Raw genomic sequence first — 70860 nt, 5'->3', positions numbered from 1 at the left:
CGGGAAGTGCGGGCCAGACGCCTCCCGGTGGGCCGGCGGCGGCGACGTTGTCGTCGCAGCCTCTCCCGGTGGTAATTAGCCCCCGCCCTCGGCTCCGCCAGCCGCTAATTACACGTCTCCTAATGAGGCCGGCGGCTGTTTGCAATCACCCGGGTCCCCGCCGCGCGGGGGCGGGAGTCGTGGGCCAGCGTCAGGCGGAGGAAGGGGCTGAGGCTTAGCGAGGCGGACCTACGCAGGCATGACTCACGCGGGGATGGAGCCTAATCCCCGCTGAGCCCAAACCTGTGCGTCGTCGGGCCCATTCATCACCCACCGCCCCCATCCTGCATCCTGGGGTGGTTTCGCTTACTATTTATTACCGTGGTTCTGGAAAGACCCGGCCTAGCCCAGGTCAGATGGTCAGGTGTGCGTGGGTTGGATCAGGGTGAGTGGCGCTTGGGGGTCCCCCCCCTTTTGGGTTTGTCGGCCCCCACTACTACGTTGCTGGCCCAAAAGGTTTGCTCCGGCTACGCCTTCCCAAAAACCTACTTTGAAACAACTCACAAAACCGTTATCAGACTAAAAGTTTAGATAACTGTCTAGGAAGAGGTTGGGATAGCTGCTAAAATGATCAGTCAGGGGTCAGGTGAGACGGTGGGGAAGGGAGCTTGCGGTCAAGCCCGAAGATCTGAGTTGGATCTCAGGACTGGCATAGGAAGCCCTGGAAAGGTGTCCTCCAACCTGCGTATGTGTACACGTGCCGCCTCCTAAATAAATTTAATTACATGGGAGCGGCAGGAGGCAGGAGGTGTGTGTGGCATTATATAGATCCTGTTATCCTTAAAACTCACGGAAGGTCCACCCATCTCTGCCTCCTGGGGGGCTGGGATGAGAGGCATGAACTACTAGGCCCAGTTTTAGGGTGCTTTTATTTTGAGGTCCTGGGGAATGTGTTGTGGGTGCTTAGGCAAGGGTTCTGCTGCCAAGATACACCCCCAGCCCTGATGCTTTCTCAGGCACATTGGCATCGCGGGAGTCTCTTTTAAAGAGTCTAGATGCTGCAGCCACACAGGATGCTGGCCCAGGACACTTGAACATGCTTGGCTGTTTTCCCAGCAGCCACTGCCCTGTGCGCCTCTTAAGTCTGTGCGCCTCTTAAGTCTGTGCGCCTCTAAGTCTATCCTTAAGCCTGGTTACTCGGTTCTTTTCTTTGGATTGTTTGTTTTTTAATTTTTTTAAGTCATCAAAATAATTTGTATAGTTAAATGCCTCTTAAATATACATGATGTCTTGTTTTTTAATTTTTTTAAATCTTTGCTTCCTTCTCGCTCTGGCCCAAAGATTTATTTATTTATTATATGTAAGTACACAGTAGCTGTCTTCAGACACACCAGAAGAGGCATCAGATCAATTACAGATGGTTGTGAGCCACCATGTGGTTGCTGGGATTTGAACTCAGGACCTCTGGAAGAGCAGTCAGTACTCTTGACCACTGAGCCATCGCTCCAGCCCTTGTTTTTTAATTTTTAACAATTTTTATTTACATTAGTGTTCCTTCCCCATGTGTGTCTGTGTGAGTGTCGGGTCCCCTAGAACTGGAGTTGTGAGCTGCCATGTGGTCGCTGGGATTTAACCCTCTGGAAGCACAGCCAATGGTCTTAACCACTGAGCCATTTCTCCAGCCCCGCTGTTGTTTAAAAGAAAAGAAGAAATGGGTATGGAGACAGTTTAAGTCAAGTTGTAGTTTCTATTTGCCTGGCCAGGGTTCTGGGGAACCACTGTGTGGGAGAATGCTAGAGGACATTTCCTTCCTGAACCTAAGATGGAGCCCTGAATCTTGTTGCATAGTTCTGGATGCCCTGTGGACATCTTTCCCCAACACTGGTTTTGCGGATCATTCACTCCTCAAATAAGAAGTCCCAAGTGCAGTACTCTTTGGTTTAGGTTTTTTGTTTGTTTGGTTTTTTGTTTGGTTGGGTTTTGTGTGTTTGTGTGTTTCTCTGCCCTATGTATCTGTGTACTGCTTGCATGCAGTACTTGTGGAAGCCAGAAGAGGGCGCGAGTTCCCATGGAACTGGAATTACAGATGGTGGTCAGCCACTGAGTGGGTGCTGGGAAGAGAACCAGGGTCCTCTAGAAAAGCAGCTGGCGGTGGTGACGCACACCTTTAATCCCAGCACTCGGGAAGCAGAGGCAGGCGGATTTCTGAGTTCCAGGCCAGCCTGGTCTACAGAGTGAGTTCCAGGACAGCCAGGGCTACACAGAGAAACCCTGTCTACAAACAAACAAACAAACAAACAAAAAAGTTATAGAAAAGTAGCTTGCGTTCTTAACTGCTGAGCAGTCTCTCCAACCCCCATACAGTGATTGTTAATTATACTCCTTTCTTCAAGGACAAGATGACCTTTATTTGACCTGGCGAAAGGTACCTCAGTGTCTCTTTGAAAAATTCTGCGCGCGCGTATGTGTGTGTGCCTGCGCGTGCGCGCCTTATAAGGTGTGTTCTTGGTGTTATTTGTCCAGTTTTACAAATATTTGCTTGCCCCAAGGTACACAGGCCAGGGCTCAGGAGTAGCATTTGAGCCAGACACTCTGATGGAGGTGTTTTGTTTTGTTTTGTTTTAAGGGAGCAGTTGGGTCATGGTCCTGGGTGGCCTCAACCTCACAGAAACCCGCCTGTTTCAACTTCCCCAGTCCTGAGATCAAAGGCCGGTTCTGACACACCCCACTGCGGATAGTGGATTCGGGCTACCATCCACATAGCTTTCTTGTCTTTATTTGCATGGGAAATTTCCAGAAGGTGACACAAGAAAGCTGTTGATGGTGGCTGCCTCTGGGGAGAGAAATTAGAAGTGTTAAGTAGGAAGAGAGATTCACTTTTTAGCCTGTAATTTTTTTTTTTTTTTTTTTTTTTTTTAAAGACAGTCTCCTGTAGCCCAGGCTGTCCTTGCGTTTTCTGTGCAGCTGGGATGGTGTCGATCCCTGACCAATGTCTTTACCTGAGTGGAGAGATCGCAGTGTATGACGCTACACTTTGTTCTATGTGGTGCTAAGGAATGAACCCAGGCTTCCTGCACACTGAGAACTCTACATCCATCTCTGCCACTCTCAATGGTCTCCCCCTTAGTTGGAAACAGGGTCTCATAGGGAGAAGCTCAGGCTGCCCTACAACTCTTGTAATATTCATGGTGCAATCCCGGCTGGTCTGAAACGCCTCAGACGTGGGGTGATCTCTCTGTTTCTCCCGAAGATCACTGAAAAGAGCCGCTATGCTCAGTTCCTGTGCGACCTTCTGTGCCAGTTTCTCTTGATGTTAGGCACCGAGTGGTCGTGCGACCTCCCATCCCTGTGTTAAAATTCTAACCTCACCACGATGTGAGGAGAGGGGGCACTTTGAAGGTGACTTGGAGATAATTAAGTCATGAGGCTGTGATGCCCATGAATGGAAACCGTGTCCCTATGAGAGGGACCCCAGAGAGCTCTCTCTAACCCTTCCTGCCATGTGGGGACACCCCAGAAGACAGCTGTATATAAACCAAGAAGCGAACCCTACTGTGGGTTTTGCCAGATTGTGAACAACCAAAAAAAAAAAAATGTTCATTGTTTAAACCATGGGGTGGTGTTTTGTTAAAACACTCTGAACAGATGACTGGACACATGCATGTATAGGATAGTTTCCTCATTTAAAGAAGTTCCTGGACCCGGTCTCCCAAAGTATACTATCTCTAATGTTTACCTCAGCTGAGGGAATAAAGCAGAGCCCACTGAGGTGATGTAGCTGTTTTGGCAAAAAGAAATGCTGGAGTTATACACGTAATGCTGGTTCCTTCCCCCAGTCTCAGTTTCTTCTGAGAGGGCGCGTCTGGCTCACCACTGCCATCTTTCCTGCGTAAGCTCAGATAAGCCTCGGAGGTCTGCAGGTCCTGTCTGGCTACTCCCGTTCTTGCTCCAAAGGGCCAGTGCCAGTCAATCACACTGCGCTTCGGACTCCAGCAAAAGTTCCCTGGAATCTGTCCTCTCTGGTTATCCCAGCGTGATGGCTGTGTTCAGAGCAAGCAGGTCCATCACCGCGACTGGAGAAAGCAACAGAGCTACAGAAGCCTGGGGTTGGGGGTGGGGCAACATCCAGGGCAAGTGTATGACGGACAGCCTCCTAGTTCGGGATGTTCCAGCACCTTCCCACCGCTCACGCTTGGAGGGAGAAGGGTCTCAAAATAGCTGTTGCTTCCCCAGCCCGGCGCTAGGCCAAAGACAGGAATAGACATCTGGGGGTGGCTGCCTCAGCCTCCCTCGGGGCCTTTGGGGGTTGGGAATAGGCAGAGGCTAGACCCCGCCCCTAGCGAGGTACGATCGGGGTGTGGGGAATAGTTCAGTGGGCTATGTGTGGTAACCTGTCTGTGACAGTCCATGCATCAGAGGGGGCTCTCGGCCTGAGCTGGTCAGTCAATAGCATCAGCCAGACAGTGGCCAGGGCCTGGTTAGTTGGAGTGGCCTGAAGTGCCCTTCACCACTGCCTCCTGCTGTACTCCAGCAGCAGATAGTGACTAGGATCCAGAGAGAGTCACATGGTGGGAGTCATATGATCAGTCAGAGGCCAGAATAACTGGGGAGGCGTGGAATACAGGATGGTGGGTAAAGGGCTGAGAACTCAGCCTGCCTGTCTACAGTCAGCCTCCATATCGTGTGTCTTGCATGCTCTTGGGCCTCAATGTCCTGGTCTGTAAAATGGGTACAATAAACTGGCTATGGTAATGGATGCCTATAACCTCAGTGCATGGGAAGGTACGGCAGGAGGATTGTGGAGTTTAAAGCTAACCCGGGCTATATATCAAGGTCTATCCCCTCCATACCAGGTAATAATTAAAATATTGAGCACAATAAATACCCACCCCCCGTTATTGGTTATGATGGTTAGACAATGTTGACCCTTCAATGTAATTATGATGACTGTTTCACTTTGAAGACTATTATCTTTTAATTTTAAGACTCGGTTATACACTGAGTGCTCTATTTGCACGTATGCCTGCATGCCAGAAGAGGGCATCAGATTCCATTATGGGTGGTTGTGAGTCACCACACGGTTACTGGAACTTGAACTCAGGACCTCTAGGAGAGCAGTCAGTGTTCTTAACTGCTGAGCTATCTCTCCAGCCCCATGATTGTTGCTTTCTTAAGATTTTCAATATCAAGGCATTGGGTGAGCACCTACTGTGTGCTGGGTGCCATTACTAAGCCTAAATTAGTGCAGCTCACATCCTATGGAGTCTGCTCTGAGCCAGCCACCATGCTAGGTGTATTTTGAGAAAGGGTAGCCCAGGCTGACCCAGAACTGATAAAAATCCACTTGGGATCTCTGCTGGGATCAAAGGCGTATGCCATTATGCCCTAAAAGCTAGCACGGGTGACATGTTCCTGCAGAGTAAGTCACCCTGAAACTTGTGACTTAACATCTGTTCCTCATTCATGGAGGGCAGATCTCCATCGCTGTCTCAGCAGGGCAGTGGGCTGGCCGGAAAGACTCCATTCATGTGGGTAGCAGTTCTGTGGGCTGGGCTCTTATGCTGGGACAGTTTGATCTCAGTGTTCCTTCATGGAACCTCTCATTGGCACTGAGGCCATTCACAGAATGGTAGCTGACCTCCAAAAAGTAGAAGCAATAGGGCCCTTCACATTGGCACATGCTGGTAATCCTGGTACCCAGGAGGTGGAAGTTGAGGATCAAGAGTTCAAGGCCAGCCTGAGCTACAGAGCAAGCTCCTATCTTATAACAACAGCACAGGGGTTGTAGATATATCTGGGTGGGAAAGCTCTAACCCTGCAAACATGAAGACCTGAATTCAAATCCATAGCATTCACATAGAGAGGTAGGCATGGGGCAGGGGGCTGGAGAGATGGCTCAGCGGTTAAGAGCACTGACTGCTTCCAGAGGTCCTGAGTTCAAATCCCAGCAACCACATGGCAGCTCACATCCATCTGTAAAGAGATCCGATGCCCTCTTCTTCTGTGGTGTCTGAAGACAGCTACAGTGCACTCACATATATAAATAAATAAATCTTTAAAAAAAAAATAAAAAGAAAGCTAGGCGTGGCTTGCATGTGCCTGTGTTCCGGCACGGGGTAGACAAGGGCCGCTCTCGAGAGCCTAGTAGACTAGTCAAAATAATGAGCTTCCAGTTCAGCGAGAGACCCTGCTCAAAGCAAGGAGTCACAGAGGGATAGAGGAAGGTCCCAGCCATCCTGCTCTGGCTTCTACATATGTACCCAGGCACACTTGCATAGATGTATTACAACATGTACCAAGACACACACCAGAAAAATTAATAATAAAAAAGCCAAGCAGAAGAACTCTGTCTCTTCTCATCTCATCTCAGAGAGTCACTTTAGCCTGATCTCCCACAGAAGCAGTCTGACCAAAGGCAGGGAAAATAAACGTTATTACAACTGTTCTCTCTCTCTGTGTGTGTGTGTGTGTGTGTGTGTGTGTGTGTGTGTGAGAGAGAGAGAGAGAGAGGTGTCTGCCGAATGGTATGTGGTATATTTGGGGAATTAAGCAGACACCTTTTTATTTTCAAAACATTTTTATCATGCCATGTACACAATCTCTCACAGCTTCCACTCCGGTCAGTCCCTAGCAACCACGGATCCAATTTCTGTCTCTATGGCTTTGCTTATTTGAACATTTCATATAAATCTTATAATGTGACAGATCTCTCTATTATGTAGCCTTGGCTGTCCTGGGACTTGCTATGTAGGTGCCACAAACTCCCAGAGTTCTGCCTGCCTCTGCCTCTCGAGTGCAGGGATCAGAGTCGAGTTCCACCACAAGGGTTTAATGGCGACCGTTTCTTCATCCAGCGGTCTGTAAAGAACTGGCTGTTGACTGGCTGTTGTGGATAGTCCTATGAACACTGGTGAACCTCGTCTGTCTGAGTCCCCGTTTTCAGTTCTTTTAGGGGATGAATTATTGTCTTAAAGTAATGCTATGTTTAACCTTCTGAGCCAACGCCAAACTTTTTCACGATGCCTGTACCATCCCACACTCCACTGTCAGTGTTCGAACCCAGCAGACGGAACTCCAGTGTTAAGATCTGAACATCCGGGGCTGGTGAGATGGCTCAGTGGGTAAGAGCACCCGACTGCTCTTCCAAAGGTCCAGAGTTCAAATCCCAGCAACCACATGGTGGCTCACAACCATCCGTAACGAGATCTGGCGCCCTCTTCTGGAGTGTCTGAAGACAGCTACAGTGTACTTACATATAATAAATAAATAAATCTTTAAAAAAAAAAAAAAAAAGATCTGAACATCCAGCTTGATCCTCTGAGGAGATGGTGTCTTAGAATAACGAATTCTCAAGCATCCTTGAGTAAAATACGTAGTATCCTGAAGACCTCAGTGGCCAGAGGAGTTGGTGGCGCACACTGTAGTCCTAGCACTCAGGAGGCAGAGGCAGTTGGATCTCTGTGAGTTCCCAGCCAGCCTGGTCTACAGAGTGAGTTCCAGAACAGCCAGAGCTACACAGAGAAACCCTGTCTCAAACCAAGAGTCCTCCGTGGGGCTTGAGAGATGGCTCAGCGCTTAAGAACTTCTGTTGCAGAGGGCACAGGTTCAGTTCCCACATGGCAGCTCACCATCATGTATCAGCTCGATTCCAGAGGATCCGACCTCCTCTCCAGCCTCCACGGGTGTCAGGCACACAAATGACGCACAGACGGGCGTGCAGGAAGAGTCATGAACACAAAATAAAGCTTACAGAATGGGAGCCGTCAGGGCTGGTGTGGTGGCTCAGAGGGTAAAAGTGCTTGTGATGAAAATCCAAGTTCCATCCCCAGGTCCTAGGTAAAGACGGAGGGAGAGAACCAGTTTCACAAAACTGTTCTGGGCCCACTACAGACATGCGGTGGCACGTGTCACACACACACACACACACACATGCATACACACACGCACGTGCTCTTTTTCGAGACAGGGTTTCTCTGTGTAGCCCTGGCTGTCCTAGAACTCACTCTGTAGACCAGGCTGGCCTCGAACTCAGAAATCCGCCTGCCTCTGCCTCCCAAGTGCTGGGATTAAAGGTGTGCACCACCACCACCTGGCAGTAGTAGCTTTTAATTTAATTTATTTGAGACAGGGTTTCTCTGTATAGCTCTGGCTGTCCTGGATTCTGTAGACCAGGCTGGTCTTGAACTTACAATGATCCTCCTGCCTCTGTCTCCTGAGTGCTGTCTCCACTCTTTTTTTTTTTTTTTTTTGAGACAGGGTTTCTCTGTGTAGCCCTGGCTGTCCTGGCACTCACTTTGTAGACCAGGCTGGCCTCGAACTCAGAAATCCGCCTGCCTCTGCCTCCCGAGTGCTGGGATTAAAGGCGTGCGCCACCACGCCCGGCTTTTTTTTTTTTTTTTTTTTTTTTTTTTTAAAGATTTATTTATTTATTATATGTAAGTACACTGTAGCTGTCTTCAGACACCCCAGAAGAGGGTGCCAGATCTCGTTGCGGATGGTTGTGAGCCACCATGTGGTTGCTGGGATTTGAACTCTGGACCTTCGGAAGAGCAGTCGGGTGCTCTTACCCACTGAGCCATCTCACCAGCCCGCTGTCTCCACTCTTGCCACCATGGCCAGCCTGCTTTTTTTCTTTCTTTTCTTTTCTTTTTCTTCTTCTTTTGATGTATTCATGTCTATGAGTACACTGTAGATGTCTTCAGACACACCACAAGAGAGCATCAGATCCCATTACAGATGGTTGTGAGCCACCATGTGGTTGTCGGGATTTGAACTCAGGACCTTTGGAAGAGCAGTTGCTGAGCCGTCTTTCCAGCCCACTTTCATTTTTCTTTTCTTTCTTTTTTTTAAAAGGGTGCCTGTACTGGCTAGTTTTACCTTTATACAAATACAGTTATCTAGGAAGAAGGAACCTCAGCTGAGAAAATGTTCCTATCAGAGTGGCCTGTGGGCAAGCCAGTAGGGCATTGTCTTAATTAGAGATTCATGGGGGACGGGGGTATGGGGGTCCCGCCCCTTGTGGGCGGGGCCATCCCTAGACTGACAGTCCGAGGTTCTACAAGCAAGAAGGCAGAGTAAGCCAGGGGAAACAAGCCTGTAAGCAGCATCCCTCCATCGGCTCCTGCCTCCAGGTTCCTGCCCTGACTTCCTGCCATCATGGGCTCTAAACTGTAAGATGAAACAATCCCTTTTTTCTTCAGGTTGTTTTGGGTCATGGTGCTTTATCTCCGCTATAGAACCTCTGACTAAATCAGGGCACCAGAGAGCTCTCTTACTGTCTCCCCACATGGTGAGGCTACAGTGACAGACAGAGGTCTGTCTCAGGAGGCCGCCTTCATCAGAACTGGCTGAGCCTACCCCTCCCGCCTCAACCTTCCCTGCTTCCAGAGCAAGCAATCCATCCTTTAGAGCCCTGCCCCCCAGCCCGTGGTGATTGGATGCAGCCAGCCCCATTCTCCCCATCCCCGACAGCCCTCATGTACCACCGTCCCCCACTTTTGAAGTTTTGAGACTAATGAACAATAACACTGAACTATTTTTTTTAACATTTTATTTATCTGTGCCCGGGTGTGTCTGTGTTTTGGGGAGAGGGGGCTGGCATGGCTTTACATGCATGTGGCGGTCAGAGGACAAATTGCAGCTCCCTCCACCACCCAAGTCCCCAAAAGATCACCTGTGATGATAATAATTGCCGGAACGTGAGTCATTAGGCTGGTCACGAGGGCTTCACTCACTGAGCCGTCTTGCTAGCCCTCTTTTAAATATGTGTGTGTGTGTGTGTGTGAGGTGATTGCCTGTGTCTCTGTGTGAGATGTGGGGTACCCTTAGAAGCTAGAAGAGGGAATCCTGACCAATGAGCCATCTTCTTAGCCTCATCTTTAATTTTTAAAGAGAGCTGGATCTGGAAATGGTGGCCCAGGCCTTTACTACCCACACCTGGGAAGCAGAAGCAATGGACCCACCTCCTCAGCCCACTAAGGGCTGGGTTTTAGTGTTTTGGTTTGTGTGTGTGTGTGTGTGTGTGTGTGTGTTTTATTTGATTGATTGACTGAGACCGGGTCTCACTTTGTAGTGTCAGCTGACCAGCTTAGCCAGCCTGGAAGGCCTGGAATTCATGCTATAAACCAGACTGGCCCGGACTCACAGAGATTCACCTTCCTCTGCCTCCTGAGAGCTGGGAGCCATCCCTTCTGAGTGAAGACATGGGCACCTAGGGCAGCCTGGGGGAGGAGGCAGACAGAGATGAACGTAAGAACTCAATCCCAGACAGAGTTGAGTTTGAGGCCTCAAGAGCACTGTGAAAAGGTCCTGGGACCTACTCAACAAATATTTATGGAGCATTCATGCTAATGCTAGCGAACATTGCAGTATTAACCAAGGGCCAGAGGCTTTACATGCTGGAAAAAAATGATATTATATATACACACACACACACACACACACACACACACACACACACACACATATATATATATATATATATATATATATATATATATATGGAGCGTAAGACACAATTCTGAAATACACAGCTCATCACATCTTACATACCACCTCTCAGATTTTATCTAGGACATTTTTAGCCCCCAGAATGTGTCTTTTACATGTTAATATCCACAACAACCGTACATGGTATTCCTAATACCAACAGAGGGGAAGCTGCATTGCAAACCACACAGTCAGTCTAAAGCACAAGGGAGCCCTTTGTAGTCCCCTGGCATTCCCCCTGAAGGCCAGCCTTGGGATACTGCACCCCCTCACTGAATTATGACTAGACTCTGGACTTTGCACCCCCAAGAGCAGGAGCTAGGCACTCCTCCGTGTTTCTGTGTGTGGGCAAGGAAAGATGGAGCCATCCCCCCCACACCCTGTCAGGCACCAAGACCACCGCCTGGGAGCTCTTGGGAAGAGGCAGAACCAGCTAAGGCTGGTTTCTTCAGAGGATCCGCTGTTCCTCAGGCTAATTGGACTGACTCTGGAGAGAAGGGCCCTTGCTCCTGTCAAAAACGTTTTGGGCCACACTTGTGAGTGTCCCTCAGAACGGCGAGGAAGGTCCAGAAAGTCCTAGGGGAAGGATGAGGTGCCCTGTCACCCCATGTGTCTGGGTTGGCACCCTTCCGACCTCATGTGTCCTCTGCTACAGCTGGAGCTGGCCGCCTTGTGCTTCAGCCTCAGGGCCTTTGGAGTCAATGTTCTCACCATCTGGAACCTTCTGCCTCTTCAACCTTCCCCTCACCCCGTCTTCTTGCATCTCAGCTCAAATGTCAACCTCCTTGCAGGACTCCTCCCTGAACAAATTGCCCTACTTAATGCTGCCCTGACCAGCCAGCACAGTGGGAACCTGGGTACCAATGTCAGCTCTACCTCCTAAAGGCTGTGTGACATTAGAAAAGCCACCTAACCTCCCTCTGCTGTCATCTCCTCAGGGATGAAATAAGGCTGGTGATTTTTACCTTGAGTCACATAGGGCTGTCATAAGGACTTGAAGTGATTTAACATCTTTTAGCAAGGCCTGGCCCACAGGGCATGCTTTATAAAGATGTGGCTTTTTTTGAGCAGAGTGTTGTGGCATATGACTGTATTCCCAACACTTAAGAGGAAGCAGGGAGATCAGGAGGGAAAGGTCACTCTGTGCAATAAGATAAGGAGTTTGAAGCTAGCCTGCTCTACGGGAGACCCTGTCCAACAACAACAGTAGCAGCCACAGCAACGTTTGATTTTGCTCACAAAGCACCAACCCCCACCCCTGCCACCCATTCTGACATTACTCTGGCTGTTGAGTTATTACTTGGTGTCGTCTGTTTTGAACAATGCTGTTTCCCCCCCACACCCCCAGTATATGGGACAGTGCCTGGCACATGGGAGCCAGACAGGCTGTGGGTGACTCTCTTGCAGCCTCTTCAGTGGGCAGCACCTGCCTCATCCCGACTCCATTCCCTGGCCTTTGCCCCAGGGAAGAGGGAGGAAGAAGGGGAGCCATATGCTAGCGTTGGGCTCAACCTTTATCCTGGCTTCCAATGTCAACCCCTAACCTCCATAGAGCCAGAGAACAAAACTCTATAGACTCCTCAGGGTTAGAATCTCCCATTACATCTACAAAGTGAGTTCCAGGATGGCCAGGGTTATACAGAAAAACCCTGTCTCCAAAAAACCAAAAAACCAAAAGTAAAACAAAATTAAGAATCTCCCATTACTGCCCCAAGCTATGCAGCTAGGGAACCAGAGTGTGTGGAACAACCTCACCATCTCAGAAGGGACACACAAAGTAATCCCTTTTTGTAAACTGTGTGCCACACCCCAAGGTGGGGGGCTAGGAATCACATGACCAAGATGACCTCTTTTATACTCACTGTATGCAGTGACTGTGCCTTTTTTTTAAAAAAAGATTTATTTATTTTATGTAAATGAGTACACTGTCACTGTCTTCAGACACACACCAGAAGAGGGCATCAGATCCCATGACAGATGGTTGTGAGCCACCATGTTGTTGCTGGGAATCGATCTCAGGACCTCTGGAAGAGCAGTCAGTGCTCTTAACCACTGAGCCATCTCTCCAGCCCCCAGCGGTGACTGTGTCTCATCCCATTGGTTGGAGCTCAACTTCATGATCAGACTCAATTTGTCAATCAGCCCAAAGGGGAAGGGGGGCTTGAGACCGCAGGCTTGGCTAACTCCCTCTGGTAAGAATACTTTCTTCCACTGAGGCTCAGAGAAGGAAAGGGGCATTGACCAGGGCATTTAGAGGCATGCCCAAAAGAACATGTCCTCACTGAGGCCATTACCAGGGCCCTTAACAGATCATCCGCCTGGAAAGAAGGGATAGGTGAGGGGCAGGAAACTGCAGGCTACTATCCTCTTCCTATACCCAGGTGGTGAGGGGTCAGGACAGCTGGGATGGATCAAAATCTAAATTTCTCTTAAATGTGTATTTGCTTATTTTTCCTTCTGGGTACTTGTGTATGCCTACATGAGTTTATGTGCACCATATGTGTGCAGGCACCACCAAGGCCAGCAGGGGGCGCTGTATCTCCCAGAACTGGAGTTATAGTTGTGCGTTTCTAATGTGGGTGCTGAGCCAATTGCACAGCTACCTCCCCATTCTAACTAGGAGGTGCTGCTTACCACAGCATGCATGTGGAGGTCAGGAGTAAACTTTGGTCTCTCTTTCCACTGTAGGTTCTGGGGATCAAACGCAGGCTCATACAGCAAGCACCACTACCTGTTGAGCCATCTAACTAGCTGAAAACTTGGGGTTTTCTGTTTCTATGTCATGTGGCTCTGCATGCCTTGGTCCATTCCCCTGATAGGAGAGGAGATGAAAGTTAATGTTCTTTACTGCATCACTACTGGGCAGATTCATAATAAAAATCGCCAACACTGAAGATTTGCTCTCAGTATCCTGTAGGGCAGGTATCAATTGAACTCCAGTTTACCAGTTGCAGAAACAAGAGGCTTAGAATGAGAAAACAGCCTGAAGAGGGATCCACAGCCAAAGGCGTAGGTCCCAGCGCTCAGGAGGCATAGCCAGGAGGGTCTGAGTTCAAAGCCAGTCTGGTCTACAGAGCAAGTTCCAGGACAGCCAGGGGTACACAGAAAATCTTGTCTCAAAAAAATAAATAAATAAAAATAAAAATCAAAGGGTCAGAGGAAAGAGGGATAGAGAAAGGGAGAGGGAGACAGAGAGACAGAGAGACAGAATTCATAGCTCAGAAGTCTCACTTCAGAGCCCACAGGCTTAGCCATATATAGCACAGGGGAACACGGTAGGAATAGATGCTATAGCACAGGGAACACAGTAGGAATAGATGCTATAGCACAGGGGAACACAGTAGGAATAGATGCTATAGCACAGGGAACACGGTAGGAATAGATGCTATAGCACAGGGGAACACAGTAGGAATAGATGCTATAGCACAGGGGAACACAGTAGGAATAGATGCTATAGCACAGGGGAACACAGTAGGAATAGATGCTATAGCACAGGGAACACAGTAGGAATAGATGCTATAGTACAGGGAACACAGTAGGAATAGATGCTATAGCACAGGGGAACACGGTAGGAATAGATGCTATAGTACAGGGAACACAGTAGGAATAGATGCTATAGCACAGGGAACACGGTAGGAATAGATGCTATAGCACAGGGAACACAGTAGGAATCGATGCTATAGCACAGGGGAACACGGTAGGAATAGATGCTATAGTACAGGGAACACAGTAGGAATCGATGCTATAGCACAGGGAACACAGTAGGAATAGATGCTATAGTACAGGGGAACACGGTAGGAATAGATGCTATAGCACAGGGAACACAGTAGGAATCGATGCTATAGCACAGGGGAACACGGTAGGAATAGATGCTATAGTACAGGGAACACAGTAGGAATCGATGCTATAGCACAGGGAACACAGTAGGAATAGATGCTATAGCACAGGGAACACAGTAGGAATAGATGCTATAGCACAGGGAACACAGTAGGAATAGATGCTATAGCACAGGGGAACACAGTAGGAATAGATGCCAGCCACGGGCATGGGGCTGGGGGTCTTCTGATGGAGGCCCTAGGAAGAAGAACTGATTAAGTTGGCACCGTTTTCTGGGACAACAACCCCTCGTGGGGGCAAAGCCATCTTTTGCTTACTGCCCTCAGCCTCCAATGCTCCCAGCAGTCTCTCTGCTGGATTTTTAGATTATTCCCACCTTGATTAGTTCCAGCTTCTCCTGCAGAAGCAGGGAGTTATTTTTGGGGATTTGATGGCTCCCTCTGGCTGCCCATGACCCCCCCCCCCCCGCCCAGTTGCAAACACCTCTGCCTTACAGTACATGCTTCATTAGTAGGCCCCTCTGCTGCTTTCTGTCCCCTCCCCTCTCCTCCCCTCCCCACACAGCTTCCCTTAGCTCTTTCCTGATCCCTGGCCCTGGCTTTGCCCCAGAGCAATGACCTGCCCTCCAATTTCAGAATTCTTCCCAAATAGAACAAAACCTCTCCGCGCCATTTGGTGAACCAATACTTTTGGCTGGCATCCACACTCCCTGTTCCAGCAAGAACTCGGTCGGTCGATCCCCAATGTCACTCAGCCCCCGGAGGGAGTTGTTAAAAATTCCCAAGGATGAGTTTTAGGTTATGAATATCTTACCACAATTTATAAAAGTGCATCCAAGGGAGCGCAAGGGTGCCCCGCCCAATCTCCTGCCCACCACCACCGCCACAGTCTTATGTCACAATGCGTGGGGCTGACGTCATAGGGATAGGGCGTGGGCTCTGCCTTTAGCTGTCTGTTTCCCTCTGCTCCTGGCTTGCCCATCTTCCAGCTCCAAGTTCCTGGCTCTGCCAGGGATGCCTGCAGGCCTTGCTTGCTTTTCAAAAATAGCTCTGAGTCTCTCACCAGGGCTGCTTCCTGGGTGTCCCGGGGCTGTGTTAATCCCCACAGCACGGAACTTCACCAGCTTTGACCCTGGCGGTAGGGAACATGTTGGAGAAAGTCTTGGGTTAAACCTCACTGTCATAGCCACTGTTAGGTCAGGGAGGAAGAAGAAGACGGTTGGTCCTCGAGGCCCACAGGTCATGTATTCACACACCAGTGCAGGGCTTGGGGGGGGGGGCACAGAGCGCAGGGGCTTGCCCTCTGGGTCTCTTCCACTTCTGTTTTCTTGCTACTCTTAAATATTTACCTTTGTCTTAAGTAGGGAGGGTTTTTTTGTTGTGTTGTTTTGTTTTTAATCTTCTTCCATTCCAGGGTCTCCCCACCTCACGCTTGGAGACACTATGTAACCCTAGTGACCAGAGCTCATTATGTAGCCCAGACTGGCCCCAGACTTGGTACATAGCTGAGGATGCCCGTCCTTGAATTAACTCTCCTCTCCCTAAGACTGCTTTATTGTTGGCCAAGCTTCTATTTATTTTGAAACAAGGTCTCCCTAAGTAACCCTAGCTGTCCCAGAACTCACAACCATCCCCCTGCCTCAGTGTGTGAGTGTGTACCCGACATGGTGCTCATGTGGAGGTCTAAGGACAATTTCCAGGAGTGTCTCTCCTTCCACCATGTAAATTCCAGGTATTAAACTCTAAGTGGTCAGACTTGGGAGTCAAGCCCCTTTACCCACTGAGCCATCTTGCTGGCCTGTCTGTGTGTGCATCTGTGAATGCAGAACCTAGGGGGGCCATGGATCCCTGTGGATCCTGGTGATTGTAAGCCAACTGACAACGGGGTATGGGGAACTGAACTCAGTCCTGAAGAAAAACAGGGTATGCTCTTAGCACTTAAGCATTGAGGCAACTCTCCTGTCCCTACTTATTTATTTGGAGTCAGGTCTCACTGTGTGTCCTTGGCTGGCCTAGAACTCTGAGCAACCTGGCCCTAGCACCTGAGTGTGCCACCACACCTGGAGAGAGTGGTTGCAGACAAACAGGCAGCTATTGTACAGAAATCACAGGGTTAGTCTCAGTGAAGGCTAGCTGACGTCATTGCTGCTCCAGAACGAATGACCCTCAAGTGTAATAGCTTGTAACAGCAGCATCTATTTATTTACTTGTGAGACAGGGGCTTGCTATGGCTGCCCTGGCTGGCCTTGAACTCCTTCCTCAGCACAATTGATCGCCCTGTCTCAGGCTCCCTTAGCATCTGTTAGAAACAGTGGCTCTGTGCGAACATTTATTACTTTGCATAGTCCCTATTTGCCTGCCTGTCTGCCTGTCTGTGTGTCTGTGTATCTATCTATCTATCTATCTATCTATCTATCTATCTATCTATCTATTGTTTGCTTTTGTTTTTGTTTTTGTTTTTTTTTTTTTTTCTGAGACAGAGTTTCTCTGCATAGCCCTGGCTTCCTTGGTAGACCAGGCTGTCCTTAAACCCAGAGATCTCTGCTTCCTGACTGCCAGGACTAAAGGTGTGCACCACCACCATCAACACCTTGCTTGGTTTCTCTGAGTCGGGTGTCAGGAGTAACGAGGCTGGGTGTTGTGGTACGTGAGGTTATAAGTGGTTATGAGTGGTCACGTGGCAACTTGTGTTCTAATGACTGAGTGACATTGGCTGCTCTGGAGGCTAGTGGCTTTCCCCGGGGCTGGGCATGTGGCCTCAGGACCTGATGTTGGCTTCTACAGAAAAATCCATCAGAGATCAAGACCCTGGGCTTATCTCAAAACCTCTAGACTGTCACTTCCATATGTCCTAGGGGCTTGGGGAGCCCTGATCAGCAAGGAAGGTGTGGCACTTGGGTGTGAAGACCAGGAGGCAGGACCTGCCTAAGACCTGCTTTGAACAACTGAGGACCTTATGAACAATGGGACGTCTACCGTAGTTCCAGCCGGGAGGCTGAAGAAGGAAGATTGCTTGATCCTTAGAGCTTAGATCAAGCTGAGCAATATCCCATCTCAAAAGCAAGGACTGGGCATGGTAATGCTCACTTTTAATCTCAGTGCTTGGGAGGCAGACACAGGTGAATCTATGTGAGTCTGAGGCTAGCCTGGTCTACAGAGTGAGTTCCAGGACAGCCAGGGCTACACAGAGAAACCCTGTCTCTACAATCAAACAAACAGTTTTACAGCCATGGCCACTGGGCTGACCTGATGGTGATTCTTCAGCAAGGATCCCTCTTTCATGGTGACTTTGGATTGTGCTGACAATAAAACTGACCAGAGGGGGCTGGAGAGGTGGCTCAGGGGTTAGAGCACATGACCCAGGCTCATTTCCCAGCACCCACATGGTGGCTCACAACTACCCATAACTCCAGTTCCAAGGGATCTGATGCCCTCTTCTGGCCTCTCTGGGCTCCTACACATATACACACTCAGGTGGGCACACCCACAAAGTTAAATTTTGTTTTTTGTTTTGAAGAATGAAGCTGTGAAATTCATGTATAAGCTTTTTGCATAAGTACACATCTCAGTTCTCTCAGGTAAACAGCGAGGAAGGAGAATTATGAGCAGAGATAGGTGCATGCTCAGCTATATAAGGAGCGGTCAGCCTTCTCGACAGAACTGCCGAATCACGCTCCACGTCCTCACTGATACTGTCTGTTTAGATGGTTTGCTCAACTGAGAAATCCATCCTAACACATCTGCAAGGGTGTCTTAAGTTTCAATTTTAATTTGTACTTCCCTGCTAGCTAAAGATAACGGTGTCTTTTCCGAATGCGTCTGTTCAATCATTTTGCCTACTTAAAAAAAATAAAAATAAGATTGGTGGCACTGGAGGGGTGGCTCCGTGGTTAGAGCACCGGCTGCTCCTCCAGAGGACCTGGGTTCAATTCCCGGCACCCACATGGTAGATCCCAGCTGTCTGGTAATTCCAGTTCCAGGTGATATGACACCCTCTTCTGGTGTCCTAAAATACCAGGCATGCATGTGGTACACATACATATATATGTGCAGGCACTCCTATACCTAACATAATAAATAAAAATGAGTTATTGTCCTGTGTGTGCACACACCACAAGGGAGGGGTATTGGGAGGGGTAGAGAACAATTTTATGGAGTGAGTTTTTTCCTTCCATTTTTACGTAGATGGGTTCCAGGAGTTGAACTTAGGGGGCTGAGCTTGTGTGGCAAGTGCCTTTTACCCTTTGAGTCAACTTACAGGCACTGCCTGATGGGATGGGTTTTGTGTGTGTGTGTGTGTGTGTATGTGTGTGTGTGAGTATGTGTGTGTATGTTTGAGACGGGGTTTCTCTGCATGACCCTGGCTGTCATGGAACTCACTCCATAGACCAGGCTGGGCTTCAACTCAGTAATTCCCCTGCCTCTACCTCCCAACTGTTGGGATTAAAAGGTGCATAGGACTGCCACCACCACCACTACCAGTTGCCATAACAAGAGTTCTTAATTCAACTGGGCGGTGGTGGCACACATCTTTAATCCCAGCACTTAGGAGGTAGAGGCAGGCGGATTTCTGAGTTAGAGGCCAGCCTGGTCTACAGAGTGAGTTCCAGGCAGCCAGGGCTACACAGAGAGACCCTGTCTCGAAAAACAAACAAACCAAAAATACAGATTAGTAGAAAGTATTCATTATAATGTATAGATACGAATGAATGCATATGCATGCCAGCATATACTTAGAATTAAGAACTCTTTTTTTTTTTTTTTTTTTTTTTTGAGACAGGGTTTCTCTGTATAGCCCTGGCTGTCCTGGAACTCACTCTGTAGACCAGGCTGGCCTTGAACTCAGAAATCCACCTGCCTCTGCCTCCCAAGTGCTGGGATTAAAGGCCACTGCTGCCCAGCATATATTTTCTTTTTTAAAAGACTGACTTTTAGTGTTAAATTTATATATGTGTACGTGTGTGTGTGTGTGTGTGTGTTTGTGTGCGTGCACGCACATGTGAATTCAGATGCCCGTGGAGCCCAGAGATGATGTGTTCCCGGGGGCTGGAGGTACAGTAGTGAGCTACCTGGGGTTGGTGCTGGGAACTGAACTCAGGTCCTCTGTGAGAGCAGCATGTGCAATTAACTGCTGAAGTCTCTCCAGCCCTAATCTCCCCTCCCCTCCCCCTCCTTGAGACAGAGTCTCACTATATAGTAGGGCTGGCTTTGAACTCCTGATCCTTCTGCCTCAGTCTTCCAAGTGCTGGGATTACAGGCATGTGCCACTACACCTGGTAAAAACATGGTTTTGAGGTTCGTCTGCATTTTACCGTATACAGGCATCCTTTCCTTCTCACCCCGGAATACGACTTGATCACCATATGGGTGTGCCTGAAGATATTTACCTCTGTGTAGGCATTCTAAGTTGTTGGTAGGATCTGGTGGTTTTAATTTGTGCTTTGTCGTCGAGACGTTTGAGCATCTTTGCATTTTTATTATTGGCCACTTGCGTATTTTCTTTTGTGAGAATTACTTTGCTTTTATTAAAATTCGTAACTGACTGTTTGACAGCCTCACATATCTAATGTATCTCAATTCTAGCTACTCGGTACTGCCCCCTCCCACTTCAGAACCTCCAATACAGCCCCTTTCCAACCCAACTTTACGTCTGGATCTAGCCTTCCTTCCTTCCTTCCTTCCTTCCTTCCTTCCTTCCTTTTTTCCTTCCTTCCTTCTCCCTTTTTTTATAACCACCGGTCCAATTTATTTGCCGCCACCCCGTGTTGTACTGGTGATCGAACCCAGGCCTTGCCAAATAATCTTGTAAGCATGTGTCTGAAGCTATCCTCTGACCCCCAGATACAGCCATAATCACGACTCTGCGTGGGGTCCTCATGCGCCAAGTGCTTCTTTGGCTCTAGTAGGAGAGCAGGCCTAGTGTATTCTTGGAAAAACAATTGGGGCTTTGTCCACCTCTGGACTTCTGCTCAAGCCTGGGTCTTGGGAGGCCCTGGCTCATTATCTCTGGAACCTCAGTGTAAGTTGAATAGATGGGGCTCAATCTGGGAGGGCTTTGCGGAAGAAGCGGCTTCTGTGTGGAGCAGCTCCTGGTGCTCGCTCTATCCTGTAGTCCGGGTTTGCCATCTCAAGTGTATAAGCATGTTGACACCCTCTGACTCTGCTCAGCAGTCAAATGGGTGGGGGTGACGAGGACAAGCCTGGGGGGAGGGGAGGCGAGGAGAGTTTGAACTTGAACCCCGACCCGCATACAAATACCTTCTGCCCCTCAGAGCCTGGCTATGGATTGGGGCTCGGTCTTTCTACTCCATTTGCCCTGTGCCCGGCTCCTCTCTTTCTTGAGGACATCTGTATGGGATAGTGATGGGATGACAGAGAAGCTAGCCCAGCCTGGGCTTACTTGGGATCGCTAGATAGCATGCAAAAGATGCTCCTGCAGGGAGCAACCCTGCAAACCCCCTGAGCCCCCCCCCGCGACCCCCCCCCCCCGCGCCCCTGTAGTTGGGGCTGAGCCGGAATCTGTGGGGAAAGGAGCGGGATTTCGGCTAAATATAAACCAGGCTGTTCCAGAATCCCAAATAGAACAAAGGAGCAGGGTGCTAAGTTGATTTTTATAAATAAAGAGAGAGGGAGTGAGAGAATATTTTTTCGAGATGTTTAATAAAATCGCCTTGTGAAGAGTCAGGAAAATCACTGGGCTGCGGTGGGAGGGTTCGGAGGAAGACAGGAGGGAGGAGAGAGTGGGGGATGGGGCTTCCTGGCTGCTGGGATCCGTCCCTTTCCTGCCATCCGGGAATGGTGGTGGCGAAGACTGGGCGGAGAGGTAAGGGGAGCGCCAGGAGGGTCCCCGAAGGAGGAGAGCAGCGAGCATTGCCAGACCTAACGGTTACTGTATCCTGAGCATCGGCTGGATGCTCTCAGCCTGGTCCCCTGCCACATCCAGAGCTGTATGCTGTAACCCCGGTCATGCTCTGACTTCGCCTCTTCCCTCTCTGCTCTTGGCAGCGCGGCTCCCTGCACCAAACTCACTCAGCCAGGACTTAGAATAAATGGCACTTTCTCTTTTGTTGTTTTTGTTTGTTTGTTAATTGGTTTGTGTGTGTGTGTGTGTGTGTTGTTTTTTGAGCAAAAGCCTCTCTCTATGTAGCCCTGGCTATCCTAGAACTCGCCATAAAGACCAGGCTGGCCTCAAATCCACAGAGATCCAGCCACTTCTGCCTTTGTATGCCGGGATTGAAGGTGTACACCACCATGCCCTGCCTGGAATGCCACTTTCTTGATCACCCTATTCAAAAAGAAACCCCCTCTCTCCTCTGAAGTGTGGATCACATTCCCTTGTTCCGTGACTTTCGGTTAACCCTTCTGAAATTACTTGCTTGCTTTCTATGGCTGTGCACACCCCCACAACCCCCCACCAAAATAAAAGTTCCCCAAAGACAGAGGCTGTAGTCACCTACTACATAGTGCTGGGTCCTGTGGAACATAAGAGAGATTACTTAGTATTTAGAGAGGCCAAGGGTCTAGCCCAAGGTCATACAGGAAATGACAGATCCAGGTAAGAACCCAAGTTTGTCCGGCAACCTGAACACATGGCCTGTCATACCGTGGGAGGAATTTTAAGGGGCTCCATGAGCAACCCTGGAACAGCAAAGGGTGTAGGAACCAGGGAGGCCAAATCTTACCTAAACATTTCTCCTTAAATAATATACACGGGGCAGACTGGGTGGCATACAACCTTAATCCCAACACTCAGGAGTCAGAAGCAGGCAGATCTCTGTGAGTTGGAGGTCAGCCTGGTCTACACAGGGAGTTCCAGGACAGCCAGGGCTGCATAGAGAGACACCCTGTCTAGAAAGAAAGAAAGAGAAAGAAAGAGAAAGAAAGAAAGAAAGAAAGAAAGAAAGAAAGAAAGAAAGAAAGAAAGAAAGAAAGAGGAAAAAAGAGAAAAAAGGAAGAAAAAGAAAGGAAGAAAGGAGAGAAAGAAAGAAGGAAAGAAAGAAAAAGAAAGAAGAGAGAAGGAAGGAAAGAAAGGAAGAAAGGAAGAAAGAAAGAAAGAAAGAAAGAAAGAAAGAAGAAAGAAAGAAAGAAAGAAAGAGGAGAAAAAAAGAAAAAAGGAAGAAAAAGAAAGGAAGAAAGGAGAGAAAGAAAGAAGGAAAGAAAGAAAAAGAAAGAAGAGAAGGAAGGAAAGAAAGGAAGAAAGAAAGAAAGGAAGGAAGAAAGGAAGGAAAGAAAGACCAAATATGCATGATCAAGAGGGGCTCAGCAGGTAAAGCCACCTGCTATCACATCTAAGGATCTGAGGCAGATCCCTGGGACACCGCACACACGTGGAGAGAACACACTCCTGCAAGCTGTCCTCTGACCTCCACGTGCACCCTGGGCACGCACACTCCACTCTCATGAATAATGAACACAGTTTAATAAGAGAAAGACAGCAGTGCACCAGATATAGAGAGATGGGGGCTGGAGAGATGGGTGAATCAGCTTTCAGAGCTTCTGCAGAAGGATCCAGTTCGGTTCCCAGCACCCACCCGGCACCTCACGACCCCCGTTCCAGGGGAACGACGCTGCCATCCCTGGCCTCTGAGGGCATCTGCGTTCACCTAGACACACACAGACACACTTGTACACATCATAAGCATAAACCTAAAAATGTAAAGAAACGATAAGCTTTTTTTTTTTCTTTTTTTTTTTTTTTTGATTTGAGACAAGGTCTCACCATGTGCCTTAAACTCCAGATTCTGTCTGCTAAGCACTGGGATTAAAGGCGTGAGGTAGTGCGCCTGAATTAGTCATCTTTATGAACAGGCTGGGGGTGTAGCTCAGTTGGTAAAGTGCTTGCCTGCCTATCAAGTTTCTATCCCCATTACCACACAAGCCCAGCAAGGTTGCACACACCCATCATTCCTGTGCCCCCCGGGATCTGGATGGTGGAGGCAGGAGGATCAGAGGTTGTAAGTCATCCTCATTTGTGTAGTGAGTTCAAGGCCAGCCTGGGCTACATGAGATCCCGTTTAAAAATAAAACAAGAAAACCTGATCTTGGGGGGTGGGGTGGGGGCGGGTTGTGCTGCCAGGCATAGGAGGGTAGCAGGTAGTACCTCCCCCCAGGAGCTAACTAGACAAGCAGAAAACACCGGCTCCCTGTGTGCTTGATTCTTTTGCTTCCACACACAGCATCTGCTTGTGTCCTTGGGCCTCTGGCAAAATGACAGAGTCTTTCTGCTGACGACAGATTCTACCATATGGGGTACAGTGTGGCCTTGGACAAGCCACATGGTTCTCTCCCGGACCGAGTTTCCGGGGTTCCTGTTTATGACGGATGGTGAAACTCATTTGCAAAGGCTGTAGACATTAGAGGTCAGGATTTCAGGCTTCAAGGTCACGGCAGGTGTGGTCGGACCAGGGGAAGCCGTTCTTCTTGTCATTCTGGATTATAGGACAGTGGAGCGTTAAGCACAGGGCCTGTAGCTGCCATAGTTAGAGCTGGGCACTGGATTCTGACTCTTCATACAATTCCTTAGAGTAGGTAAGGTTGCCACCAGCACCACCACCACCACCACCACCACCACCACCATCATCTCCATTTTATGAATGAGGCTCTCATGAGTGAAGGTAACAGGGTCTCAGGAATTGGCAGAGCTTGGGCTTCTGAGATGGCTCAGCTACCAAAGGTGTTTACCACCAAGCCTGAGGGCCTAGGGTTGATCCATGAACATACATGGTAGAAGGAGAAAATTGACTCCTGAAAACTATCCTCTTACCTGTACACGTGCTCTGTGATGTGAGTGTATGCACAGGCGCACACACACACACAGATACATACACAGACATACCCACAGACTTAGACACAGACACATGCATATGCATGCACACACACACACACACAGACACACACAGACTTAGATACTGATACACAGGCACACAGACACACACATAGATTAGACATACACACACACACACATCAACGAGTTGGGCCTGACACCCAGGTAGGACCAGCTATAGAATCTGATCTGAAACATTATATAACCCGGTGCCTCTGATCTAATGAGACAGTGGGCTTCCTGGTGCTCCAAAAGGTGGGACCTGGCAGGAGGGGAGGGGTCATAGAAGCAGAGTCCCTGGCTTAGTTAAGTTGTAAGGAGGGGGTGTCTCAGATGGGGTACCCAAGAAGAACAGTATTGCAGCCAGACTCAGGTGAGAGGGCTGTGTGTGCCCATGTGTGTGTATGCACATGTATGTGTGTTGTATGTGTGTGTATGTGCATGTCTATGTGCGTGTGTGTGTATGTGTGTGTGTATGTGCGTTATGTGTGTGTGCATATGTGTGTGTGTGTGTGTGTGTGTGTGTGCATGTGTGTGTGTGTTTCTGCTGTACTGACTCACCGAGCCTCTCAATTCCTTCCCGCTACAGGGGATGCTATTTATAACACTCAGGTATCCAAAGCCTTCCGAGTGCAGAGCCCTGCAGCTGCCTGGGGCCATTCTCCCTGGCTTCAGGGAAGTGTGGGCAAGAGGAAGGTCAAGGCTTAGAATCCTTCTGTTTCTGTTCTGGGCTTTGTAGTTAGCACACACACACACACACACACACACCACACTCAACTGCCTAGGGTCTCTCTGGGGTGTCCTGTGCACCAGGGCAGTTGGCTTCTAAGTGGTATAGATGAATGGATGGATGGGTGGATGGCTGGCTGGATGGAATAGCATCTGCCCTTTTTACTTGGCTAGGTTATGCCTGTTCTCTATCCCAACCTTTTACAAAGACTTGCTTTCTGTTTTAGGAAAGTTCTCAGGGTATAGTCCAGGCTGGCCTTGAACTCACAGAGATCCTCTTGCCTCTGCTTCCCCAGTGCTGGGATTAAAGGTTCACTCTACTATATCCAGATGTGGAGCCATAAAAGTCTTTATGGTGTCTATGCCTCCTTGGCCTCCTTCTGTCCTGGGACCCTCTACTCCCCTCCTCATCCTCTTCTTCAATGGACTCTTCATTTCTCCTAGGAACACATCACCACCTCCAGAGGCAGAGGCTTTCATGCAGTCAGCAGCATCTCCATGAGGCCCCCCACAATCCTGCCTCACATTCCACCGTGCAAAGCACCCAGATCGCGTTCCCTTAGTCTCCACACCTGCCTATGGGTTTCACCTGCATGCAGTTCCCTCAGCAGCCAGAAGAGGGCACCGGACCCCTGGGTCTGGAGTTATAGCTAACTGTGAGCTGCCCTGGGGGAGCTGGGGATTGAATGGGGGGTCCTCTGAAACCAAAGAGCAATCACTCCAAACCCTATTTATCTTTTAAAAATTTTATGTACATGTATGTATATTAAGTATATATTAATATATGTACATGTTTATGCATATATCTGTGATATTTGTGTGTGTGTGTGTGTGTGTACAGATGAACCTGCTTATGGAGGTCAACATCTGATGTCTTCCTTGATAGCAGTTCAACTATAATAATAATAATAAAAAAATAATAATAATATTGTTATCAATTAAAAAAATTTTTTTTGAAACAGGGTCTCTCTGTATCTCTGGCTGTCCTGGAACCCATTTTGTAAACCAGGCTGGCCTTGAACTCACAGATATCCTCCTGCTTCTGCCTCAGGAGTGCTGGGATTAAAGGCATGCAGCACCATTGCCAAGTGAAATAAAAATAATTTTTAAAAGTGAATATTTAAAGAAAAAAAGTTAATATTTATAAGTAACTGGTGGCAGTCCGTATAGTTTCCTCTCTTTTCTTGTTTTTAAAGACAGATGTTTGTATGTGTAGGTGTTTGTATGTGTATGGGTGTTAGTGTGTGTGTGTGTGTGTGTGTACACAGGTGTGCACACTCGAGTGTGTATAGGTATTCGTGTAGAAGAGACAGGTCCTCCCATTCCTTGGGCGGTGTGACTCCTCGGGTACCATCTTGTTTTCTGAGGCAGGGTCTCTCAGTGACCTGCAGCTCACTGGTTTGGCTGGCCTCACTGGCCAGTGCGCCTCAGGGATCTACCTGACTCTACCTCCCAGTACTGGGGTTACAAGGATGGATGCACAATACCCAGGTTTTGGGGGTTTGTTTGTTTGTTCATTTGGTTTTGGTTTTATGTGAATCCTGAGGGATCAAGTCAGGTCCCTGTGCTTTTGGGGCAAACCCTTTTACCAACTAAGCCATTGCCCGAGACCGGAACACTACTTTTGAAGTATAAAGATGGGTCTCAGAGTGCATAGACATTTGAAAAGCTGAGAAATTTGAGTCGTTATCTTAACTCCAACCTTTGGATAAATCCAAAAGAACACAAAAGCTCTCAGGCCTGATCGCAGTCACATGACCAGGTGCTCAGCTCAGGTGAAGAGGTCTGAGGGACCTCCCACTGTCCTTGGGACCTCAGTGGGAACTCCCAGCCCTGGATCCACTGCTGAGGGACCTCCCACTGTCCTTGGGACCTCAGTGGGAACTCCCAGCCCTGGATCCACTGCTGAGGGACCTCCCACTGTCCTTGGGACCTCAGTGGGAACTCCCAGCCCTGGATCCACTGCTAGCATATGTGTGAGGGGGAGGAAGAGGCAGAGAGCAGAGCTTCCAGAAGCTCTGGTTTATTTAAAACAATGTTTTTGTTTTTGTTTTGAGATAGGCTCTTAAGTAGCCCAGGTTGGCCTTAAATTCACTCTTGTGGCCCAGGGTGACCTTGGATCTGACATCCCTGTCTTCTCCCCAGTGCTGGTATATATGAATATACCACCCTACCTGGTTTAGACTGCTCCTGTATTTACAAGAGGCAGGGCAGGGTGCCCTCCTGGGGCCAGAAGGAACAAACGGGATCAAGGAGGGAAAGGGTGGCAAAGGAGACCAGCATTGACCAGCACCAGCACCGGCCAGCACCAGGCAGAGCTGCAGGCCCTCCCTTCTCTGGTGTTTGGCATTAAGGAGCCTGAGTTATGGGCCCAGCTGGGGAGACAGACATTCCCCGGGAAGTGTAAACTTTGTGGAGATGCTAGGGATAGGTTTGAGGTCATTGACTGGGGTGGGGGTGGGGGTGGGGGCGTGCGGGTGGAGGGGTGGGGGTCGAGCTGGCAGCAGGACCAGGCACGCTAAGGCCTTCCAGGCAGCAGCGGCAGGGAGGACTGAGAGTAAGACTGCTCAGAGGAGCCCGGCTGTGTGAAGGAATCTGGACTCGATCCCAAGAGCAGTAGGAAGCCACCGAAGCTGTGGCTGTGAGCGCTATAATCCTACACCACAGGATAACGTTTTCACTTCGTTTTCTGGTTGGAAAAAAAGCTGATTGCCATGATGACTTTTTTTTTTCCTATGTAGGTTTTTTTTTTTTTTCAGATGTAGAAAATAAGAAAGCAATAGAATACTTGTGTGTGTGTGTGTGTGTGTGTGTGTGTGCGCGCGCGCGCGTGTATGTGCCTGTTTTCTTTTTTCAGATGTAGAAAGTAAGAAAGCGTTGGAATACGTGTTTATTCTCAGGGTTAAATGTGCCCAACAGATGCAAATTGCCTCGTGTTTTCTGTGTGGTCTATAAATGGCAATTCCCTTATCTTTTCCTCTAAATTCCATTTCATAATTTCTGCTATTTCGGGAGCACGGAAGGCGAACGATCCTCCCTGCAGACTGAGGATAAATTTCACTAGAAGGACAATGAGTCAATGTGCCTCGTGATTTGATGGGTTTGGGGCATCAAAAAGGGGGTTCTTTGGGGCCGGAGAGATGGCTCAGCGGTTAAGAGCACTGTGTACTCTTCCAGACCACCCTGACTTCAATTCCCAGCAACCACATGGTGGCTCACAACCATCTGTAATGGGATCTGGTGCCCTCTACTGGTGTGTCAGCAGCAGGATGCTCATATATGTTAAATAAATCCTAATAATAATAATAATAAAAAAGGTGGTGATTTTACTAACTTATTATACAAATAGCAAGCTCCTGCTGACCAGGAAACATACTGTTTGCTTTATAGATATGAAATTTGCATCCAACTTTTCAAAATCTTATTTTTAAATTGCGTGCATGGACAGTATGCATGCATGTGAGTACAGGTGCCCGAGATGTCAGCACCTCTGGAGCTGGTGGTATAGGATATCGGGAGCCATCCAACATAGGTGCCAGGACATGAACTTGAATCTTCTGCAAGCTTCCTCACGATGAGCCATCTCTCGAGCCCCAACATTTTTTGGTTCTAACATTTTGAAACACAGGCTCTCACTATGTTGCCCACCCAGTTCTCAAACCTGCTCGCTCCGGCCCAAGGATTTATTATTATATGTAAGTACACTGTAGCTGCCTTCAGACACACCAGAAGAGGGTGTCAGATCCCATTACTGATGGTTGTGAGCCACCATGTGGTTGCTGGGAATTGAACTCAGGACCTTCGGAAGAGCAGCCAGTGCTCTTAACTGCTGAGCCATCTCTCCAGCCCCCAAATTCACCTTTTTTGAAAGTACATTTATTTCATAAAAATAAAACCCCAGTCCTACTCAGCTCATGTCTGTTGTTCCTCGAAAAACTCGCTGGCCACACGGACTCAGGATTATTTGCTGGATTGATTTACATAGTGGAATATATTTTCTGTTAATTCTCGACTCCAGGGCATCAGTTCTGGAGTTTTCTCTTTATAGTTGTGTTAACATGAATTCTGATGGCACGGAAAAGCTTGTTCTCAGAATTATATTTAGCTCATACAAACTCCACTGCACAATTATGTTGTAAGGAGGATTTAGACTTTCTCCTTACGTTGTTATCATTGCTTTGGGAAAAGGTAAATGCAGAGACTGGCAACGGGAAGCCGTAGGCTGCTGTATTGTTGGTTCTGTTTTTGAGTTTAGCGCGGTGCAGGGTCTAGCACATACTTATGTGACCTGGTGGGTGTGTCATGCAGGGTCTATTGAAGACACAGATGGCATGCTCAAATTAGACTATCAGAGGAGGATTTAATAAAAGGACGATTTACAAGGTTTTGGGAGGGCACAAGGAAACCGTATGATTGATACAATGTTCAAGGAGGTAGAAAGAGCCTGCCACCACTCAGAGATGTGACAGCGTGTGACAGTGGAGAAGGAAGTTACAGAGCCCAGAAAGGGAGGATTCTGGGAGCCAGGCTCCTTCCTTCCTTCCTTTCTTTCTTTTTTTTTTCTTTTTCTTTTCTTTTTTTTTTTTTTTTTTTTATTTTATTTTTCGAGACAGGGTTTCTCTGTATAGCCCTGGCTGTCCTGGAACTCACTTTGTAGACCAGGCTGGCCGCGAACTCAGAAATCCACCTGCCTCTGCCTCCCGAGTGGCCAGGCTCCTTTGAAGAGGGGGCAACCTTCTATCCAAAGACTCCGCCAACCCGAGGCAGGGTGGCAGGGAGGGAGCTGCGGATACTGAATCACTACCTTTATCCTCTGCTCTGTCTTCTCCTGCTGCTCCCAAGAGCCGGAGGGCGAGGGAGCAAAACCGAGGACAGAATAGTGTGAAGAAGAATAGGAAAGTGAGAGGGTACCAAGATGGCGCCATAGGTGATAGCTATTGCTGACCAGAGTTTGGTTGCTGGTGCCCTGACACATGGTAGAAGGAAAGGACCAACTAACACACACACACACACACACACACACACACAAAGAGAGAGAGAGAGAGAGAGAGAGAGAGAGAGAGAGAGAGAGAGAGAGAGAGAGTTTCCTTAGCTTCTAAAGCACTTCCTAGAGTTCAGAATAGTAAGATGACCCCCATTGGTGCTGAGATTCGATGTTACTTCCCTGAAAGCAAGCAAGAGAGGTCAGACAAAGCAGTCAGGTTCTGAAGCTGGGGTTGGGGGTGCCAATTATGTTCCATTCTATGGCTGTGCCCCTTGGGTACCTTTGGGTACCAGCGGAATGGTCATTTCTCAAGCAGAGAAGCCAGAAAAGGTTTGCCAGCACAATTTTGGAAATAGTCTCGTTTTTATGAATGGAATGAATTATGGTTTTGCATGGATTTATTTCGCGGCGGGTGGGTATGTGCCCTTATGGAGGTCAGAGGACTGTTAGCTGAAGTTGGTTCTTTTCTTCTACCATGTGGCTCACCGAGTTGCGGCCCAGGAGCTGCTGTTACCATCTGAGCTGATTCTATGAGTCCTGGGCTCCTTTTTATCTGAGCCTGTGAAATCACTCCCCTCCTTGATGAATCCTCCAGGAAGAGGAGGGGACTGATCTTCTTTCCGGGCCATGACTTTGACAAACAAATCAATTCGTTCCCACTTGTCTCCCTTTTGAAAACAAGCAATCCTCCCGCATTACATAATCGAATCTTCATGGCTCGCTGGTCTGTTCTGTGTCCTCTTGAGGAATCGGCAGATGGTGCTAAGGCAGAGACCCGCGAGCGCGCACACGCCTCGCCAGCCTCCCGACAGAGCCGCTCACAGTGTCGTCTGCCTCAGCTGTGGGGACCCTCGATGCCCTTTGTTTCCTCTGGATCAGTTTGCACTTTCTCATTTCTTTAGGCGCCGCTGGCTTCTTGCCTCCGGCGACCATTCCAAGATTAATTGAAAATGCTGAAAGCCGATGAGAGAGAGAGAGAGAGAGAGAGAGAGAGAGAGAGAGAGAGAGAGAGAGAGAGAGAGAGAGAGAATGAGAGAGAGAGAGAGGAGAGAGAGAGAGAGAGAGAGAGAGAGAGAGAGAGAGAGAGAGAGAGAGAGTCCCCAGAGCCCTCCTCCGTTTTAGCTACAGACTTCTACATCCAGCCTGGACCCTGTGTAGTCTGGATTGTTAAATTAGAAGGAGGATGGAAACTGCCCAGAATCAGAGGGTAGGGAGATCTGCCCAGTGACATGGTATCTCAAAAGTGTACCCCAGAGCAAGTCACATCCTCGTAGAAATGATTGTTCCCTAGATAGGGTGGTTCCCTTAGACCAGTTCTGTCACCTTTGCTTGGGAAAAATGATGTCATGACTCTATAAGGTGGAGAGCCTCCTCAGCTAGGCCCTCAGACTGGAGCACAGTATTTGGATGTTCTTGCAGAGGCACGGTGGTTTATGCCGGCTCTCAGAAGCAAAGGGGCCCTGCTTTGTGCGAGTTTGAATACGAAATAGTCCTTGCCCAGAGGTAAACCCACCTTGGAGAACTCCAGGTGCCTCACCTGGTGGCTACTTCAGTCTGTTGAGAGGCTCCCATTCTGGGAAATTTAAAGGCTCTCTGCTTTTCCGTTGTGGTTCCGTGGGCTTCTTTGTTACCAAACTCACTTTGTTTGCAAGCCATGCAGAACCGCTAAGTAGGACTGGTTGATGCGGGGCCAGGCACAGCTCCAAGTGCCACAGATGTAACCGCCCTGCTCCCAGACCGCAATGTTGGCTGACTCTGATCATGGGCGGAAACTTCTGGTGATTAAAACATAGAACTCTCCTGACCAGGGCAAAACCGTAGCTGGTTCCTGAAGGTCATTTGTCCATCGATCGTTACAGGCCACTCAGAGTCCTGGCTGTGTATACAAAGGAAATGATCTGTCTGAGGGAGAAAAACGGCTAGGCAGGCTGGTCTTCGAATGATCATCCATCCTCTACTGAATCTGTGCATCGGAGATGAATTCTTTTTCATTTAAGGATAATCTTGAACTCCTGATCCTGCTGCCTCTTCTTAATGGACGTTGGGGTTACAGGCATGCGCAGTATGACACCGAGATTTAGGCTGGTGCTGAACCCACCAGGGCTTAGTGCATGCTAGGCACTCACTCTACCTGCTGAGCTACATTGCAACCCCTAAGAATAATTAGAATTTTCAATAAAGTCTTTAAAAAAGAAAAAAAACAGAGCCGGGCAGGGTGGCACACGCACGCCTTTAATCCCAGCACTTGGGAGGCAGGCGGATTTCTGAGTTCGAGGCCAGCCTGGTCGACAGAGTGAGTTCCAGGACAGCCAGGGCTATACAGAGAAACCTTGTCTCGAAAAAAACAAAACAAAACAAAACAAGCAAACAAAAAAAGACAGCTCAGAGAGTAAACCTACCCACAGAGAAGCTTAACAACCTGCTTGATTCCCAAGACACTCATGGTGGAGAGAACCGGCCCTCGAAAGTTGACCTCTGACCGCTCTACACCAAGGCATGTCCTCGTGCGTACCACATACACACTAAATAAATAAACATAATAGATTTAAAAATGAGTGTTAGGGATGGAAAATGGCTCGGCAGTTGAGAGTGCTGGCTGCTCTTCCAGAGGACCCAGGTTCAATCCCAGCACCTTCACGACAACTCACAGCTGTCTATGACTCCATCTCCAGGGGATCTGAGACCCTCACACCGGTCCACATACAGGCAGAACACCAATGCACATGAAATACAAAAGTCACCAGGGGGCTGGAGAGGTGGCTCAGAGGTTAAGAGCACTGACTGCTCTTCCAGAGGTCCTGAGTTCAAATCCCAGCAACCACGTGGTGGCTCACAACCACCTGTAATGGGATCCGATGCCCTCTTCTGGTGTGTCTGAAGACAGCTACGGTGTACTTAGATATAACAATAATAAATAAATCTTTTTTTTAAAGTATAAAACAACAACAACAAAACCAAAAGTTACCAGGTTACAAAGAATATCTGCCCCAGCTCTGGGCAGAAAATGGGTTTTTCATTCCTTCCCTTGAAGGAACAACCAAAGGAACGACCCTGGGTGCATGACATTCTGGGTTCCCCTAGTGTGTGTATAAACACAAAGACCTCCATGCTCCCTAAGATAAATAAATAAACACAGAAACAAACACACACATAATGAAAGCAAAGCAATAATCAGCATGGGATGGAATTCCTCTCTCTTTAGTAAGACTTTTTTCCTTAAGCATGGAAACAAAAAACAGGCTTCTCTCTCCTTCATCCATGTAACAAATGAGTTCTAATGCTGCCATTTTGAAAACCATACACGCCTTTAATCCCAGCACTTGGGAGGTAGAGGCAGGTCAATTTCTGAGTTCGAGGACAGGCTGGTGTACAGAGTGAGTTCCAGGACAGCCAGGGCTACACAGAGAAACCCTGTTTCAAAAAAGACTAAAAGGAGAAAATCATAGTTTATACTCTTAGGCTGTTTCAGTAATCTGTTCTTGTCAGTATTGATTATTTTTGCTCAACCTCTCTTGCTTTTTTGTGGTTTCTATTGAATTATTTACATATGGTGGTATGCTTGGCCTTAAATGCACCATTTGGTTTTGACCCAAATATGCATTCTTATAGCCTCACACTCTTTTTCATTTTACTTGGAAAATCTTGAAATCCTCTTAAGCAATGAACACTGATGGCCAACAGCAGATTTTTGGAAGGAATCCTCTATTTAGGACGCCGACCATCCCCTCCGCCTCCCAGGAGAAAATTGTCCTGTGTTCACCAATGATCTCAGCGGACTTAGAGTCCTGAGAACAGTTTGTAATCTCAGATTTCTGAAACCTAACAGAGAGATTTGTGTGATCTGAAAACAAGGGGGAGATTAAGACCAGAATTTGATTCTGACAACAGAAAGGAAACAAGCAGAGATGAGGCCTCCCAGAGAATTAATCCAGGCCCCACCATGTAAGCAAGCGCCGGGCAGCCTTGCAAGATAGCAGCAGCCACCAGTCTCTGAAGGAGCTGGCTAGCTGCAGGTCATCACACAGCAGTGTTCCAAGAGAGGTGGGCACATGACCACATCGGGAAATGGAGCCTTCTCCCTGCCAAACTCCTTTGCAAGTTTTCTTGAGTCGCCAAACACAATTCCTCTGTATGGATGCCATGGTCCTGCCGCTCTCTCCGCTGTCTCAGTGCCCTTGCATGGTGAGGAGGTTTCTTTCCACAAGTCCTAAAGCAGTTTTCCTTCTGAGCACTTCTCACCTGCTGTGTCTCACAGTCAAAAGGCAGAGGTTACAACGTTACAACGCGGTAACACCTAAAGGTGCACGCAAGGCCTCATGGGAAAGTACTTTGAAAGCTAGGGAGGGGCCGGGCATGGTTGTGCACGCCTTTAATCCCAGCACTTGGGAGGCAGAGGCAGGCAGATTTCTGAGTTTGAGGCCAGCCTGGTCTACAGAGTGAGTTCCAGGAGCCTGTCTCAAAAAAACAAAAAAAGAAAGAAAGAAAAAAAAAAAGAAAAAAGAAAATGATTTCTACATGGTAGGGTACTTCATAGTAACGACATTTTCATTACACCTCCCCATGGGTGAGGTAAGTTGTCTTCTCTTTGTTTGCACACCCACACTTTCCTATACCATAACAATATGTCTGCAGCTTCCCTAAATCTGAACTCAATTCCTTATTAAATCTACATTACTTGCCTGTTAGATATTTTTTTTAAAAATCCATGAAGAAGCTAACTGTAGTGTGGTTCTTGACTGTAATCCCAGCTCTCAGGAGGCTGGGGCAGGGGGATTTCTACAAGTTTGAGAGCAGACTGGGCTATAATTCAGGGAATAACAGGCCAACTTGCCTATGGTGAGATGCTGTATTGAAACAAAGGAAGGGGGCTGGTAAGATGGCTCAGCAGGTAAGAGCACTGACTGCTCTTCCAGAGGTCCTGAGTTCAAATCTCAGCAACCACATGGTGACTCCCAACCACCTGTAATGGGATCCGATGCCCTCTTCTGGTGTGTCTGAAGACAGCTACAGTGTGCTTATGTATAATAATAAATGAATCTTTGGGCCAGAGTGAGCAGGGACTGAGCAAGTGGGGCCAACCAGAGTGAGCAGAGGTCCTAAAATTCAATTCCCAGCAACCACATGAAGGCTCACAACCATCTGTACAGCTACAGTGTACTCACATACTAAAATAAATAAATAAATAAATAAATAAATCTCTTGAAAGAAAGGAAGGATGGAAGGAAGGAAGGGAGAGAGAGAAAGAAAGAGAAAGAAAGAAAGAAAGAAAGAAAGAAAAAAAGAAAGAAAGAAAGAAAGAGAGAGAAAGGAAGGAAGGAAGGAAGAAAGAAAGAAAGAAAAAAAAGAGAGAGAGAGAAAGGAAGGAAGGAAGGAAGGAAGGAAGGAAGAAAGAAAGAAAGAAAGAAAGAAAGAAAGAAAGAAAGAAAGAAAGAAAGAAAGAGAGAGAAAGGAAGGAAGGAAGGAAGGAAGAAAGAAAGAAAGAAAGAAAGAAAGAAAGAAAGAAAGAAAGAAAGAAAGAAAGAAAGAAAGAAAGGGAAGGAGGCAAGCAAGCCAGCCAAGGGTGAGTTGGCCAGGTGGATAAAAGCACTCTCCTCTGCTCCTGAAAAACTGAGTTCAACAGCCAGAACTCACGGGTGGTCACCTTCAGCTTGACCTTTGACCTCCATGTGGGCTACCCTGGCTTGTGTTCTCTCCCCTCAAATAAAATAAGTAAAATGTGGGGGCTGGACTTAGCAGTGAAGAAGAACACTTGTTCTTGCAGAGGGACCCAGATTTGATTCCCAGCACCCACGTGGTGGCTAACAACAACCTATAAACTCCAATTCAAGGGGACCTGATGCCACTTCTGACCTCCTTGTGCAGACTCCTGCATGTATGTGGTGCACACACTTTCAGGCACACACACGGAGTAAATAGATGTTTTTAAAGATTTATTTATTTAGTTAGTTAGTTTTTTTGTTTTTGTTTTTGTTTTTGTTTTATTTTCTGAGACAGGGTTTCTCTGTGTAGCCCTGGCTGTCCTGGCACTCACTTTGTAGACCAGGCTGGCCTCGAACTCAGAAATCCACCTGCCTCTGCCTCCTGAGTGCTGGGATTAAAGGTGTGTGCCACCACCACCGGGCTTAAAGATTTATTTATTATTATATATAAGTACACTATAGCTGTCTTCAGATATGCCAGAAGAGGGAGTCAGCTCTCACTATGGATGGTTGTGAGCCACCATGTAGTTGCTGAGATTTGAACTCAGGACCCTCGGAAGAGCAGTCAGTGCTCTTACCCACTGAGTCACCTCTCCAGCCCCAGACATTTTTAAATATAAGAATCAAAACAATATCTATGAGGAAATGCATGGTATTTATTCCCAGTGCCTGGTGCCCAGTGGGCATAGGTGAGTGCTTTGTTGTGGCTGGGTTTTGGGCATCTCAGTGAAAACACGTTTTTTTCCCCCTCTTTGGGAACCAAACACTTGACATTTGGAAGTGTGAGCTGACCTTTAATGGCTGAGGTACCTCCCCAGCCCTTTATTGGCCTTTTAGAATACAACTTCTTCCTTTTTTTTTTTTTAAACCTCTCAGGAAGAGTGATCCTATCATGCTGGAACCAGCCTATTGCTGTCTTTGTAGATTCTGTTTGTCCTCAGTGCAGCTTATCCTGTGTTGCTTCTATGTGGTAATGAACCTAGCCTCCTGAGCTCCACACTGAAGTCCAGACCGTAGGCACCAATGCTTGGGTCACACTTGATGCTCAGATCAGCCTCTTCCTGGGCTCCCAAATCAAGGCTTCCCGTGTCATATTCTCTCCTAATTCATACTCCAAACCTTTGGACCCTCCTCTAGGATTTCTTCCTCCTCCACCTCGCCCCTGTGATGTAACTCCTGATGCCAGTTTATCTAGCTTTGGAGGACACTGTGGGTGGGTGGGGCGTCTGGCCCATGAGCTGCCAGGGTCGGTCTGTCTGTCTGTCTGTCTGTCTGTCCGTCTCCACTATCCCTCACACAGACAGTGAGGTAGAGCTGCCGATACAGAATCCCTGCCCCTGTTCTCCCTTTCACCCCAATGAGCCCTGACGAAGACCAGGAATCTCTGTTCTTTAACTCCCATTAGTTGCGTGAACCTAGTTGATCTAACTGGCCTGGTCTTCTTTTCTTTCCAGTCAACTCCCTCCAAATGGCTGCTTAAAACAAACAAACCAGGGGCTGGAGAGATGGCTCAGCAGTTAAGGGCACTGATTGCTCTTCCAGAGGTCCTGAGTTCAATTCCCAGCAGCCACATGGTGGCTCACGACCATCTGTAATGGGATCTGATGCCCTCTTCTGGTGTGTCTGAAGAGAGCAACGGTGTATTCATATACATAAAATAAATAAATCAACAAACAAAAAAATGCAGTTCTGCTAGCATTATTCCCACTACCACCACCACCACCACCACCGACTCAACTTCATCAAGGATTCACCATGGCTTGTGGGATGATGTACACTCTCTCCAATGTCACAATCCAAGCCCCTTTCCTGGCCTATGTCACAACCTTTATTATGCCATCCTCCTCAGTGGCCAGGCACTGTCCCAAGTACACTCAGCCATCCGTGTAGGTGACATCCTGACCTCCTCGTGTGGAATGACCTTCCCCTGACCCTCTTCAGTCAATTGATAGAATTCACTTGCCCTTCAAGTGTCACTTCTCTCTGCAGCCTTCTCTGGCTCCTCCCTGAAGGTTCTCTTTTGGGCTTTCACAGAACCCAGCCTGTAATTCTCTAATTGCCTGGTTCCCTTATATTACTACAGTTGTCTTTCTCCTCGATTTGAGATATGATATGATATATATATATATATATATATATATATATATATATATATATATATCCCTGAAGAACAAAGAAGAGTGACTGGGTCTTACATCTTGTTTGTCTGCCTTTGAGTCAGGGTTTCTCTTAACTCAGGCTGGTCTTGAACTCTATGTGGCCAAGGATGACCTTGAACCCCAGGTCCTCCAGGGTCAGCCTCCAGAGTGCTGGGATTTTTGGGCACCTGCCACCCTGCCTGGCTGGACCTTACCATTCATTCTTTTTTTTTTTCTTCTTCTTCTTTTTTTTTTTTTGAGATGGGGAGGCAGGGTTTCTCTGTGTAGCCCTGGCTGTCCTGGAACTCACTTTGTAGACCAGGCTGGCCTCGAACTCAGAAGTCCACCTGCCTCTGCCTCCCAAGTGCTGGGATTAAAGGCGTGCGACACCACGCCTGGCTACTATTCATTCTTGAAACATCTCATGAATCTCACCCCTTCCCGACACCTCCAACAAATGTCACCCTAGTCCCAACCTCATCACCTCTCACCTGTACTTTGGGGCAACACCTGCCTGCCTGCTGCCATATTTGCACCCTCGTGCCCACCTTGATGGGGCTGTATAGTTATGAACAATCCCTTTCTCAAGGTCTTTAAGTATCCGTCCCCTGCCTTCCCTTCCCCCACCTTCAAGCTCGCTGTAGCCCTTCTTGTCTGGTGGCCTCTTGAACACAGCAAGCTCTCTTCTCCTCCAGATATTTGAATCTCTCTGCTCTGTCAGATCCGTTTTTTCCCAGATGGAGACATAACTCATTCTTTTGCTTCATATGTAGAGACAACTCCTCTAGTAGCTGCCCAGTGGCACTGTCTGGTCTGGGGCATAGTGCACTGGCAGAGTGGTTGCCCAGAATATGCTAGGCCCAAGTTCAAACCCTTGCACAGCTTAACGAACAAACAACTATTTATTGAATGAATGGGCGCATCTTTGTACAGCAGATGCAAGGCACAACACCTGGTGGCATGCATATGTATTGGATACAAAAGTTACAAATGAAAAGGAATTCCAGCCCACACGCAGGATTATCTGGGATGTGAATACAGATGTCTCATCCATTTAGCCTGTGAGCGTAATTCTGATTTATTTCATTTGCGTTAATAACTAACTGTGCGCAAGATAACCAGCTTCTTTGGGTTTCCAAAATGAGCGGCCGGGCAGACAGAGGTTTGTCTCAGGGGTGTGTAGGCTTCAGGAAGGTTGGTGAGCGGCAGGCGCAGCCGGGATTTACAGTCAGCCCTTGCTGCTTATCGGCTCCTGAGGGATTCCGCTCAGGTCTTCATCTCCCAAGGTTTATGTTGCGTGTACATCGTCTTTAATCCCCCAAATGCTGGTTCATTTCCTTGATCATTTTTGTTCTGTGCAATTGCTTTCCCTGGCCATCCTGGGTCTTTGTTTGTTGATGTGCTTGCCTGCTTGCTTTGAGACATGTCTCACTATGTAGCCATGAGTGGCCTATAACTCTGTAGACTAGACAGCCTCATAGAGATCTGTCTGCCTGCCTCTGTCTTCTGAGCACTGGAATTAAAGACACGTGACACCTTGCCTGTTACATTTATCTATCTATCTATCTATCTATCTATCTACCTATTTATTATGAGTACAGTGTAGCTGTTTTCAGACCCATCAGAAGAGAGAGGGCATCTGATCTTGTTACGGATGGTTGTGAGCCATCATGTGGTTGCTGGGATTTGAACTCAGGACCTTTAGAAGAGCAGTCAGTGCTCTTAATGGCTGAACTATCTCTTCAGCCCAAAGCAAACACTCTTTTGTTTTGGGTTTGGTTTTTTGAGACAGAATTTCTCTGTATACCTCTGGCTGTCCTGGAACTCAGAAATCCGCCTGTCTCTGCCTCTCAAGTGCTGGGATTAAAGGTGTGCGCCATTACTGCCCAGCTTTATTTATTTATATAACAGGGTCTCATGTAGCCCAGCCTGGCCTGGAACTCTTTATTCTAATCCTCCTGTTTGCTTCTCCCAAGGGATTTCAGACATGTGCCACCACACCCAGATCCCCCCCCCACACACACACACACAAGAGTTAGAATAGTTAAACAGAGTCTTACCCCGAAGCCTCAAGTTTATAGCAATCCTGGTTCCTCCCCCTACCACATGCTGGAATTGCAGGCCCGTGCCACCACATCCAGATCTTTCTTTTTTTGCACATGTGTAAGTAGAAATACACCATGCAAAAAAGAGGGTCCTCCTCGAAGCCCCGTGATATTGGGAGTCTGCCCATCTATCCTAATGAGGCTAAGCAGTGAGCAGGTTGTAAGGGACGGAGGATGGGCAGAGAACAGGGAGGCCCTCGCCTCCAAATCTTAACTTCCCTACTACTAAGTACCTTGGTACAAGGGGGCCTCAGGAGGTGCAGACTGGAGAGAAGCTGCTAACCGAGTGTGTGCCCTGTACCAGCTTCCTCCCGCTCGAGTCTTTCTTGTGCACCACGAAATCTTGTGTCGCCACCAAATCAGTTTGGGAAGAATCATTTGCATTTCACAGAAGAGGGGAAAGCGGCTCAGGGAGGCTGATGACACTTGCCCAAGCTTCCCAGATGGCAAGCTGCAGAGCTGGGATTTGAGATTGAAACCAGCCCAGTGTGACTTCCTGGATGCTTACCAAGGGCAGGAGTCCTCTCTCTACAGCTAGAAGGGCAGGAGGTGGTTCGATGGAGAAAGAAGCATAGCCAACGTGTCCTACCTGGAACTTGACCACCACCAGGCACTTCCGGGACAGGTAGCTGCAGCCAGATGCCACCTGGCTCCTCTTCTGTTGTGTCAACTGTAAATTCCGTGGCTGACTTGCTCGGGGCAATCCTAGTCTGGTGTACTCTATGGAAGGTGGATGGACGAGGCATGAATACACTCCTAGCTTTATCCTTCCAGGTCATCAGGCTCCTGCGTTTGTCTGGATGGTGTCACAGAGTGCCTGCATCCTGGCTGAGTCTCTAGCGTCCTGCACCCCTTTGGTCCTATTGCCAAAGTTGTTCTCTCTGGAAAGTGCACCCTTGCTTGACTTTGGGGGTGGGGGTGGGCGACCGGCCGATCCCGGGCATGGAGGGATCCTCAGGGCGTGATGATAAGGGGCTCCGCCAGTCTCCTTGGGGGAGGTTAGCCAGCCCCTTCCCTCGTGCTCACATTCAGTGCCGCAGCGCCCCCTTGGCCACCAGAGGCGCCCGGAAGCGGGACTCCCCGAGCGCGGGGCGGGGCGAGGGGCGGGGCGCGGCGGCACCTGGGCCGCGGGAGAGCCGGGGGTGGGCTCTCGGGGGACAGCTAGCTGCCCCCCCAGATCTGCAGCGCCGGCCGCCGGGAGCTCGAGGCTCCGGGCGCAGAGGCTGCGCTGTCACATGGGCGGCGGCGACGGGGCCGCATTTAAGCGGCCAGGGGACGGCGCCCGCCTGCAGCGCGTCCTCGGGCTCGGCTCCCGCCGGGCGCCCCGCTCTCTGCCCTCCGGGGGCCCCGCACCACCCCCGCCGGGCCATGCGAGCGCGGGCCCCGCCGCGATGAGCTCGCACATCGCCAAGAGCGAGTCCAAGACGTCGCTGCTCAAGGCGGCGGCGGCGAGCGGGGGCAGCCGGGCTCCCCGCCACAGCTCTGCGCGGGACCCCGGGCTGCGTGGCCGCCGGCTGCCCGGTCCCTGCCCCGGCTCGCCTCCACCGTGCGGGGACCCCAGCTCGCGGAGGCCCTTGTGCCGGCCCGTACCGCGGGACGAGGGCGCGCGCGGGAGCCGGCGTGGGCTGCCCCAGGCGCACTGCAGGCCCCGGGAGACGCTACCACCGGCCCGCGGGCGCGATGGGGAGGAACGGGGGCTGGCGCCAGCGCTCGGTCTACGGGGTTCCCTGCGATCGCGGGGTCGCGGGGACCCGGCTCCTGCTGGCACCCCCGAGGCGGACCCGTTCCTCCACCGGCTGCGCCCCATGCTCAGCTCCGCCTTCGGCCAGGTAAGGGCCGCGCCCCTCGCCCGCGCTCCGGGCACCGGCGCTCGGGACCCTACGGCGGCGGCGCGTCCCCGGCTCTGCTCGCTCTGCCCAGTCGGGGCGCACCTCGGCTCATCCTGTCCTCCCGCGGCCCTGGCGCTCCGCCACCCCCGTGTCTGATTCAGCACCCTGTGCGCTGTCCACACTCCGGGCCTCTTCCTGGGCGCCGCTCAGCCGAGCCTGCCTCGCACCTGCAGGAGCGACCTCCGCAATCCTCCGGGAGATTTTCCGGGGTCGTGAGCAGCGCTTGGAGCAGGTGGCGCCAACCCTCTCCTCTCTCTAGCCTCTGGCGACCCAGAGGAGCGAAGGGCTTGGAGTCTGAGCGGCAAAGGGGGAGGGCCTGGGAGTACAGCGAGTTGCTTGCGGATGACTTATACTAGCCGTGACTTAGAGTGTCCTCAAAGGTCTGGGAAAGTTAGGGGATTGGAAAAATGGGGAGGAGAAGAGATATCTGAACAGGCATGAAGGGTCTGTCCAGAGCTACGGCTCCATCTAGAACTTGAGAGTGTCTTCAAGGAAGATGGTATTCCAGGGATGCTATCTGAATGGCACTTAGGCAATTGTGGGATAAGACCCAGAAAATCCAAGCCTGGATTGGTGTGCCTTTTAGGGTTAGGAAGGCCACTAAGAGGTCACCGGTGACTCATTTTTGTTCCTCGCACGCCTTTGCCCGCAAGGATTCCAGTCAGCGGGGCATTTACAAACAGCTCAAGGCTACAGTGTGGGATTGTGTCGCAGGGGAGACAGGAACCCGTGAACTTTTGAGCAAAGCCAAGATTTCCTCTAGTTGGGAGACTGTAATTGAATCAAACTCAGCGAGTCAGTTCTGCAGAGGCTCAATCAAAAGGCTGGCATGGTTTCAGACGCAGGGGTCTAAGTGTTTCTTTGGTAGGATCTATTGCAAAGATAACCACCTCAAGCTCCCGGCTGGCTGTGCGGGGATCAGGAGGCCGCGTGTGTTTTTGCTTCAGAACTGCTCGCTTCTTTTCAAAATACTACTGTGCAGTGGTTAATGCAGGCGGGGCTCTGTCATGAAGGCAGCCGCACTTGGATTCGGGTTGCACCGGGACCGCTGTGATGCTGTGACGGGACCAGCGGGCACACGGCTTTGTTCCTGCAGGGAGCCCTGTTAGCGGTGCTCAGGAGTAGAGGTTTGGACGCAGGGCCCTGCGAGAGAGAGAGAGAGAGAGAGAGAGAGAGAGAGAGAGAGAGAGAGAGAGAGAGAGAGGGAGAGAGCGAGAGCCTGGCTACATGCCAAAGGAGATGCTCACTGCAGTGGTTTGCGTGCTCCAAGGAGCCGAAGCGTGTTAGGAGTGATTTGTGGGTCTGGACTGGGTTGTCATTCAAATGCTGTGTTGTGAGTGGGGAGCTGCGATTCACTCAGTTATTAAGCATTCCTTGAACACCTACTTTCCCCCGGCATTGGTGGGACACTAGGTGGGAAGAGTTAGGATTTGGGGCTGTTTCGGAGCTCTCGACCCAGCCGTTTGGAAAGTGCCCAGTCACCAGGCTGATTAGTCAGTTTGCCAGTGATCTGGCAAAAGGGCCATTGCTCCCTACATTTGCAACATTTGCTGGCAGAGGCCCTTGTCCGAGCCCCAGAGCCTTTCAACGACCTCTTCCATGTCTCAGCCATTAAGTGGAGACGATTCTCCAGCCCCCGGGTTCTGAAATGTCACAGGGTCACTTGAGTCACGAGGAGCTGGAAGGTCCCATGAAATATTTACTACCTCTCTCTGGAAGCTCTTGCCTCTCAGAGCCGCAGACTCTCTCCCCTTCCATCCCCCCTCCCCCCAGCACATTCAGTTTGAGTTTCCTGGTGATGACTCCTCTAAGGGATTTGTGGGGACAGGACCACAAACCCATCTAAGAGGTTTGTGTCAGAGCCTCCTGTCTCCTTTGGCTAGGAGGGAGTGGTTTCTCCTTGCTATCTCTCTCCTGCATTGAACATTCTGTCCTTTAAAGATAGGGTGGAGACTAAGAGAAGGCAAAATGGGGCCCTGAAAACAGAAAGTTCTAGGTGGATCCACTTAGGGCAAAGTGTATTTTGTTCACGCCGTTAACTTATTTATCAAAAATTTTAACTTTTTTTTTTAAACCTCAGGTGAATTAGGTGAATTGCTTTTATCTCATCAGGGCTTTTATTTATTTGTTTATTTAGAGAGAGAGAGAGAGAGAAGATCAATTATAGTGAATTGGGGAAGTTAAATGGTTTCTGCAGGCCTAGGTATAGAGAGCTTGGTCCACTGGGTATCACCAAGCCAGGGCTGCATCTATGTTGCTGTTGCTGTTGCTGTTGCTGTTGCTGTTGCTGATGCTGATTAACTGTAAGGCTGCACTTCTTCTGCTTGTAATAGCAGCAGAGAGAGCCAGGATTGGGCACACTAGAGGTATCCAGATAGACTCTCCACTCTCCACACTTGGGGAAATGGAAAGTAAGACACCTCACCTCCACACACACACCCCAGTGACAACCGGGAGTGTCTCTGCTGCCTGTAGGGAGGAGACACTGTGGCTTCAAGGCTGATGTGTGGGATGGTGGCTGGGAAAGGTACCAGATCCCTAGCTTCCAACTTTGTCACTTTGTATCTCTGTGACCTTGGCATCATTTTTCTCTCTGTGACAGTGGTTTCTTCCTCCAGAATTGAGAGTGGGGAAAAGCTGCCTTGCAGGGTTGTGATGAGGCTCACATGAGATGAAGGATATCAGGGGCCTGGTTCATAGTGAGCGCTGGCTAAAGAGCAGCCTGCATTCCTGTGACTGCCTTCATTAATAGTCATTAAAAGAGTGCCGAAGTCTGAGTAAACGCAGGGTAAGGGATGCTGCCTCCATGCTGGGCTAGAAAGACTTTTAAAAGAATGGGCTCAGAGTGCAATGTCAGCGACCTGTCCCTAGCTCTACCAGCTAAGGACATATCACCCAGATGCCCAGGGAGACTGTGGGGCGTGAAACACGACCTTGAATAAGCACGATATGAGATCTTGGGTCTTGGAAGACTATGGTATGAACACACCTGCTTTTGTTTTAAAGCTTGAGAAGAGACTAATGCAGATAAAGCCCCCAGCTCTAGGACCATCCTAGAGAAACATCTCTCTTGATGTGGAGGGACCAGCCCAGTGTCCACGCAACACACAAAAGCATCACAGTATTCATGAGTGACTCCTGGGTCTCCTCGTTCCTGTGGTACAGACAGAGGAGATGGGCCAGGGCCATGATGGCTTGGGCCCTGCGGGTTCAACCGCATCAGCCTGTGTGAAGTTGAAGATCAGGACTGTGAATATCCATTCCTGTGCTACCTGCTCTTTTCCGTTGCCTTTCCTTTGAGGCCCCGGATGAGGAAGGAGAAGGTCAGCCTGTGGTTCGCATCAATCATGATGTTAGGAGAGGCTGAGTCAGTGGACGAGAGTGTCGTCTGTAATGTCTGGATGTCTGCGATTGGCTTCGGCTGTTCCCCGGTGATCGGCAGGGCTACTCAAAAACTCTCAGTCTGGAATCCAAAATTGCCAGAGTCTGTCCTTGGAGGGTTGGCTTTATCGCCAAACCCCATTTTTGAAATGAGGACACAGGCTCCGGAGAGGGCAGTGCCTGCCAGAGGTCACATAGTAGATAAATGGTAACACCTGTCACCTGAGTGACACTGGGCTGGCCAGGAATGGAAGTCATCAGAGGTGTTCACAGGGTACCTCACATGCTGTGAACCCCAGGCCTCTCCCTGAGAGTCCCGGCACTGGGTTGTCACCCACATTCATATGCTGTTGGTTGATCTGGTGGAGACCTAAGACCAGCCACCCTCCTAAGCGGGGATAACCAGCAATGGGCTCAGCCTTCTCACCCTGTGATCCTATTATTCCATTCAGAATCCAAAGCAGGGCTCCAGAGGCCCAGGGACTTGCAGAGAATAAGAAGGGTGTATGTCACAAAGTGTTCTTCACTTCTTAGAGGAAACTTCCAAGCGTCAGCCTTGCTGCGTTTTTTTAAGGGAAGGTCAAACCTCCCGCCCCCTGCCCAGTTTAGTTTAAGGAAACTTTAAAACCCCCATATCTGGTCCTTCTGGGTCCCTAGCTGACCTTAAGACTCAATAATGTCCACCCCATTCTCATCCCAAAGCAGAATAAGACCTTGAATATTTGTACATTTATTTAAAATGTGTGTTTGCCAAATGTGGTGGTGCACAAGCTCTTGGGGGACAGAGGCAGGCATAGTTGTGTTTGCATGTATATGTGTGTATATGGGTGTGCATGTATATGCAAGTGTGTGCATGCACGTGTACATGTGTATGTGTATATGTGTGTGTGTACATGTGCACAAGTGTGTATGTGTGTGCATGGTTCGTGTGTGTGTGTGTGCGTGTGTGTGTGGGGGGGGGGGGGTCAGAAGAGAGCTTTCAGAAGTTGACTCTCTCCTTGTATCATCTGGGTCCCAGGAATCCTGATCAGGTTGTGAGGCTCAGCAGGAAGTACTTTGACTCAGTGCACAATCTTGCTGACTCGCAAGATGGGCTTTCTTTAAGCATTTGATTGGTTTTGCTGTCTTCTGTCTCCAGTTTCCAAGGACAGGGGCATACAAAGCCAAGGTCGACAAGCACCTGCTATATCTGAGACTGGCCTGCAGGGGGCAGGAGTCACCAGGGCTGAATAACTGGATAGGTGGATGCTGCGTTTGGCCCTTTCAGTTCGAGGCAGAGGAATGGGACAGGTTTTTGGTGCCAGACACTGGGTGGGACCTTTTGTGATATTGTTTTGTTAACCACACATAAAAGCCCAAAGGAGGTGTTGTTAGTATCTAAGGGACAACCTCCAGAAGTCCAAAGTGAATCAGATCCATCGCAATTCGTCTGACTCGGCATTCTATCCCTGGTACATCATCTTTCATATTTTTAAAAGGACTTATTTTTATTTTATGTGTATGAGTGTGTTTTCCCCCTGTGGTATGTGTACCACATGTGTGCCTGATGCCTTCAGAGCTCAGAAGAGGTGCATTAGATCCTCTGGAACTGGAGTTACAAAAGGTTGTGGGCATCCCCATGGGTGCTGGGAACCTACCCCGGGTCCTCTGCAAAAACAGCAAGCACACAGAACCACTGAAGCATTTTCCCAGCCACTCTCAGTGGGTCTTAATGCCATCTACAGGTTAGAGCTCCCCAGAGAGTCCACAGTCTCTGCACTTGGCTGCCCTATGCCGCCCACTGCACCAGGGATTTCAGAGCAGGGTCCAGCCATTTCTGTGTTTCTCTTTCTTCTCTCTCTCTTTCTCTCTCTCTCTCTCTTTGTTTTTTGTTTTTGTTTTGTTTTTGTGTGTGTGTGTGGTTTTTTTTTTTTTTTTTTTCAAGACAGGGTTTCTCTGTGTAGCCCTGGCTGTCCTGGAACCCACTTTGTAGACCAGGCTGGCCTCGAACTCAAAAGTCTGCCTGCCTCTGCCTCCCAAGTGCTGGGATTAAAGGCGTGCGCCACCACTGCCCGCCTGTATTTCTCTTTCTTAGCGTTTATCTGGACTATAGTTAAATAATTGTACTCCTCACTCTCTCTTGCCCACCTGCAAGGATGTAAACTCCCGTTGTTGTTGTTCCTCTTCATTGTTTCCAGAGCCAAGCACAGCACCCGGCACATAAACGCCGGGCAAACGATACTTCCTTCTTCCACTTGAATAATTACTTATCAGCGCCTATTATGTACCACAGGCTTTCCTGTATGCGCCGTATTAGCCAGACAGGGAAAGTCCCATTTTCTAACGGAGGAAACTGAAGCTCAGGAATAGAAGGGGATCACAGGCAGAGCCGGGGCTCAACCTTAGACCCCAGATCCTTTCCCATTCATCAGAGGCCATTGACCCAGACCCTGGACCAGCGGAGTGCTTCCTCTGAGTTGCTTTGCATTTCCGTTAGCGGTCTGCCCCTCCCCAGCTCTCTGGCATCTTTACTCTCTTTCCTGCCCTTTAGCTGTTCCCACCCAGGCTCCTCCTTTTGTGTTCGGGGTGTGGCTTCTCCCTTTTCCCCTCCTCCAGGAGTATGGGCCAAAAAAGGCATCAAGAAACTGCCTTGGCTACACCGTTCCCTGATCTACAGCGACACACAGCACTACAGCCATAGTGAACTAGCCAGCGACCTCCTTTTTAGCCTCCTAGGAGGAAGCCTGTGCCACCCACTGGGCAAGGAACCCAGCCATCTTCTCTAATGAAATTCCTGACCAGACATCCCAATGGACAAAAGTCCCTGGGAGAGGAAGCAGTCTGGGCTTGGTGTCTGCGATTGCATCAGGGGCCAGGGAGTAGGTCAACCTCCTGGTCTATCTCTGGCGCCCCCTGCTGGGGAAAAGCTGGCTGCACGGATAACAGGAATGCTTCTCTGGGTACCCGCCTACCACTGCCGCGCTCAAACCGGGGCATCTGAGGCATGAGAAGAATTCCCTTGCCAAAGCAAAAATTTGGAGGGACAAAGAACACCGAGTCATCTGTAAAGTTCCGACTGTGGGAACTCGGAGGACCATTTTTAAAAGGCAAACCTCCCTGTTCTGCACTCCAGCAAAGCCAGTGAAAAAGACCTTTAGGTCAGGATTGGGAAGAGGATAGGAAGGACCAGAGAGACCTTGGCCACGTCCTCTGTGCCAGCGCTGCCTTCATTCTCCTCTCATCAAGGCCATCGCTTGGCTTCCCGAGGGTCAGGAAGCCTTTCCACGGCAGAGGGAGCATAAGGAAGAAGCAGATGACAGCTGTGGCTTCAGCTGTGCCGCCAGCCCTGGAGCCTCATTCCATGTCAGCGATGAGGCAAGTGTGAAAAATGGAGCGTAATAGAGACGTCACAAGATCTCCCAGGCCCTCAACTGAGAACCACCTTGCTGCTCAGTCAGCTGGAATTGCCAGTGGCTGATGAGGCATGCTCACCCGGCTCAGTGCTCTCCAGACGGGGCTTATATCTCCCTGGGGTCCTGCGTGTGCATGCATGTGTGTGGTTAGTGTGGTGTGTGTGTGTATGTGCCTGTGTGTTCAACCATGCGTGCATGTGCGCAGGCTGTGAGGCACCCTGGCTTTGGGGGCCCAAACTAGCCAGCTTTCCCCTTCTGGATCTGCTGGCCTAATTCCCAGTTGCAGCTGCCACCTTGGGTCCCCCTCCCCAAGGCAATCTCCCTGCATATTTGGTAGCATAGGAAGGGAGGGGCTGAGGCAAGGGGAGAGACAGAGAATGGACTGAGCTCTAATGCTGTAATCTGATGTTGATGATCCTAAAGGCTTCCCAGCGCCAGTGCCCTCTGTGATCTACTCTCCAGGGGATTTTTTTTCCCCCGGTGCTATGTACTTTTTCCTTCTGCCTTTGGCTCCTTAAGAAACTGACCAGAAAGTTAAACCTAGAGACACAAACGCACATACAAACAAACCACCAGGAAAAAAAAAAAATCAGCAGGAGCAGACAGGCAGGCAGGCAGGCAGACGAGCACGCGCGCTCTGGCTCAGCTCTGTCCTGGAGGAAGAGCGACTGGAGCAGAGAGAGTCGCTGGGGTTGGCAGTGACCCAGACTGAGGTCTTCTGCCCCCCCCCTCCCCCAGAAGCCTCCTTCATGGACCCAAAGACCGCCAAAGGGGCTGTGTCAGCGTAGGATGGGCAACTGCGTCAAGTCGCCACTAAGAAACCTCTCAAGAAAGGTATGTTTTGGGAGCCCCCGAGTCTTGGTACTGGGGTTGCGGACATCTTGTTGCCTACCCCAGAGGGGATGAAGTGGGTGGGCATCTGATGTTCGTTAGGCTTCCCAGGGTGTCTGTCCAAAACTGTGTCCCTGTTCTGACTTCAAGACACCCTCCATCAGCAGATTCTTATGTTCTAGGGGGGCTCTGAGCTAAAGTTAGGGCTTAAAGGTGCCTGGGGTTAGGGGTGGGAGGTCATGGGGTCCCAGAAGGTCATATCTGGGATTCATGAAAGAGGTAAGCAAGAAACCATCTGACTTTGGGGCTTCAGGGCTATAAGATGAAACGTGTGGATTCTTAGGATGGCAGTGTACATATACCTTAGCATCTAAAGCATCGGAGACCCTTCAGGAGCAGACCCCAGGGCTCAGCCGGTCTGGGCTCCTCACTGATAATCTCTAAGTCAGCGGTTCTCAAACTTCCTAATGCGGCAGCCCTTTAATGTGGTTCCTCGTGCTGTGGTGACCCCCAACTATTACATTATTTTTGTTGGTTCCCCTTAACTGTCATGTTGCTACTGTTATGATTTGTGACGTTTGCCAAAGGGGTCATGACCTACAGGTTGAGAACCAATTATCTAAGTTTCGAAGGAACCGTATTAAGCAAGGAAATGTCCCCCTTTGATTGTATTTACAATAACTCTTGAGTCAGGCGTGGGAGTCAGGACTCATGGCCTTAGAACCCAGATGGCTTCTTTTGAGAAACACGGTGCCCGAGAGATATGTGGGTCAGGATTGTCCATGTCACTTTTCAGGGTGGATTTACTGCTTGTACGCTAGGACTTCTTTTGCAAGAATTCCTTGGAGAAAGCGAGTGTTCCCTCCCTCGGGCGTCTCCAGGAAGGTCTGGGTTATGTTTAGAGTGTGTTCTGCTTGGGCTCTGCGTATATTGCAGGCTGGCTGGAGTCAGGTCGTAGACTGATAAAGATTTTTGCCTCCAGTGTTTTCATTTGCCAAATAAGAAATGGGATTGCCAATCGAGGGGGCGGGGATTGGAGGGTCAGGTGACTCACCGAAGGTCTTGGATTGGCTAATGGAGCCTTCACTCAAGTCCCATCTTCCCCATTCCGCTTCTGACCTCTCAATTTAGGACACTTGGGGCTTTTTAGCCCTGTCGCCTTCCTCGTGTGGCTAAGCCGTTGACATCAAATTCCATTTAATCTTCGGCCGTTCCTTGGGCGGCTCGGGGGGTGGGGTGGGGGTGGGGGTCTGACGTTTCCATTGTGCCTTAGAGTCTGCCATTCTCTTAGAGGAGGCTTCTGCCTGAGAGGTGATCTGGGAAAGCGGAAGCTGATCTAAATTAGAGGATCCCAGGCAAATGCCAACGCAGAGGGATATGAATTGAAGAACAAGCCCTGTCCTCTGCCTCCTACCCTCTTCTCTTGAGTGCTTGAGCCTCTTCTTTCTGGCCATTCGATCTTGGACAAATTACTTAACGTCCTGAGACTTAGTTCCTTTGCCCATCAGCTGGGAATGCTAATGCCTATGTACATTGTGATCAATGGGGATCAAGCTCAGAGCTACACACCGCCCAGGCCTGATATGTAGCTCTTGTCTGTCTGTTCTGTTCTGCTTACTAGAAATAAGGGCTTACTCTGAAGCCTGGGCTTCCTTGTATGAGCCAGTGCAGCTGGCTGGTTTGGTGTGTTGTTGTTTTGTTATGTTTTGCTTTGCGTTGAGACAACGTTTTGCCATATAGCCGTGACTGGCCTGGAATTCACAATGCAGACCAGACTGGCCTCAAACTCATAGATTTCCTGCTTCTGCCTCCAAAGTCCTGGGATAAAAGGTGTATCACCACACCCAGCCCCAAGTATTTAACTCTTAAAATGATGGTGTGCTGTGCACAGCGCCAGATGTATATAGTACCAGACACGCGTTGGATGCTCACCATCATCCGAGGTAAAGGATGGAGTAGAAAATCGAAAGAGATTGGTGATCGTTACCGCTGCTTTTGTGGTGAGGTTTCTGTTTGTAGCCCAGGCTGGCCTGGAAATCGAGATTCTCTTGCCTTAGATGCTGCATATTAGAAATATAGTATAGACTTGAGCCACCATACCCAGGTAGACTTTATTACCCAGATCCTCATGCATGCTGAACCCTGTGCCTCTCTACACCACCAAGCCACAGTACAGCTGGCGAGGTGCTTAGTGCCCTGGCGGAAGTGATCATAATTCGTAGGAATCATTTCTTCTTTTGGATTATTGACAGCATATCTGCCATCTCACTCCCTCTTTTCTTCTTAACACTTCCCCTGGCTAGGTTTGCAGAGAAAGAAAGCTGGGCCCAGAGATAAGGATTTCTGAGGTCATCTGGTCGCTAGCAAACGGAGCCTGGGATTTGGAGCCTGCACTGTGTAAACTCGGGGCTGGCTGGCATTCTACGCACGCTTTTCCTTTCTCCCACTGTCAGAAATGTTATTCATAAATTCCAAAATATGACCTTCGAGATTGTCGAGTTCAACTCCCTACCCTGTAGAGCAGCTCGCCCCTCCTATCTCCCTTCACGTTGTCCTTGAGCCTGAGCAGATCGGGAGTTTTGACCTGTGTGCCCTTGGGCAGTTTGTTTGGTTAGAGAGCCAGAGGTCACTACATTCTCTAAAATTCTGGTCTCTCCTGGTTCCAGGCCAGGCATTCCTGGTCTCTGGCTCCGCTCCTTAAGTAGAAGCTGGGAAAATGGACAGGGTGATAGGTACCCTGCTTCTAGCCCTGAGCCAGGCAGGACCAGCCTGTCAGGTGCCATCCTCGCTGGCTGGGGAGGAACGGCTGTCTCCTGGGGCAACTTGGTGCCAGGCAGAGTTATACTCAAGAGATGCAGTGGAAATTCCCAGCCGCCACTGGCTCGTTCTTCGTGGGTGCAAATTCCTCTCCATCCTTCTCGTTTCTTTGCTGATTGGCAGATGTTCCCCCACTTCCCCTGGAGCCAGAAGTAAAAATGCCTTCTGGCTCCCAACATCTCTTCACTTGCTCTACCAACATCATTGTCTGCATTGTTGCCGTAACGACGGGCAAGTTCATTTGTTTGGCTCTTAATGTGTTTGAAACACTATGCAAAACGATCTATAGGCCGTAGCTTTCTTCGTTGGCTTACAAGAGCCTTGTGGATACAGATGATTAACACCCAAGAGTAAGGGAGGATGCTGGGGCACGGGGTGGGGATGAAGGGAGCTGTACAAGGTCACACAGAGAGCAAGTGGCAGATTCAGAGCTTCTCCCAAGATGGGGTCCAGAGCCAGCACACTAAACACTCCGAGGATTCTGTGCTCCTTGCCGCCTCCCCCTCCTCGGTCTGTGCTTCTCCTGAGCCAACGCGTGTGAGATTTGGCCAGAAACAGAAAGTCTGCTTTTCCACAAACATCTCCAGTAAGGTTACTTCCTGGAGCTAGTCTTCCATCCAGTCCCGGGCTTCTTTCTCACAGACCCCTTCTTAGAGGGGAGGGCTCTCTGGTCTTTGCCATTTCCAGCACAGGTTCAGAGGTGTAAGTGGAGTAGAGTTTCAAACTAGAATGAGCCTTGGTCTGTGGCCAGCCATCCCTTGTGTTCGGAGATTTCTTACAAGTGACCCTCCAGCCTTGGTCTGAGTCACTGTGTCTCCTTTGAGGAACACATATGCTGTTCTTCCTCTAGGTCTGGAAGGGGCCTAGGGTGTTGGAAGAGGTTGGAATCGAGTCTCCATCAACAGAAACCCCACCCCCATCCCCTCAGGCTTGGAAGAGAAGCATGAGAGGACAGGACGAGGGAGGCTCCAAGAGAACAGGCTTCCCCTGTCTATACCTGTGTGTGTGCTTAGCTAGAGGCAGCTAGTTGGGATGTTGAGTATATAGTTCTGTGTGTCTCAGACAGACAGCTCTCTTGGGAGTCCAGCTCTCCCGCCGTCCTTAGGAAAGTTCTGCTACAGGCTCCCACCCTGAAGAGAGGCTGTCCCTTGCAGGGCACGGTGCTGGACCTGGAGAGGCGCTGGAAATTCTGTGAGGCCTGGGTCCGGCCGGCCACATGTTGTGTCTGGAAAACTGCTACTGTCCTAAGGGGGGAAGGTCTGTGGGGGCAAGGCTGACTTTTTATAACTCTGTGGGAATCTTCAGGCTGGCCGGGGCCTGAGAGCACAGCTATATTTGGTCAGATGGCAAGGCCCCTGCCTCAGCCTCTGGAGTTCAAGGAGGCCAGCCTGGGCATGGAGCCAGGGAAAGAGGGCCGATAGGAAAGGAAAACTGCTGGAAGACTGCCCAAGTAGGCCTTCATGAACAGGTGGAGCCTGGGCACAGGTGGGGCTTGTCTGACCCACTGATGCTTTTTAAACCAGATTTGGCATCCGTTGGCAGGTGTGTACTGAGAGTAGTGCGGCCCATTTAGAGAGAGCACACTGCGTCCATTTTGCCCCCCTTCCCCCTCCCACCACTCACCTGCCATATTGGTCAGCAATGACACCAGTGTATGACCTCCAGTTAGGGGGACTTGCAGAAGCTGTTTGTTCTCTGTGTCGCCCCAACTCTGCACCGCTCTTCCGGTGGGGGAGGGGGAGGAGGGTATCCAGCTAGGGCAGGACCTGAGTCTATCAGAAGGCTGGGAGACAGGATGTAGGTACCAGGGTTGAGTTGGAACACTGGGGGGGGGGGTGGGGGGGGACATTTAGGGAAAGGATATGGTTCCGTGTTACACTCCTGAGTTAAGATGCTTCTCCCTCTGCGTCACTCTGAATGTCATGCTCACGAGTGTGTGATTCTCTGTGCATACGTGTGCGTGCGTGTGTGTGTGTGTGTGTGTGTGTGTGTGTGTGTGTGTTTGCGCGTGCGCACAGCCTATCTCAAGAATCACATCTAGCTCTCCACGGGACACTTCAGTCAAGGATTGGAATCTCCATCTGTTGGATTAATTACATATTCACCCCTGTCCGCGTCAAAGCGCTCAGAACGTCATCACGTGACTCTCATGGCTCTTCTAGAATCAACAGCCAGGCTAGGGCTGGGAGGGCCCAGGTGGACAGGGAGGTGACACCTCACCTCTTTCTTTATTTGCTTGGTGCTGGCTGAAGATGCGCCAGGAGGAGAAGACCAGCTACATGGCGGTGCAGACAAGCGAGGACGGGCTGGCGGATGGCGACGAGCTCCATGGACCACTCATGATGCTGGCCCAGAACTGTGCGGTCATGCACAACCTGCTGGGTCCCGCCTGCATTTTTCTCCGAAAGGGTTTTGCTGAGAACAGACAACCTGTACGTAAGTTGACGCGGTGCAGCCGGCCGAACCTGGCTTCACGTGGCGTGGCGTGGCGTGGCGTGAGGAGGTGCTGGGAAAAAAGGGGGTTTTGTAACCTAGCAACCCCAACTCTCAATCCCCCCTCCCCATCTGGTGAATCTGATTCTTGAAGTTTCTTGTAACTCCAAAGTGAGTCTGTATCAGCCAGCAGGAAATGATTAAAGCAGGGGACTGGAGAGATGGTTTAATGGTTAAGGGCCATTAACAGCACTGGCTGTTCCTGTAAAAGACCTGGGTTTGCCTCCTAGCACACGCTTGGTGGCTAACAACCTTCTGTGACTCCAGTCTGGGTGGGGAGCCAATGCCCTCTTTTGACCTCTATGGGTACCTGGCAGGGGTGGGGGTGGGGTGGGGGAGGGTGATCCGATGTCTCTTTTGACCTCCTTGGCGATCAGGCATGCATGCCATACACATATATTCATGCAGACAAAACATTCATACACATACAAAATAAAATAAATCTTTTTTTAAAAAGTTTTTAAAAATGAAATAATAAAATCAGAGGCTGGAGAGATAGTATTTGATAAAGGGTCTGAGTTTAGCTCCCAACGCCCACTAAAAAGCTGAAGATGGCGACGGGTGCTTGTTATTCCAGCGCTGAGGAGTCAGAGACAGGAAGATCCCTGAGACTCACTGGCCGGTCCCGAACCAGTGAACCTCAGGCCCCAGGGAGAGACACTATATATATATATATATATATATATATATATATATATATATATAATTTTTTTTGAGACAGGGTTTCTCTGTGTAGCCCTGGCTGTCCTGGAACTCACTCTGTAGACCAGATTGGCCTCGAATTTAGAAATCCACCTGCCTCTACCTCCTAAGTGCTGGCATCAAAGGTGTGCGCCACTACTGCCCAGCTGAGACACCTTGTCTTAAAACATAGGTGAATGGGGCAAGGGATGGGCTGGCCAGGTGGCTCAGTGGTACTGCGCTTTCGGGGGGTAGGGGGAGGACCTGGGTTCAGTTTCCAATACCCCTATCAGGTAGCTCACGGTTGACTCTGAGTCCAGCACTATGTATGGAGATTTACTGCCATCTTCTGGCCCCAAGGGGTCCTTCACTTATGAGCCTATATACGCACAACCCATACTTTTTTTTTTTGTTTGTTTGTTTTTGTTTTTCGAGACAGGGTTTCTCTGTGTAGCCCTGGCTGTCCTGGAACTCACTCTGCAGACCAGGCTGGCCTCGAACTCAGAAATCCACCTGCCTCCCAAGTGCTGGGTTTAAAGGCGTGCGCCACCACCGCCCGGCATGCACAACCCATAATTAAAAAAAAAAAAAGGCGGAAGGCCCCTAAGGAACATCTAAGGCTGACCCCCATCCTCCACACTCGCACACCCCTGCACGCGCACCTGCGCATGCATAGATCAACAAGCATCTGCGATTCGCTGAGAGCCTTACAATGTGCCCACGGTAGGCTGAAAAAACATGCTCGTACCCAAGAAAGTCAACACTATGTGAAGTGTTTTGGTGGATTGTCTCTCAGAAGTCCCGATTCCTCCCAGAGGCAGGGGCTTTGGTCGTCCTCCATTCCCTGGTGGGGAGACTAAGTCTGATGCAGTAACACATTTGAGGTCACACTAGCAAGTGTCAGAGGCAGACAACCTCATTCTGCGGTCTCTGAGCAACAACTCTGTGTTCTCAGACAGTCTCCTGGTCCTCCTGCGCTGTGATAGCCAGTGTAGGGGCACCTATCACATGTGACCTCCAGGGATGTGGCTAATGAATGGAGTTATTTATTTTACTTCATTTTGATTGCAAGCTGTTTTGGCTGAGGGTTGAGCTTGGAGTGGGGTCTTGAATATGCTAAGCATGGGTTCTACCCTGAACTATATACCCCACCCAGCCCTCCAATTCAAATATAAGTAGCTGTGAGTGGTTAGTGACTGCTGCACTGAACAGCTTCTAACAGGTGTCTCGAATTGTCCCAGAGCAGCAAGTATTGAGGCTGTTATGGCTACAGATATTTGTAGATCACATGGACTTAATTTCACATGCTAAATGCATGTTTTGAGGGGCGCACGCAAAGTCCCTACAAGGTGCATACTGGCATTCAACCGTGTTTCAACTTTAGAAGCAGGAATGACTGTCAGCTAGGAGGTAGCAGCTACAAGCTTTAAACCTGGGTCTGTCTGACTCTAGGTTCTCAGGGCTTCTCCTAACTGCACAAACTGGGGAGAAAACATACACGTGCCCAAGGCTGCCTGCCCCCAGCTCAGGGGTGGTACATATACCCGTGTATAACCCTAACTACTCCAGAATACAACCCTGACCCCTGACCTGCATGGGGCTAGCTAGGGGTCAGACGGTGACCCTGGGAACAGCCACCAGGGCTGCTGTCGCAGGCTCACTGTGACATAGTGCGTTGCTTTGCCTCTCCTCGGAATCTGGGAGCAGGAGTGGACAGGTCTGTGGGGAGGGTCTGCGGTGTGTGCATCCTTCCCAGACCTGCAGAACTCAGCCCTGGAGGGGCGGCAAGCTGCTCAGGGTCTGGGGACGGGAAAGGGCTAACTCTAGTTACGTCCGTAGCTGAGCCCACTGAGTATACTTTGTGCACTTGTGCACACAGGCATACAGTCTGCTCCCCTTTTCCTTGTGTTCCCACCTTTGAGGATTCACGAAACAGTGGATCAAAAAGTAATATTTTAAGGACTGGCATCTGAATCTGGCGAGGTGGCTTGGCAGGTAAAGGTGCTTGCTGCCAAGTCTGACGACCTGAGTTCGATCCCTAGGACTCACATGGTGGAAGGCGAGAACTGACTCCTGCAAGTTATCCTCTGATCTACACACACACACACACACACACACACACACACACACAGACACACAACACCGCACAATAAATTTTTTCAAACTTTGCATCTGGGCTGGAAAGAGAGCCCAGATGCTTGCTGTTCTTGCAGATGACAGTGAGTTCAGACCCCAGGGGATCTGATGTCCTCTTTTGGCTTCTTAGAGCACCAGGTGTGCAGGTGGTGCACATACATACACGTGAGCAGGAAGAACACTCATACACATCAAATAAAAATATGTCTTTAAAAACATTTAAGTGAATAAAATCATCTGCATCTGCCCTGAAAATGCACAATTATTATTATTTTTGTCCTCATTTCCCAAATAATACAATGTACCAACTATCTGCATAGTATTTGCATTGCATATATAGAACAAGTCATCTTGAGGTGATTTGAAGTATACTGGAGGAGGTATGTAAATTATATGCAAATCAGCATGCCATTTTATGTAAAAGACTTGAGCATCTCTGGATGCTGGCATGCCTGGGGTTTCTGGAATCAATCCCTCGCTGATAGTGAGGGATGGCTGTGCAATTATTATCACATACTGGTGATATAATATATGGAAATACACCTTTTTTGGCCACCCAGGAATGTCCAGGAACCTGTATTTCTGTCTGGGAGCAGGAGTGACCCTCGTTCTGTGTACAGTGGGCCAACCTTTGAAGGGGAAAAATCTCTGCAGTCATGTCACATCACAGAGAGCAATTCTTGCCCCTCAACTGGAAATGCCCCCTGGGAAGAGCTGAGCTATCTGTAGCCTGCTCCTTACAAACTCGCATCCACTCTGAACATCAACCTCAACCTCCCTACTGGACGTGATCCTCAGACCCGAGTGCCGTTGTCTCCAGTCTCCCTGGCCTCCACCCTTCTTGGCTCCACACTGACTGAAATGACCTTTGTGCACAGCTGAGATAGCCCACACTCACTATGGCAATCCCAGTATACCTGCCTGTGTTAATGATATGGGAGCCAGTGCCTGCTGGGAGCCTCCTTAGGGTAGCCAGACCTACCCCATACTCTCTCCACCCTAAGGCAGAGAGCAGAAACATGGCACCCATACCTATGCTGAATTGAGAGTTCCTGGGCAGGCCTGGGGTGATGGCCGCCATTATCAGAGGCCTACCAGGCAGGCCTGGGTGATGGCCGTCATCACCAGGGGCCTATCCCACGCTTCCTCTTAACTTGTTTTATTTTTTTGGAAACTTCTCTGGCAGCAGGTTTAATGCCTGGGTGCAGGGTTTCTTTGGCTCCATGTGGAGATATGTGCCCTGCTGGCAGCTGCAGGCATGCAGCTTTTGGACACTGGCAGCCCCCAGGTCCTATACTGAGTCATAATGGGCCAGGTACGGACCTGGGGTCACATCAGGGAAGGTGAGGGCAGTGCCCAGGAAAATGGACACAGTTCCAGCCCTTCCTTGCATACCCTGAGCCCCTTTTCTTCCCTTGGGGTTGCCTGAGTGGCCCCTGCCTGCTCTCCTCCTCTAGCAACCCCCATCTCCCATGGCATGCAGGCCTCTGCTGCCAGGCTCCTCCTGGTGTCACTGGGTGTTCTCTTCCCTCTGTGGTGACTTCCCCAGGCCCTATTTTATTTACAGGTTTCTGTCTCCGGACCGGCTCTGTTCCCAACGCATTCTTGTGTCTGGAGAAGGCAGAAGCTCCTTGGTGGCCCAGTCTTTGCAGGGACTATCGGGTGTGGGACATCTCTGCCAATGCCACTCTGGTTCTAAGACTTGGGGACTTCGTATTTTTCCCTCAAGGTCCAGACAGACCTCTGCTCCCCTCCTATCACCTCCCCCCCTACTGTCTGCTGCCACTGGATGCCCCCATTAGATGGGCATATTGCAAGTTCTAGATCCCTTGCTGCTGCTAATGTGACATGTTCTCTTGTTTCAGGACAGATCGTTACGACCAGAGGAGATCGAAGGTAAAGTCAGACTTACCGAAAAGGGCTGCTCAACTCTCTTTGTGTGGGACGTGGTTTTTGGTTTGGTTTGGTTTGGTTGTTTGTTTTGTTTTCCTAGACAGGGTTTCTCTTCATAGCCTTGGCTATCCTGGATCTCACACTGTAGACCAGGCTGGCCTCAAACTTAGAGATCCACCTACCTCTGCCTCCCAAGTGCTAGGGCTAATGGCATATGCACCACCACACCTAGCTGTTTTTTTTGTTTTGTTTTGTTGGTGTTTTCAAGACAGGGTTTCTCTGTGTAGCCCTGACTGTCCTGGAACTCACTCTGTAGACCAGGCTGGCCTTGAACTCAGAAATCTGCCTGCCTCTGCCTCCTAAGTGCTGGGATTAAAGGCATGTGCCACCACTGCCTGGCTGTGGTTTGGTTTTTTTGAGACAGGATTTCGCTACGTACTCCTGGTAGAATAATCCAGCCTTGAACTTAAAAAGATCCACCTGCCTCTAAGTATTGGCGGGGAGAGAGGCAGATTCTCTTGGAACAGTCCCTAGCACAAAACAGGGATCATTTTGTAGAGAGCCTTGGTCAATGCCAGAGGGCTAGGGGACTCCGGGGTCCTTACCTCTCAGAGCTGGCCCTGGGCTGCCTTTGCTTTAACTGTTCTTTGGGTCCCATCTCTGACCACATCTGCCCCTGCTCCCTTTCCCCAGAGCTCCGAGAGGCCTTCCGAGAATTTGACAAAGACAAGGATGGTTACATCAACTGCCGGGACCTGGGGAACTGCATGCGCACCATGGGCTACATGCCCACCGAGATGGAGCTCATTGAGCTGTCTCAGCAGATCAACATGAACCGTGAGTTGCCGCCGCCCCCTCCCGATTGGCCACACGGGCCTGGGGTCAGCTATTGTATCTCGTGTTCTGTGTTTCCCGACACAAACCCGCTTGTCTTTTCTGAGCCTCAGTTTCTTCCCGTGTGAATCAGGGTTGTAAGGAGACGGTAGGAGTAGGTTAGGGCGTGAGGTGAGCAGCAGCATCCTAAAACGGGGCTCACAGTAAGAAGTAAAAGGGATGCTGTTGGTATCACGAGGTCCTGTGTCTTTATCTGGGTTCTACAGAAATGAGGATCTGAGTTTGAGGCGTTTGTCACATAAGGGAAGGAAAGTGCAGGGGGGAACAGGGAACTGGGAAGGAAAGGGAAGGGAAGGGAAGGGAAGGGAAGGGAAGGGAAGGGAAGGGAAGGGAAGGGAAGGGAAGGGAAGGGAAGGGAAGGGAAGGGAAGGGAAGGGAAGCTCCCACACAGGATAGAGTCACACTAGCTGCTGCACCCCTGCAGCCCCTGCAGGGGGCACTGGAGCATAAGCCAACTCATGGAGTTGGTATGGAGATGGGATATAGCTTGGTTGGTAGAGCGCTGGCCTAACATACTCAAAGCCCCGGGTTTGGTCCTAAGAGCTTGGAGCTCCTAAAACCAGGCTTGGTGGTACATGCCTGCAGCTCACGGATTTGGTTAGAGGAGTTTGGTCAGCAAGCTCCAAGGACCCTCCTGTCTCCACCACACACACACACACACACACACCCCAACCCCCATGCTGAGAGCACACCTGGGAGATGGAGGGGCAGACATTCTAGATTGGGGCTGGCAAGATGGTCCCCAGATAAGGGCAATGGCTGCTCTTCCAGAGGAGGACGTGGGTCTGATTCTCACAGCACCCACATGGAGACTTCTATCTCCAGGATGGTGTGAGCCCTTCTTCTGGCTTTGTGGGCACCAGGCATGCATGTGGGACACAGACAAACATGTAGGTTAAAAAAAAACCCATGCACATAAAATCGAAGTTCAAGGTCATCCTCAGCTACATAGCAAGTTTGAGGCCAGCCTGGGCTACAGAAGGCTCTGTCTCAAGGAAGATGATGATGGTGGTGATGGTGGTGGTGGTGGGGATAGCGGGGGCATGAGGGTGGGGTGCTAGGAGGAAGCCAAGCACAACAGTATGTGCCTGTGATTCCAGCACTGGGTAATGGAGAAAGAGAGGGCTTGCTGACCTACTACAGTAGCTGAGTTAGTGAACTTCCGGTTAGTGAGAGACCCTGCCTCAAACAATTAGGTGGAGAGCAGTGGAGGGTTGTCGTGCCTGACATTGACCTCTGGCCTTTATAGATGCACATATGCCTGCCTACACATAGGCGCATGCACACATACACAAATGAACACTATGCTGGGGTCTCCCCACCCCCATCCCTCCAGACCACCTGCTGGATTTCCTCCTGCTGCAGTCAGTCCTCATTGAAAGTTGTAGCCAGGGGCTGGTGAGATGGCTCAGCAGATAAGAGCACTGACTGTTCTTCTGAAGGTCCTGAGTTCAAATTCCAGCAACCGCATGGTGGTTCACAATGAGATCTGATGCCCTCTGCTGGTTTGTCTGGCCAGCTACAGTGTAGTTATGTATACTAATAAACAAATCTTTTTAAGAAAGAAAAGAAAAGCCGGGCGTGGTGGCGCACGCCTTTAATCCCAGCACTCGGGAGGCAGAGGCAGGCGGATTTCTGAGTTCGAGGCCAGCCTGGTCTACAAAGTGAGTTCCAGGACAGCCAGAGCTATACAGAGAAACCCTGTCTCGAAAAACCAAAAAAAAAAAAAAAAAAAAAAAAAAGAAAGAAAAGAAAGTTGTAGCCAGCAGACAGGTGGGCGCCCTACTTCCTTCCACCTGCCGTTGGAAGTCGAGTTTGTATTTGCACAGCTCGATTAAGTAAGGCTTGGAGCGGGTGGCGCAGGTCCACGGAACTTCTGTCCTTTCTTCCTCCGAGAGCATCTTGGCTTCTTCATCTTTGACATTCCTCACTCGGCTCTGTTGCCGGATGCTTCTTTCTCCTGTGCCTCCTCCTGCCCACTTTGTTACTCTCCCCTTTTCCGGCTCCCTGGCCACCCCTCGAGTCGTTTCCTGACCAGCCCCTTGTCTGAGGTCTGACCTCATTGACCTCGGTCACAGCCGGACCTGGAGGTGGAGGAGACGGAGGAGGCTGCTTAGTGAGAGATGGGCAGCGCTTGGGTTGAGAGTGGCTCAACCCCTTCTTCTTTTGGCTCCAGTGGGTGGCCACGTGGATTTTGATGACTTTGTGGAACTGATGGGCCCTAAACTCCTGGCGGAGACGGCAGATATGATTGGTGTAAAGGAGCTGAGAGACGCCTTTCGGGAGGTGAGTGATGGGTGGTGACAGGCAGGAGTAGACGGGGCTCAGTCCCAACCTCGGGATGACTATAAAGGATTCTAAATCCTGGGTCCTAGTCCTAGACCGTGGGAAGGGGTCTTGGATAGGGAAGGAGCCCTGACATAGGGGGAACCCTGCTCCGTGTTGGGGTCCGCCGCTCATCCATGCAACATTCTCTCCCTGTCACACTCTCCAGTTTGATACCAACGGTGATGGGGAGATAAGTACGAGCGAGCTTCGAGAGGCCATGAGGAAGCTCCTGGGTCATCAGGTGGGACATCGGGACATAGAGGAAATTATCCGAGATGTGGACCTCAATGGAGATGGACGAGTGGACTTTGAAGGTAGGCGGGCTTGAAAACGGGTGCAAAGGGAGCCAGCCATGGAGCCCTCTAAGCGCAGGCGCACTAGGAAATCACCAATCCCACCTAAGTTTCTGTGCCTTGCTCCCCACCCCGCCTTGCATTTCTTCCATCGTATCTGTGTATACGCCAATCCATACCTATCTCAGTCCGTGTATCCATCTACCTGGCTATCATTCATACTTTTCACCCGTTTCATTTCTTCATCCGTCCAGGTGTCTGTTCAATTTGTTACCATCTCTAAAAGCCGTCGGTACAGCATCGATCCGTGCATTGATCGGTTTGTTCTGTACCCATTCTCTTTCGACTATACATCCAGCCATGCGTACGTCTCGGTACCTGGGCTCCCACCCACATCTCTCCCCCTATGCTTCTCTGGTTTGTTCCTCGCAGCCATTGATCTGTCTGTCCCGTCATTTCCCCTTGCTGTTTGTATCCAGCCATTCATATATTCATCCACCCTTGTGGTCAGTTTTCCCCAACTGTCTCTGTTCACCCTTCATGCTGTTCTCTGAGCATCACAGCTCCTCAGCCTGACCATAGGCCTCTGACATCTGACCACAGATCACTGTTCCAACCACAGCATCTATCTATCGTTCCTTCACTCTGAACTGCCCAAGACAAATGACCCTGTGAGACCTTTCCGGGAATATGCTGTCCTTTGTGCCTGGTACCCTTTTTGCATTTGGGTTGAATCATTTAAACTGCATTTTATCTATCTATCTATCTATCTATCTATCTATCTATCTATCTATCCATCCATCCAGTGTGTGTGCTTCCACACACATTCCATGGCATGAGTGTGAAGGACAACCTGCAAGAGATGGCTCTTTTCTTCCATCAAATGGGTCCAGGGGATCAAACTCAGGCCTTCAATCTTTGCAGCAATCACCTTTACCTCCTGAGCCATCTCACCCACCCTTAAGTGAAATTCTACTTATTTTCTAAGACCCAGTAGTAGACTCCTTCCCCCATCCCCACCCCCTTTTGCAGACTGAGCCTCCTCTTTTGTGACCTCCATACAGGTTCATCCCTGTACCCGATGCTGCCCTGATAGACTTTGAAATTTGAGAGGAGAGTAACTTTGTGTTCTTTATCTCAACATTTCTTCACAATAAACACCTCACACCTCACACATAGATAAGATTCACTAGATAGCTTTCTTTCTTTCTTTCTTCCTTCCTTTCTTCCTTTTTTTTTTTTTTTTTTTTTTTTTGAGACAGGGTTTCTCTGTGTAACCCAGGCTGTCCTGGAACTCACTCTGTAGACCAGGCTGGCCTCAAACTCAGAAACCCTCCTGCTTCTGCCTCCCAAGTGCTGGCATCAAAGATGTGCGCCACCACTGCCTGGCTCTTTCTTTCTTTCTTTCTTTCTTTCTTTCTTTCTTTCTTTCTTTCTTTCTTTCTTTCTTTCTTTCTTTCTTTCTTTCGAGACAGGGCTTCACTCTGTAGCTCCAAATAGCCTGGAACGCCCAGCCTGGGGTTGGAACGATCCTTTCAAAGAGGCTGAACATCAGGAATCCTGAATGTCAGATATTTACATTCTGATTCATCGCAGTAGCAAAATTACAATTATGAAGTAGCAACAAAAAATAATTTTAGGGCCTGGGATCATCAGAACATAAGGAACCATTTTAAAGGGCTGCGGCGTTAGGAAGTTTGAGAACCACTGGCATAGACCAGGCTGGCCTCAGAATCGGAGATCTATCTGCCTCTGCCTCCCGAGTGCTGGGATTGTATATGTGAGCCGATACACCTGCCTAATCAGACAGGCATTTTTTTTTTAAAGATTTATTTATTATTATATGTAAGTACACTGTAGCTGTCTTCAGACACTCCAGAAGAGGGCGCCAGATCTCGTTACGGATGGTTGTGAGCCACCATGTGGTTGCTGGGATTTGAACTCTGGACCTTCGGAAGAGCAGTCGGGTGCTCTTACCCACTGAGCCATCTCACCAGCCCGGCATTTTTTTTTAAGGAATCCATAAAACTTGCAATCCTTTATCCTATGTGTACCGTGTGCTTGTCATAGGTAGCTTAACGTGTATACCTCTCTGTTCTCACGATGCTATGGCCTGTACTTCCACCACTTCATATTAAACAGTGAGAACATCGAGGCTTACTTAGTAATAAAGCTCAAAATCGTATAAAAGCCAGGCGCGGTGGCACACGGATCCCTTTTGATCCCGACACCGGGGAGGCGGAGAGAAGTGTCGCTCTGTGAGCTTCAGGCCAACTTGATCTACACAGAGGGTTCCAGGACTCCGGGGGGTGGGGGTAGGTACATGGACAGACCCTGTCCCAGGACAGACACAATTGCCTGGCTGTTGGAAGGCAGAGTTGGGATGCAGACCGAGATCGGAGTCAGCTGCGCATGCGCAGTCCCATCCTTGGCACTGTGGAAGACAGAACGGAAAAGTAGCATTCATCTTATACTCTAGGAACTTACTTCTGGGTGGAGAGCCAGGATGGATGCGTGCTGGCCCGTGCCCAGAACACAGGGGTCAGGAGGTCAAGGGAAAGAGTGACACTGGGCGGAGAGGAGCCTCTATGGTCCAATCTAGAAACTCTGCTAAGCGCTGGGGAGATGATCTGGGATTTAACAGCACCTGCTGCCTGGCAGAGGGTTCAGGTTGCACACACATTCCAGGCCCATCAAGTGCCTGCTACTCCAACTCCAGGGCACCTCGTGGCCTCCTTTGCCTTCACCACACACACACACACACACACACACACACACACACCACGCACGCACACTCACAATTAAAAATAAAGATAAGGGGCTGGTGAGATGGCTCAGTCGGTAAGAGCACCCGACTGCTCTTCTGAAGGTCCAGAGTTCAAATCCCAGCAACCACATGGTGGCTCACAACCATCCATAACGAGATCTGGCGCCCTCTTCTGGAGTGTCTGAAGACAGCTACAGTGTACTTACATATAATAATAAATAAATAAATCTTTAAAAAAAAAAAAGATAAGGGCTGGAGGGATAGCTTGTTGGTTAAGAGCACTGTCTGAGCCGGGCAGTGGTGGCTTGTGCCTTTAATCCCAGCACTCAGGAGGCAGAGGCAGGCGGATTTCTGAGTTCGAGGCCAGCCTGGTCTACAGAGTGAGTTCCAGGACAGCCAGGGCTACACAGAGAAACCCTGTCTCGAAAAACCAAAAAAAAAAAAAAAAAAAAAAAAAAAAAAAAAGCACTGACTGCTCTTCCAGAGGTCCTGAGTTCAATTCCCAGTAGCCACATGGTGGCTCCCAACCATCTGTAATGGGATCTGATGCCCTCTTCTGCTGTGTCTGAAGAGATCAACAGTGTACTCACATTCATTAAATAAATAAATAAATAAATAAATAAATAAATAAATAAAGTCTCCTTAAAAAATAAAAATAAAGGAGGGGATATTTATCCCAGTGAGTTGAAGGTGTATATCAGCATAGAAGCCTGAATATGGATATTTGTGGCTGCTTTATTAACAGTTGCCAAAACCTGGACACAGCCAAGATGTTCCTCTGTAAGCGAATGGATTAAAAAAACAAAATACACACACACAAACAAACAAAAACTCAACCAACCAAACAAAAACCCATAAAACTGTGATATACCCAGGGGGCTGTGCTGGAAATATCAGGCTGGATCAGACGTGGGGAGCACTGTGAGGCCACCCACTGGGGAGGAGCTGCGGGGATGTCTGCATGGGTCAGACTTGCAGACCAGAAGCCCCCAGAGCTTCCTTACAGAGATGGAGCATGGAGGTGGGGTACAGCGCAGCCTCGAAGCAGGGGTGATGAGGAGGGGCCCAGCCCCAATGTCCTTTGCTGGCTCTGACTGCCACTCTCTCCGCCCGCTCCTGTCCCCTCCCAGAGTTTGTCCGGATGATGTCTCGCTGAGGCCTCCGAGGGGCTCCTCCAGGTCTGTCAACTCCCACAGGCGGGGAGAAGAGCTGAGCTCGCCTCACCCCCGCAGTAGCTGCAGAGAGCCCAGGATGTACTGGCGGATGGGGCCTGCCTGCACCCTGGGGAGGTGCCCACCCCGGACCCCCCACCCCTCCGCACTGTGAAAGACTCACAACTCTTGCAACTGGAAAAAGGGGGCGCCCGCCGGCGAGGAGGCCACAGTGCCAAGCCGGTAGAGGACATGCAAGGCGCCAAGTGCCATGTGCCCAGCCGCTGCTGGCTGGGTGGGCCAGGGAGCCCACCAGCAGACCCCACACAGCATGTGTGCCCCAGGGCAGAGCCTCTCAGCGCCCTCCTGATGCCTGTCCCAGCTCGCCTAGCCCTTTGATCTCAGAACCAATAAAAAAAAAAACCGAGAATGACAGAGAGGATGGTCCTTGCTTTGTGCCAGATATTCACCTTTCCCCAGAACCTCCTGCACTCCCAGACCAGGGTGGTTTTCTTACATGCCACATACATTGACTGAGTATTCTTTACCCAGAGACTTCTGCCCTTGTATATTACGTAGGCTGGAAATATGGCATCTTTGCGGGTGGGGGTGGGTGGGTTTTCGAGATAAGGGTTCTCTGCATAGCCTTGACTGTCCCGGAATTTGCTCTGCAGACCAGGCTGATTTCAAACTCAGAGATCCACCTGCCTCTGCCTCCTGGGTGCTGTGATCAAAGGCCCACCACCCTAGAAACGTGGCCTCTTCTAAGAAGGAGACTGCTCTGGCAATTGAGCTGGGCAGCTGCTTCCAGTAAGATCCGGTTCTTTGTTTCTTGGCTGAATCTCTAGCTGGCCTCTCACCAAGCCATGAATAACACTGAACTTCACTATTATTATGATTATTATTATTGCTACTATTATTATTTCTGAGGACAGGCATTTTGCCTGTGTGTATGACTCTGCACCGTGTACATTCCTGGTGCTCACGGGACCAGAAGAGGCACTGGGTCCCCTGTTACTGGAGCTACCAGATAATTTATAAGCTGCCATGTGGGTGCTAGGAATTGAACCTACGTCCTCTGGAAGAGCAGCCAGTGCTCTTAGCCTATGAGCCTTCTCTCCAGCTTTGACCTTAACTCTCTGATTCTTCACACACAGGCCCCTACCTCAGGAGGGCTGGTGTTACATAAGTGCAAAATGGCACCTGGTTATGCGGTGGAGAGGATCAAGCAAGTGTTCTGCCATAGATTGCCCTTATTTCCTTCTAACACAGAGGGCAGGAGAGACAAGGTGGTCTGAGGAGGAGGTGTGTACTGGGGAAGGAAGCACCTAGCAGGGGCCGTACCTCCTCCTGAGTGCCAGGAGACTCCAGGCTGGTCAGGGATACAGACATGCTGGAAACACATTCAGAGCTGATTACAGAGCGCGACCCTGCATGGAGGAAAGCAGACCGGAAGCAGTCCCTGCACAGACAGGAAGCAGGGCATGAAGAGGCCTGGCCAGCCCCAGGGAGGTGAGAGGAAGTGGTGTCAAGGGCTTTGCCCTGGAGGAAACTCCACTGTGTGTGATGATCTGACAGGCAGCCGCTCTGTTGGCAGTTAGGCCTTGGGTTTGTTTACTGTATGACTCTGGGTAGTCGTGCGCCAGTGTGTGCCCTCTTGGAACCTGTTTCCTGTGTATAATGAAGGAAGTCTACAATGCGGGCGCCATTGGCTTCTGTCATTTGCAGAGTGCCACGGACTTTTGCGACCTGGCAAAAGAAAGCCACTGTAATCAGTGGGTTTAGTGTCCACAACTGACAGGTTGAAGGATCTTAGAGGAGATGTTTGGGAGTTGTTTGGGATCTTGGACAGGCTTGGAGCATACTTGGGCAGACATGTGGGGATAGCTAGAATCCTGCAAGTCTTTATTTCCCTCTTTCAGCACGTTAAAGACTCATGGCAAGGGCTTTTTTAGTTACACGTGTTTATTTATCTCGTGTGCATGCCTGTGGGTGTGTGCAGGAAGGCCAGAGGATGGCGTTTGAGAGTCAGCTCTCTTTTTCTACCACGTGGTTCCTGGCCCTCAGGTTGTTAGGGTTGGCAGCAAGAGCCTTCACCCAATGAGCCAGCTCACCAGCCTACCTGAGGACTCACTGTCACCCCTTTGGAATCCACCCCTGATTCTGATGCCATCCTAGGGGTTAGGGCCGTCATTTTCCATCCTTAACCAAATCTCAGAAGATTCCGATGCTGACCACGGGCCTCCGAACTCCACGGTAAGTTCCAGCCAGGTAGATACAGGTGTGCTTCCAGGCACCTGAGGCAGGAGGGAGGGCTAAAGGAGAGAGTGGGGAGAGGGAGGGAGGGAGAGGGCACTCTGTTCCCCCAGGTGTCACAGTTGAGGGAGGACACTTGTTCTTAGACCTGGCAGGAAACGTGGCAAGGCCCGTGGGCCCCCAGCCAGACACGCCTGGGTAATCTCCACGTCCCAGAGGCCAGCAGGGCTGGGAGCTCCAAATTCTAATAATCCAATTCTGACACTAAGCCCTTGGCTCCGCGCCTCACTCGGCAGGCCTACAGTTCTCCTGTACTGGCTTAACTCTGCCCAGGGACTCCAGATCAGTGCGTTTCAGAAATGTAATGGCTTTGTGGGGCGATTTGAAGAGAAAGGGCCTCTGTAGACAGCTCCGTGAGCAGGCAGGGGGAGCCCTCCAGAAACCGGCCAAGGAGAGAGAGGAGCACACAGTGAGCTAGGAGGGCTCCATGTCTAGTGTGTGTTCTCTTAAAATCATAAACACAGCAGCTGTGACAAAGGGACTAGAGAAAACAGTCCGGTCCTGCTGAAAGGACTTTTGAGTACTTAGGCAAGAAGCCAGGGGTAGGTCTCTTCTCTGAAACCTGGGGCCCCTCCCTTGCATCTTAGCTACGCCCTTGCGCCTTAGCTCCACTTTTACATCTTAGCTCTGCCCTTGCACTTTAGCCCTGCCCTTGCATCTTAGCTCCGCCTTTGCAATGTAGTTTCTCCTTGGATCTTAGCTCCTCCTTTGCATTTTGGCTCCTCCCTTGCATTTTAGCTCTGCCCTTGTACTTTAGCCCCTCCCTTGCACTTTAAGCCCTGCCCTTGCATTTTAGCTCCGCCCTTGCACTTTGGCTCCTCCCACCCACCTGGATATTTTAAGGATTAGAATTCCATGACTTCTAGAACCAAGATGCATTTCCCCAGGCAAGGGCTCCTTCTGCTACCCAGGGCACTCCTCTAATACCCCTTGTGGGGCAGCTCCAAGTGTCACCTTAGAGCTGGGCCTAGTGGCACACGCCAATAATCCCAGCACTCAGGAAATGAAGAAGGGAGGGAGGGTTGTGAATTGGAGGGCAGCCTAAGCTACATAATCACACACACACACACACACACACACACACACACACACACACACGCACACACGCACACACGCACACACACACACCACCATCACCACCACCACCACAGGTTAAAAATATAACTAAAACAAAGATGTAGGAGCTGAAGAGATGGCTTGCTTAGTAATTAAGAGTCGGTACTGTCCTTCTAAAAGACCTGAGTTCAGATTCCACAAACGGCTCGCAACTGCCTGTAATTGCAGCTCCGCGAGATCTGGTGCCCCCTGCTGGCCTCCACAGACACTGAACTCACGAGCACAAACCAACACGGAGACACATACACAAAGCTGGAAAAAACAAAAAACAAAAAAAAAAACCAAAAAACTGAAAATTCTTAGGAAAAGTCCGTAGGTTATGTGGGCAACCGTTGTCGTTTTCCGCGGGGATCTTGCGGTTTCATGAATTCTATGACAGGAGCGGCAAGTCCTGAAGCTTATCCCGTGGGTACTGGGGGAAGATGTATACAGGACGTCCTTGGGATTGTGCCTGTAAGTACACCCGGTGGCCTCTGTCAGTGTTCACTATTAATGCTGTACCTCCTGTTATGTTTGCCTTCTCCGGAGAGTCTTCTTGCCTCAGTGTGATTTCCTGTTGCAGAAAAAAGGATGGGAAAGGGCTGGAGAGATGGCTCAGTGGTTAAGAGCACCAACTGCTCTTCCAGAGGTCCTCAGTTCAATTCCCACTAACCACATGGTGGCTCACAACCATCTGTAATGGGATCTGATGCCCTCTGCTG

At 49.7% G+C, this 70860-nt stretch overlaps 1 protein-coding gene across 5 annotated transcripts; it reads left to right on the top strand.

Moving 5' to 3' along the window:
- Positions 1-40346: 40346 nt before the first annotated feature.
- Positions 40347-67150, top strand: Cabp1 (calcium binding protein 1). 5 transcript variants are annotated; one of them, XM_085837062.1, is made up of 7 exons: positions 40934-41610; positions 54344-54523; positions 59267-59297; positions 59988-60131; positions 62365-62474; positions 62683-62830; positions 66707-67150. In XM_085837062.1, the coding sequence occupies exons 1-7, from the start codon at positions 41017-41019 to the stop codon at positions 66730-66732; spliced, it is 1233 nt and encodes a 410-aa protein (XP_085693188.1). In that variant the 5' UTR covers positions 40934-41016; the 3' UTR covers positions 66733-67150. The 5 variants fall into 5 exon arrangements, with proteins under 5 accessions (XP_085693187.1, XP_085693188.1, XP_021018721.1 ...); XM_021163063.3 differs by lacking the exon at positions 40934-41610 and adding an exon at positions 49160-49277; XM_085837061.1 differs by lacking the exons at positions 40934-41610; positions 54344-54523 and adding an exon at positions 40347-40406.
- Positions 67151-70860: the final 3710 nt, after the last annotated feature.

The sequence above is a fragment of the Mus caroli genome, unplaced genomic scaffold (assembly GCF_978045245.1).
Source record: "Mus caroli unplaced genomic scaffold, Mus_caroli_1 scaffold_4, whole genome shotgun sequence".
NCBI lineage: Eukaryota > Metazoa > Chordata > Mammalia > Rodentia > Muridae > Mus > Mus caroli.
This window is presented reverse-complemented; position numbering and strand designations above follow the sequence as displayed.

What these genes read in the sequence shown, in the direction of transcription:
- Cabp1 (XM_085837062.1), top strand. Translation starts at nt 41,017, where the DNA reads ATGGGCGGCGGCGACGGGGCCGCATTTAAGCGGCCAGGGGACGGCGCC. An exon ending in ACGACCAGAGGAGATCGAAG is followed by an intron (nt 59,298 to 59,987) that starts GTAAAGTCAGAC and finishes CCCTTTCCCCAG; the next exon opens with AGCTCCGAGAGGCCTTCCGA. An exon ending in TGGACGAGTGGACTTTGAAG is followed by an intron (nt 62,831 to 66,706) that starts GTAGGCGGGCTT and finishes GTCCCCTCCCAG; the next exon opens with AGTTTGTCCGGATGATGTCT.